This window comes from Zerene cesonia, chromosome 29 (genome assembly GCF_012273895.1).
Source record: "Zerene cesonia ecotype Mississippi chromosome 29, Zerene_cesonia_1.1, whole genome shotgun sequence".
In the NCBI taxonomy this organism is placed as follows: domain Eukaryota; kingdom Metazoa; phylum Arthropoda; class Insecta; order Lepidoptera; family Pieridae; genus Zerene; species Zerene cesonia.
In genome coordinates, this window is record NC_052130.1 from 4,479,195 (window position 1) to 4,540,692 (window position 61,498).

Sequence of the window (61,498 nt, forward strand, 5' to 3'; positions counted from 1 at the left end):
CTAGGAAAGATTTTTCTTAACTGTAACTACTTTACTACTCTCTATCTCATAGATATTTGATACTAGCTGCGCCCCGCGGTAACCCGCGTAAGTCCGTATCCCGTAGGAGTATCGGGATAAAAAGTTGCCTATATGTTATTCCAGTTGTCCAGCTGTGTACGTACCAAATTTCATTGCACTCCGGTCAGAAGTTTTTACGCGAAAGAGCAACAAACACACAGACATCCTTACAAACTTTCGCATTTATAATATTAGTAGGACTAGTAGGATTTGAATTAAAATTTTGCTTATATGGAACAAAAACATCTATTTAAATGCTGAACCGTGCTCAAATTTGATGGTTGGAAAAATATAAAACTTACTGAATTACAAGCTGACCTAACGTAGTTTCGCCAGCACACCCTTATCACTAACGGTCATAAAATATATTTTCGGTTTATTCTCAGACCCAAGGAATTTGTATAAAATATTCCTACAAACTGGTCATGCCCTTCTGGAAAGTCTCGTTAGAAATAATTTGATACGATGTTATTATCACTACATAGTATAAAATAAAGTCGCTTTCTCTGTTTCTATGTCCCAATGTATGCTTATCTTTGAAACTACGCAACGGATTTTGATGGGGTTTTTTTTAATTGATATGGTGATTTAAAGAGAAAGGTTTATATGTTTAATAATATCTATTAATTTACTCCGCATTAACACGTGCGAAGCCGCGGGCAAATGCTAGTATCCTTATAAATTGTACGTGCTTAATTGTCTTGCCTTTATTTCTCATCGCAAGGGAGTTACATTTTTATATATGGTTTCGCAGAAGATAGGAGGCTAGAGTGATATAGGACACTTTTAAACATGTCATTTTAATACTAATATTACATCATTTGTCGCTGATTGTACAGCATTTCTAAATCATTTGAAATCATTGTAGTCTTTGCTGTTTTGGTATATATTTTACTGTAAGTTAAAGATATGTGAGTAAATAAATTAACAAAAATAAATTTTCATTTGTATTTTCTTTCATAATGCGAGGCAAAGCCGCGGGCGAAAAGCTAGTACGCATTCATAGACAAACGAAAAGTAAGAAGCAAAAGTTAGAAAACGACTTTCTTCCGTCTTTCATCTTTCATTGTTCACTTTGTGAACGCTGAGTGAACAATACGTAACCTTGAACTGATGACGGTGGGAATGCATTTCATTTTTCTTTGGCGGATTTTCTTAGCAATTTCATGATTTTCTTTTCGAATACGAATAATACGAAAGTAATTACTTTCGTGTACAATTAGCTGTGCTATCACTTTAATTTTCTTTTTCATACATTATGCAATTTGTCAATAATTTAGTAAGAAGTAAAATCACATGGTATACATTATTGATTCTTCTTCGAGATCATGATAATTTAATGAAGGGTTTCTTAAATTTAACAATATAGTAGTACAGACTATATTTAACAATATAGTCTGTAGTATCTTGGAAATATACTAAATCTTAATATATATAAATTGCATATTACATTGTTTGTCCGCGATGGACTCCTAAACTACTCAAGCGATTTTAATCAAATTTGCACACCATGTGCAGTTTCATCCGACTGAAAAGATAGCGTTGTTTATATTATTTCAATTACGATAAATGCCTACCCGGGCGAAGGCGTGCGGCTAGTAAGATAATAAATGTCATAGATATTTCTATGCTTAATATTAGTGTGGCAGTGTGGCTTAGGATTCATTACTTTATTATTACCGAAGGGGAAGATAACGAGGTACCATGATGCACGCAGTCCATTAAAGGCATAACAATTAGTCGCAGATTTGTTGGCCACCATAAACTCCATTCGGGATCTGAATGCAATAAGGCAGATGGACATTTGGAATGTATTGTATTGGGATAGAAATGGGGTCCTAGTAAGTGGACGCAACTCGCAAAAAAATACACGTAAACACCTCGTAAATTATAGCTAAGCATGTGTGTCATACTGATATTTAAGCCATTTAATTTCATCAAAATTTGAATCGTAGTTTTTACGCAAAAACATCTATGTATGATATGAGATAGATACGTACCCATCCATATAGTTTATTTATTTATTTGTATATTTATTTAATTAAAAGAAAACTTACATTTATAAATACAATCGTAGTAAAGTGGAAAAAAGAGAATAAGGCCAATTACAAGTTTTCACATGTATTTGTTTTATGTTTCATTGTACATAATAATGTAATTAAAAACGTCGTTTGAATTATAATCCCGCAGATTTAATGTTAGAAAAAGGCATTAGCCATATATTTTTTTAATTGATGTTCTGTGGTACAGAAAAGATGTAAATGCAAATTTATTCTGTATTAGGTCGTACTTGGTACCTATAAAATTGAAGTCGTTAAATTGATTTTAACATAAAATTATACCAGGATTATATTTGAAAGCTTCTCGTCAAAAGAACGAATTACAAGGTACTTGTCACTTAATTCCTCGCTACTGCTTAAATTTCCGTGATTAACAACGCTTTATACATTAATTTTGTTTGCCCAAGGGCGCTTAGAGCTCATGAGATTATTGAGTCAGCGTCCTAAATAATAATAAAGTCAAATCCTTGAAATGTTTTATTATTTGTATACGTTTATTAGAGTTTTTTCTCTGAAATAGGACACGAATAAGAAGCGTGACCATTTTGAATTTTATGAACCATTTACTATGATTTTGTTGACTATATTCAAGGCTACATATTATAGACATAACATCAGTATAACATTTATTATAACTTTTATAAATACAAAAGGGACCCCTGTCTGTTTGTCTCTCCTTCGCGCCTACTACTGGATGATGATGATGGAATTAATTGATAACTTGAAACCAGAGAAAGGACATAGATTTTATGTCCGAGAGAAGCCGCGGGCGGAATGCAAACTAGTACTTTTATATTATACTTAATATTTTACTCAATGCTAAAATTTTGCACGAAAAGATTTTCAAAAAAAGGTCTTTTCTATAGGAAATCTTTGTCATTTTAAATCCTTAAACTGCTATCCAGCAGCGTAAAACTTTTAAGACAATATCAAATTATTAATTAATCGATGATCCAAGGCAACTACAATCTTTCAATTTATTAGAAATCTCTATTTTCTTTGAAATTAAGGCAAAGAAATTTTGCTGATTCAAATCTATACTAGTGGACGCCCATCTATAAGTTGATAATGACTATAATGATGATAACGATGATTACTATGAAGGTGATGACGCGGATGATGATGGTGATCATTAATTTCCAGGTATCAACAGAAGAAACATTAAAGCGCGGCTTGAGCAACAAATGCGCATCACGGGAGACGTCGTCATGCATTGCCGTGGAGCTGGTCGGCTACGTGGACAGAATGCTGAGGACAGCTGCCTTCCAACTCAGTGATGATATGATGATCGTTGATGAAAGGTGAATTGCTTTTTATTCTCGTAGGTTTACAGCCGCATAGATCTGCAGTGTGCTATTGTTTTGTTTTTTTATTGTAACGAATAGGAAGGAAGCGCCTTCTACCATGATATTACCTGCTGGTAAGGGTTGATGTAGTTTAAGATGGAGCGCGCATCCCTAGATACCAGGCATAGGAAGCTGGTATTAAAATTATGGTATTTGAACAACTGATTTTTGGTATGCTGTGGTTTTCCTATATTCATTACATTTTGTTTGAAAAAGTCAGGTAAATTTCTTCTCTCTTTACGTATTTCCTCATTTAAGAAATAAATATTAAATACAGATTGGTTTAATGAATTTTGACAATGCTAAAATTTTTGTTTTCTTTAATAAACATTCCACATTCTTGTATCATCATCAGCCCATATATGTTCCCACTGCTGGGACACAGGCCTCCTATGAGGGTTCAGGCCATAATCCACCACGCTGGCCAAGTGCGGGTTGGCAGATGTCACATGCCGTCGAACTTTTAATTCTTGGACATGCCGGTTTCCTCACGATGTTTTCCTTCACCGTTTAAGCAGTGGTGATGTTATCTACATGCGCAGATAAATTGAAAGGTCAATTTATTTCCTGCGCGCTCGCCCGGTCTCGAACCCCGACTTATCGATTTTGAAGTCAAAGGTCCTCACCACTGAGCCACCACTGCTTTTTTCATTCACAACAACACATTCTTGTATAATAAATACATTTTTTTTCAAATAACAAGAAAAAGTTTTAATTAAAATCATGTTTCATAAATTCCACTTCATTTCTTAACAAATACCGTAAAACTGTTAGATTTAAACACGTTTTCTAGAATGTTCTCCTGGAATAAACGCGCTGTCTATAATAAATTGCTGTAATGTATCTACTGGGACTGACTAATCAACTTACCAAAACGTCGCGTAAGTGTAATTAGCACTAATGCGACTTACTAACTACCCACTTCGAACTAGACTTTATCGTGGCCGTAAATCGTAATTGCTTTCTAGACTTCTTTTGAGATGCTATCGATATTTCTATGTTTTCAGTATCAAATAGTCCCTCTATTCATTTTATTATTAACACGATAAAATGTAATTTCTATTGATACTCATTTACTATCATTATTTCGTGCTTTCCACGTCATTTACCAACGCGATATGACGAAATTAATTCCAATACCTAAATAGTAGAGTACAATCAATTCATCGAAATAATGAATTTACTAACAGACATTAAATATTAAATATGAATCACTGTTAATTATTGGCAATTCGGCCTTCATTCATGACATACAGCATTTACCATTGTTCAAATGTCATGTTAATTATTGAATATTAAATGCGCCTCATGTAAATAATAAATTTTAATATAACATTATTCGAAATAGCTGACTGAAAGTGAGGTAAAACAGTAGCGTAGTTCATACTTTAGTTGCAACAATGATTCCAATGATTTTGTAAAGAAAATAAAGTTCGATCGAACTTTCTCAAACAATCCAGAATCGTAACGTAATTTCTAAACAACAATGTTTCAACCTTATCTGTTAATTATTCCAGCAATGGCGCAGCAGCTGAAATCCCCATAAAGCCAGAGTCCCTCGCAAGGGCAGGCACATCATTAGAAGACCAAGCCCAACAGGTTATTATGGAAAAGCTCTGGAACTTCGCAACAACGCGGTCATTGAGGTACAGGATCCTGGACAACACAGATGTTGTGATTGCTGGCAGACAGGAGAAAGATGGAAGCCTCGGTGTAGGTTAGTATCTATACATACGTAATACGTGAGGCAAAAACTATTTACCATATATTGCTTGCAAGGCATAGAGACCGCCTTCTGCTAAGCGAGCGAGCGCGCAATGCAGTGCTTTAATTGCGAGATTCGCGAGAAAATAGTAGAAGAAAAGCGGCGACAAACATACTAATATAAATTGGGAACTATTTCATTTCTAGCTTATTTTATCTGTTCTGTATTAATGATTAAGTACGTTCAAGCATTCTGCCATCCAGGGCCCGTAACAGGCCAGCCCTTGCAGCCAATTTTGTTATAAATTGAATTACAATAATTAATATCACTTCTGTCGGCTGCCACTCGTGGCGTGAGATTCAATTTTAATTTCCACCCCTTCACATCTCAACCTTTGATCAAATTTCTTGGCATGTCTGGTTAACTTGAGGGCTTTGTAATCATGACTATAGATATAATTATATATCCGCGCACTTTATTACATAGCAGTTAAATTAATATATATCAGTTAGTTGATATATAATATTAATATATATACATACGCTTTTTATAACATTTTTCATCTCCTTAAGGTTGAACTCAGAAGTTATTATGTGCTTGATAATAACTCGTATTTCCTTGTTGAATCTTTTAAATTATTTATGTTTATTTTCTAACGATCATCAAAGATTTTGTGTTATCATGATGGAATTGCATTCGCCCCCACGTACGATTTTCTAATTAATTATTACTTGAAAAAATCATTTAAACACTAATTATAATCTGACAAGCTTATGTAAATCGCATTTGCATAATTTGAAAATTTAAGGCGATAAAAGTGATTTATTCTACTAAATAATTAATGTCACCTGCTGTGTAGGTACTTATATTTTAATTAAATGCAAATGAAATTCATTTTCGTGGGTTTAGCCTGGAGCCTTATTTGTTGATTAAATTAAACATGTTTTTAAAATTTTCATGAAAACGTTTGTGATAATTGAAAATATGGAATTGTTAGTACAATATTTTTTGACCGCGATTACAATTTTATAATATCTCAAAATCATGCAACGTGAATTTATTGATATTATTAAAAAATACGTTTTCTTTACTATTGAGGATGGGATTTTAAATAGCGGTAAATTAAAAAAAATATAACAGTACTAAAATATTTCGGTAGGTATTCTTATTTGGATACTTTCCCCTAAGAGACCGCGATAAAACTGTCAACATCCATTCTTTAAGCAAACAATAACAATATCCAATTACTAACGCTAGAAAATTGACTCTTAAAGAAACTTGCAAAATTTGTTTTCAATCGTTCTTCCGTATTACATGATAATATTATGTTAGTAATTTATTTCATCAAAACTGCAAACTAATCAAGAAAAAGCAATCATTTACTCGAGAGCCTTTATCTTCTAATTGCTACCGGCTCCACCCACTGGAGGGACTGACATATTATCCAGTACAAGTAGAAGAGAATGGACAAAAAAATGGTTGCCTGTAAAGTCGGTTTTACGGGCGAAGATTTTACGTGACAACGTCTTTTTTCCAACGCCAAGAACGCTCGAGAAAGACAGAGACAGAGACACAAGCACGCGCCGATTCAATGCGCCTAATTCTCTAGTGCTGCGCGCGCGGCGGACCGATCATAGTTCGGTGACTCATCGTAACCTTACCGGGCGTTACACTTTTTCATGAGTGACTCCGAGCCGCAACCTAATTTAAGACGTTGTCACATCAAAAAGTTTTAAGTATTATGACATTGACAGCTGTCAGAATACGCGGGATTTTAAGCGGCAACTGTTTGCCAGTGTGATTCAAGTACAATTAAAAGAAATTAGGGCTGCTATTTTCTGTATTAGCTTTTGTTACTCACCAACAATTTCTTATTCCTTTCAGGAGTATCAATGAAAGCACCGAAAGTATTCGAAAGTGGCAGACAACGAAACAAGAACATGGGGCCATTCCTTGCGGCGGCCGCTATGAAATTCGGCCTTCTCGGCGCCCTCACATTCAAGGGTCTTTATCTGATGGTTGGAAAGGCCCTCCTCATCTCCAAGATCGCTCTACTCCTAGCGACTATCATCGGACTGAAGAAATTATTCTCTCCTCAGGTGACCGATTAGCAACTGATTAAACTGTGATTGTGTTGCCAGGTGTTCGTTTAATGTCCCTATTTTTAGGGAAATATAATCTTGTCATTATGTTATTATTTATATTTATTAATCATAGAATTCCTTAATTATTAATAAGATTTGGATTAGAGTCTTGACATTAAAATATATTTTGTGCGACATTTTTATGTTACACCTGGTAACACTGTATTATGGAATGCATGGACGCTTATTAGGTTAAGACGTTCTTTGCAATTTACGACTGGTTGAGAAATAGATTTATTCTAAAGGGAAGAATTTTTACTTACAATATAAATATATTTATTTGAATCTGAGAATAATTTAGAAATATAAACTGTGGTATTCGTTTATATTCCTTACTAATATTATAAATGTGAAAGCATGTTTGTTTGTTATTTTTTTATTTGTTTGTCTTTCTTTCACATGATTTTTGTATCTGGAGTTAGGAGGCTAGAGAGTGTCATAGGCTAATTTTTACCGCGAAACATTTCATCCCCAGGGAAAAACCGCGGGCGAAAAGCTAGTTCCGTAAAATGTGCATGAATAATAAAAGAACATGAGATAATATAAAAAATATAGTAATATATATTGATTTGTTGATTTAATGTCAATATTAATTTATGTTTATGTCAATTCTTTATGTCTTTGTGACAATCCAATTTACTGACTTCTCAGTGTAACTTCTTCTTGAGTTAACTTGACAATATTTAAGAAAATTTCAAAAACCGTAACGCCACTCTATATAACATGATCACCACAGTTTATAACTGAACAATTTTTTCTTCTCTGAAATTCTAACAATCGGAAATCATCTTCCCTTAGCGATATTGAAATGCTTCCAACCGTCTTGAAGACAGTTCGGAATAGCAATGATTTTCTCGCCAGTCAAGCATGAAAGCATGTGCATGATTAAAATCTATTGAAACTATACTGTGTTTAATTTCTTATATTCGTTTGTAAGTACTTCAGCCATTAAGCATCTCCGTGTTTGCACGACTTGTCTGTTTTATTTCTTATATATAGACCAATTCTTTAGCAACCTCCAATGACAGATGAATGAATTGTTAAAACACGCTATCACGTATCGTCTTTTTCTTAGAGAATCGTCATTAAATAATGATACAAGTTTTTTACAGCTGCCTAGAGAATTCAGAATAAAGATACGCTGAACTGTTTCCACACTACAATCTTGTATTTTAATAATATTTTATTTAGAAATTCAAAACTTATTAACGGATTTTAAACGCGATTTATTCATTAAAGGGAGTCTCCACGTGAGCACGCTCGCTGTAGTGTTCGAAACGTCGAGTTAATAATTTAATGAATAAATCGCGTTTAAAATCCGTTGAAAATTTTTTAATTTCTAAATGTATAATACTCGCATAAAATGAAACACAAGAAAATACAATGTTTTATTTATCAATAATTTTTTTTTTTTAATCTATTGTTATATATTATTTTAAGTACCCTTACTTTAAATAATATATAGCAATAAATTTAAGTAATTGCAATGTGCATTGTACAGGGTATTAATTTGTATCAAAATGTTATATTCATTATAAATACATATATAATATGTTTGTTTTTAGCACGAGTATTATATATGTATATCATTCATAATTATACAAATTGTTTAGAGATTTTTAAAAAAGCTACAGTCAACTTTCCATTCTAAAGAAATATATGATTCTAGAAAAATATATGAAAACAATATGCCACAGAGAAGGGTATCTAGCTGTTTCATTTTTTTATCTGAGACGATGTTGCCATCTTCACTAAATAGCTTTTATTTATCCGATGTGCACTCTTAGCCTTTTCAACTGAGGTCCACGAAAATGTATGGTTTATTCAATTCGATTGCTTTTTTTGTTAGTTTTCTTAGTTAATTTTTAACCGATTAACGTAATTATAGAATCTGGTGTAGTATCTTTTGAGGGAGATATCTCCCCAGAAAAGTCAATGTTCATTTTCAACCGACATCCGAAAAACGATGGAGGTTCTCTATTCGACTGTGTTTTTTTGTTTGTTATTCGACAACTTCGTGAGTTCTCAACCGATTGACGTGATTCTTATTGTGTTTGATAGAAGATTAAGGTAATTTCGTCTAATTTTAGAATTTGGAGTTATACCTCGCTCTCAGGGACGTCAGTGACCTTTTGTAATATATAAGACCTATTCGATGTTATACTAATTGCGGTGAACAAGTGTAAAATGTCAATATTATAAAAAAGAATTAATTTTCAAATACATTCCAGGCTATCATCAAAAAGGACTAAATCATATCGGTGAATGGGATCTGACGGAGATTTTGGCGAAAGGATGATACCAGCTTCTAACAAATAACCGCAAAATTAGGAATTAATTCTGGACGTTTCTATATCGTGTGATCATCAAACAATTGTACCTACTACAATTGGAATAACTGAAATTATTAATTCCTAACATTGCACTACCCGACATAGGTATATAACGAATGTAAATAATATTTATTTATTTATTTTAACTAAGATAATTCTACTAACTTGTACAATATACTGGTTTCGCATTTAAAACGTAAGCATTTGCTTGATAAATAACATGGAATGTACTAACAATTGTGTATGTGGATTAAATAATTATTCACTAACCATTCATTTATTTCATAACCCTTCATGCTTTTTATCCATACTAATTTAAGCTGAAATTTTTGTTTGCTTGAACGAGTTTACCACCGGAACTTCTAGACCGATATCGAACATATTTTCGTCTTTGAATTTGTAGTTATGTCTGTGCTAATATGCAATATATGTTCCTCGGGCGAAGTCTCGGCTGACTACTAGCTAAAAATAGACACAATATAATAGTCCCATTATTTATACAACAATTTAATATTGACTTAGGCACTCCAACGACCTTGCAAAACCTAACTGTATTTAATTAGGACGTTTTAATTCTTGACATGCTAAGGGTATTTTATTTATTATATTGTTTAATAAAACTTTATTTTACTATACGTTTTGATATAGAAAGGTAGAAGAATTGTTTATTTGATGAACACGTCAATTAGATACATTATATCGAAAATATACGCAGTAACTCTTTGACGATAATTAAAGATTAAATAAATGAAAAAACAAAATTATTTATTATAATAACTTATTTCCTGACTGTTTGTCTATTCGTACGTATATCACCAATTATAGTCAGACAATTGAAATTTTCAGAGATGATTTATCTATAATTCCACTATAGCAACAAATGATCGAATTTAACAACAACAAAGAAAACCGAGGTCTATTATTGTAATATCTAAAAGTAACAGGCAATAATGTGTGGCATATAATATTAATTATGAATATTAATAACATAATTTTAATATTAACATAAAGCAGTGGTGGCTGGTGAGGACCTCGGAATTCACAATCGATATGTCGGGGTTCGACACCAGGCGAGCGTGCAAGAAATAAATTGATTTTTCAATTTATCTGCACATGTGGATAACATCACCACTGCTCGAATCGGTGAAGGAATACATCGTGATGAAACCGGCATGTCTGAGAATCAAAAATTCGACGACATGTGACATCTACCAACCCGCACTTGGCCAGCGTGGTGGATTATGGCCTGAACCCTCAAAGGAGGCCTGTGTCCCAACAGTGGGAACATATATAGGCTGATGATAAACATTAACATTATTTATTATGTAAATTAACCAACTGCCGGTCGTTAAGGAAGACGACATATGATGCTCCGTCTATTTCCTACATTTAAATTAGTACGTTAGTCGTCACGATAACTCCCCAGGCCTTTTATAGGCAATATTTCTTCTAAAACAAGGCAAGAGTACATATAGAGTATAAACATAGAAAAAGAAAATTAATTCTTTATTTGAGTTGCCAAAGCTAATCTGAAATTATTTAGCATGAACAGATTAGGACCATCAATTTCAATTCACTAGATTCAGATTTTCAACCTCACAAAGGCACGATTTCAAAGCCAACTTCTATAGGCAGGGTTCAATTTTTTGAATCAACTGAACACAAAGCAACAATACAGATTAAATATATCTGAAAGAGCCTCCATTTTGGATGAAAAAGTTGTTTTTTTATCCATTTTGAACTGGAAATTAGTTTTGGATGTGGATATATACACATCAAAATCCGTTGCGTAGTTTTAAAGATTTAAGCGTACATAGGAAAATAGGGAAAGAGAAAGCGACTTTGTTTTATAATATGTATAACAACCACAATTTATCCAGTCCTGTAACGTAACGAAATAAAATTTATTAAACACGCTATTTATACTCAACTCAATCAACAATTGAACAGCCATTCAAGATAAAAGTGCAAATTGAAAACGACCTTACAAAGATCATGTTTCATGGGCTTGTTCACGAAAATTCCATCCAACTTTTCTTGTCATAGTTTTGCTCTTAAAACGAAGTATATCTTGTTTACGTAACAATGGATAGTAAGCAACCATGAACGCCCATAAACACTTGTAAAAGTATTTACTTTTTTTCCCACAAATGCGTTGCCCACTTTTTAACATGAAGCCTATACAGTATCGATTGAAGACGGAAAATAAGGTAAGGACTTGAAAGGGTAGATAGAACAGTCTCTTGCTACTATTTCATGCTGATCTTCTGTAGGGTTTGGTACCTATTCGGTTCTACTGACCCAATTCGTGCCAAAGCGTGCGTCGAGTCATACCTGATCAAACGATCTTAATCCTCGTCTTATATTCTCTTTTTAATTAGATTCAAATACCGGATTCAAGCAAACGTTATAATTTTTTTATAAAAGTTTTGAATTCTGGATAGTTTTTATTGCTATTAATTAGTGCATCTAATTAGTCGAATCTCCAGCAAATGAAATGAAATGCTTAAAAAAAAAGAAAAAGCATAATATAGTTACTAAATTATACATAGTTAAACTCTCGGGAAATTGGAATTAATAACAACAAAAAGGATTTCTTTTTAATATTGAAAAGGGCACAAATTTATTTAGTCTTCCAATTCTTAAACTTCTATAACACGACATAATATTATCAACTTCGATCAACCAAAACATTCGACCATTACATTTTTATTAAGATTCCAATAACCTTTCTATGTCACCCTTCTTTCCATAAGCCATAAAGGTTGAGATTCCGAAACATAGAAAGTGTACATACTTAGAGTATAAACCATATATATATACCTATGTTGTGGGTACAATATATTACAGGCACTGTTTACTTAAAACTACTTTTATACCGTAACAATTATAAGTTTTGTCAAAATAGGAAGAATTTAAATGTTTAATCTTAACCAAACCAAGCCCCCAATCAAATAACCTGCCAGTATAACAACAATGTTGTTGTTTGACCTCTTTGGTTACGGAACTCGATGGAATAATTAAATTTATATTCGAAATTTGAAACTCATTTTTTCCCTCTATTAAAGGAAAACAAACAGCTTCGCTTTTAATATTCTAATCATATCAATAGGTAGGTGGAACGAAAACATAAATTGTTTGCATGTTTCATATTGCATGGAGATTACTGGTTCAGGAATAACAAAGAAGGTAAGTGTTTTAAAGAGTATGTATATGTAGTATACGTATTATTTTTAATTTATCTAATCTATAATCTTATAACACAATATTTATGGCTAACTATAAATATTTTAGGTTCACTTATTACACGCAATTATTGTGTTAAATATGATACAGTTTATATAATTGAATTAATACTGATTTACCGCAGCCTTTGAACAACGTGACGTACGAGGTATTTACGGACAAACTAACAAACAAAGAGCCCTGGGATATGGATGATATAGACAAATACCCATACGACCATCCATGACCGTCCATGAAATAAATTATATGCTTTGGAATATGTGTTTTATTTATCAGCCATTTTAGTTGTTTAATAGATATATAAAGAGCTAAGTATTCTGAATGTATTGAATATAAAAATGTTTACACTTAGTCTATTTTGGGCTTCGTAGTTTTAAAATAAAATTTGTTCAAAACTGAACAGTGTTTTGGTAATATATAATATCAATGTAAATTTAGGAAAACGTACGGAGTGAGCTGGTTCGTAATTACTATTAGGTAAGGTATACCATCAAAATCAGCCCATATATTTTCCCACTGCTGGGACACGGGCCTCCTATGAGGGTTCAGGCAAATATCACATGTCTTCGAACTTTTAATTCTCGGACATTCCGGTAGCCTCACGATGTTTTCCTTCACCGTTTCGCGCAGTGGTATATAAATTCAAAAATCTATTTATTTCCTGCACGCTCGCCTGGTTTCGAACCCTTGACTTGTAAATTTTAAAGTAGTAAGGTATACAATAGTACATAATATAATTATACAAATAAAATATACTAGTGGAACGTCCTGACTTCGCCCGTGGCACCCACATAACCTATAGCACTCAAGGGTCACTTACACATCTAACAGCGAAAGAATTTTTGAAACCGGTCTAGTAGTTCCTGTACTAAGCGTTCAAACAAACTCTCCACCTTATATATTATATTATCAGTATAGATTTATATTTATAAATATATGTCAACTCGTATCATAATGCTAGCACTCGAAACAGCTGGACTCATATAATATTGTGTGCTGTGGGTTTGAGTCGGCCAAGATCTATTTTTCACAATAATAAGAGTAAGGTAGAATTTGCCGCATTAGTATTTGTATGAAAGGGGAAAATAGTCACATATTTAATTTTTAGTTTAATTGCATTGAAATGCTTTATAAATGAGAAATTTTTTGAAAGAATAGAAAAAATTCGATCACGGGGCGGGATTCGAAACCGCGTTTCTTGCCGAACCGTAGCAACGGTATGTATTGTTCTGATGGATATATTTCGAAGATATGTCAACACATCCCGTTATAATAGACCACCCATGTTACTGATATACTCGTCACTCGGTTGATATCGCTATCTTCTTTCTTTTAATGTTTAACTAGCCTTTGCCCGCGGATGCGCATGCGTACACTATCTGACCCGGCAAACGCTGTTCTGCCTTACTCTTATCATTTATTTAGCACAAAAAATTTCATCAAAATCGGTCAAACCGTTTCGGAGGAGTATGGCAACGAAAACTGTGACACGAAAATTTTATATATTAGATATGCTTTCCTCTTGAATCACTATGTCTTTTAAAAAACCTCATCAAAATTTGTTAAAGATCTGAGAATAATGTCACACAAACACAGACGGCGGAAGACCACATTGTTTTATACCATGTAATGAAGTAAGTATTTCTATAGAATACTGGTGAGCGTCAGCTATAGAGAATTTACAGGTTTGAAGCGGTGTGTTGTTGAGAATGAATGTATTTTTATGTAGAAAGAGACAATGAAAAGAACTTCATTATATAACTTACATGGGGATATAATATATGTGTAAAATTAAAAAAAAAACTATTCGTAAGTATTTTATCAGTTTTTCTTGTAAGGATTTTTATTACTACTAAATGTTCAGTGAAATTTTTTATATACCTCCTATTCGTCTAGAAAGTACATATTGTTATGAAGAGAAATATTTTGCGTTCGAGTTATCATAACAAAATTAATGTTATTTTAAGAAAATCCCACCAAAGTATATACAAACTCGATAATGTTATATCTACGGTGGATATTAAATTTTCATGTTTACGCAACAACATCGCTATATACAACAGCTATAAAGAAAAAATTAATGGGGAGCCGGAGGCCCATATCCTTTCCCTTCCCCTTCCCAGTCCTTTCCTTTATTCCTCTCGCAAATCGTTTCTTAATCCCTTCCCAATTTAAAGTCGGCAACCCATTTGTAGAGGCGTAAGGTCTGTAATCGACTTTACGTCTCTACAAATGTTCATGGGCGGTGGTAGCGCTTACCATCAGGCGTCCCATCAGCTCCATTGCCGACTGTGACATAAAAAAAAAATAATAATAATAATGGTTCACGTTTCTTATAATACCTACACGCTATTCAAAATGTGAAAATAATTATGTCTGTATGTCTTTGTCTTAGTCATGCATATACCACTGAACGGATTTGAATTAAATTTAGACAGGATTTTAAATATCACATTCTATCCCGATCGCAGCTTTTCACTACAAATGGATCTTAGGAATAAAAGGTCTTAGGATTCATTCCATATGATAGACTAGCTGCGCCCCGCGGTTTAACCCGCGTAAGTCCGTATCCCGTAGGAATATCGGAATAAAAAGTTGCCTATATATTATTCCAGTTGTCCAGCTATCTACGTACCAAATTTCATTGCAATCGGTTCAGTAGTTTTTGCGTAAAAGAGCAACAAACACACACACATCCTTACAAACTTTCGCATTTATAACATTAGTAGGATAATACTTCGTTTCTATAGGTCACTGACGCCCCTGGAGAGCTACCTACCCACTCCAATTCTAATATGGAACGAAATGACAACTATTCCCTATCATATATATAAAGAATCACCACAATCGGTGTCGCTAACCGGTATCAAGTAGCAAAGCCAATAAATACAGTGGAATTAAGAACCTCCTTAATTTTTACGACGTCGGTTAAAAAGATCAAATAGGGGACTTCTTATTTCTAATGATTCTCATTTCTAACTTACAACAAATACCACACAAATAGATTTTTATTTTTCGAACAACGCACACTAAATAAATTCATTTTTTGTTTTCCTTAAAGTGATAAAACGAAAACAAGTACGTATAATGTTTCATAGTCCCTAATAAAAGAGTCGTTACCCTGCTGCCGATGAAAATGATATATTCTCATTTACATAATATTTAAATTATGAAAACCAACAGAAGTTACTTTTATACAAAAATTATTCTGGGCTTTTGCGCTTTTGTATTATTGTATCCGAAAATTGTAAAAAAAATAGGTTAAGCTATGAAATCATTGGATTAATAAGATTTTATTATTAGGTATTTTTTATTGTGGCAAAATCGAATAGTATTACATTTTATTTTCGTTGCTTTTATATACTTAGTTGTCTATATTTTTTTATGAAAGCAATTTGTGTTGTTTACTTGTGGAATCCCGACTCTATAAGCTTTTAACAGTGACATTTTCCCTTCATAAAAATAGCTTTAACATTTTTATGAGTAAAAACCTATAAATGAAATAAAAATTAATGTTTCTTTCTAAATATATTTATCAATTATCCATAGATACATAACGAATAGATATATTATTGAGTTAAATAGTGAGTAGTTAGTATGTAGTTTGGGTGTTTATGGGAATGCTACGAAAAAATAAAACAACGAAATTAATTAACAAAATTTATTTCACTAGGTGCTGAATAAATAAGCCTTAACAACACTTATCCTTAAAATAAATAACTTATTTAATCTCATAATAAAGTCGACGGGCTCGCGCTTAAAAATACTTCAGTTAAGTTAACAAGCAACTAAATCAGTCTTAATACAAAACTGCACGCAATGCTTTAAATTGTCTGGACTCCATAAAAATTTACACAAGGAACAAGAGCGACCAATAATCAGGTCCAGAAATTTAAAACATTACGGCTCGTTCATTAGCTAAATGTCAGATCACCACGCTAAGACTGAAATCTAAAACTGAGCGGATCAAGCAGCCACGTGGTAATCTGACATTTAGCTGAGTTGGAACTAAATGACGCCACTTGACCCAATCTTACGATCCTGTTGTCCAATTCTGTTATTGACTCGCCGGCATTGTCATTGACGGGTTAAACATTGGCATTTGTTCCGCCATGTTTGGAGGCAAACTATACAGAGGCATCGGCATGGAGGAGGCGCTTAGCGGCGGCGGTGGGAGGCCGAATAAGAATCTGAAGTAGCGCGCGAGCTTCCATAAAATATTGGACGTCTCCGGTACCCTGCATCATACAACAATCATTACATACGTATGTAAATGTCAATTCAAATGACTCGTACATCTCTAGCCACCTTAATATACTAATCTAATGCATGTCTATAAATGCTCAGGTAATTTAAGCTATCGTGTGTGAAATGAGTCATTTTCATTGATATTTACAGGAATATTACCCATTTGCGCTTAATTTCGCAAAAAGTGACCTTCACCGTTATTAACAATAACAAAATAATGATGTGTAGCTACAGATAACTTTTTATGCCATAATAAAACGGAAAGTGTCATTAGTATGATCTGTATTGTTAGCCATGTATATTTTATCGATGGAATAGTCATGGTTTAGAGTGTGATTATTGACTTTATCGTGATAATGACTACCCTTCTTCTTTTTCTTCTTCTTAATTTTCTTTACTTTTTTAGTGTCTTCGCTAAAGAATCTATATAAGTCTTCGTTTACTTCAACGAAACCTTCTATTATATCCAAGATATACACAACCAAATTGTACGTTATACTATAATAGGCTGGAGGTTCCTCTTTATATTTCAGGGTGGATTTTAAAAAAGATTTAATATAGTCCCTTGCTTGATATAGAATGACATCTAAAAATTCTTGTTTCTTTTGTTTTTTGGCTCTCAGTTCAGCGTAAGACTGAGTTGTTGTTTCCAGTTGAAGGAAGTTTTCAATGCTTCGCTTAGGTCTTTTGCGCTTTTTAATCAACACCTTTTTAAGTTTACTTTCAGTTTTGTTGGATTGATTCTTTTGATTTTCAAACTTAAACATTATTATTGGTTTCCAATCGCTGGCCTCGGGTGCAAGCGTAGCATTATTTATTTCGCCTATCACGTTGCGTTTTAGTACATTCCTTCTGTATGGTACTAATCGACTGTTATTGGGTCTCGCCACAAACATGGCTGGATTGACGTAGTATTTAATTCGAGGATAATAATAGGTGTGAGGATAATTGAATTTATATTTCTTTGTTTTAATATAATCGCGAAAATCCTTATTATGTTTGAGTCTATCTAAATCTAGTTTAAGCTCTGTAAATTTCTTTGGTCTTTGCCTTGGTAGCTTTTTAAAAGACATTTTTCGTTGGGCTATATGTCGAGGCTGAGGAAGTAAAATCTCCCTTGGTTTCTTTTTCTCCTCTATGACTTCAGCTTCCACGCTCTTCGCGGTCGACACGTCAGATTTAAGACCTCTGAAAGTTGCTGGAATTGCATCGTAAAAAACACTCGCTATCGGATCAACGAAGCTCCTGATTTGATTAACGACTGGCTCAAAAAATCTGAGCAGTGTTGACTTACCATCCCATCTTTCCGCTGCCCGTGTCGCGTTAGCTACGGTCGGCGCCTGCTGCGACTGCTGAGCGCTGGGGTCGTTCGTTTGGAGTATTTCGTGGGTATGTGATTGTGAGGCCAGCCCAGTTGGACTGAACATTTCTGACGAACCGAACTGTGGGCTCACTCCGCTAACGGAGTATGCGTGTGATGAGGCGCTTGGAAAGTCAATCGGGTATTGTGAGTATAGATATGGATGGTTTTGCAAACCGGCACTGGAACGCAAACAATAATTGTGTAAGATAAATGATTATATCGTTAGCTTGGAGTTGAGCAGTCGTCCGTAGATTCTGTGCAGCGTCACGTCCTTCGTCAAACGTCATAATGAGTCCATTATTCAAGGAAGATTTTCAATTTCGTTACAAAATCAAGACGTCTCTTTAATTTCGTCAGTCTTTGTCTAAATTCCATTATCTTGAGTGGGGTTATATTTAAATAAGAAAGATCGAAGTGGGAAGCTGGGCGATTCATACATATTAATTGTTCCTTCTGGAATCTTCGTTCTATTTACCTACATAATGTTATACTGCGTATAACTCAAAAATATTTCTTATAAGGTCAGTCATTAGTCCTGGAAAGTGTAACTGATTGTTTGTACATGTAATTACAGTATCGTAATATTGTCGTAAGGAACCAATAAAATAAAAGGAAATTAAATGAAGTTGTATTTCGAATATCACTAAGTAAGATAAAAAATATAAAATACTATAAAATGCTTATACTTCTAAAAAGACTTGATTACAAAAAAGACAATATTTTAAGTTAAATGTAATAATATTATAATTAAGTAAGATATAAGGGACAATAGAATGAATTGAAAACTAACCGCATTGCCGCGATTTCGAATCGTAGAAAGTCGATCCAATATGTATTTAACCAATGAAGCAAGATGAAATTTCTTTACATGTACGGTGCAAATGTTTTTATCATTTCCACTAAGCATTACCAGTCACGTCAATAAGTGGAGAAATCAGTCCAACCGAGTGCTGAGCTATGCGTGCTGGTCGTCATGCTATGTCCGTCATGCTATACTAAACAACATAGTTGAAACAATCGAAATTGTTGCTAATTTCAACAATTCGTTAATTGGTCATTGTTTAGAGAATTAATGGCGAAGAATATTTAATTGCAGCGTTGTGTGGATGTTGCCCCATTTGAAATTATGTTTGAGTTTATATAAAAATGGAAATCAATATACAACATGATCTTACTGTAATATTATGCATATCATATGATTTCTTATTGAAATATTGAAAATGTTTGAAAAAACTGTTTGTAATTTCAATTATAATCACTGATGTGAAATATTTTTCTTGCAATAAACATGCAACTTTATGCTCATTAAATATAAGTTCATTTCACAGACTGAAGTGATTAATTTATTTAACAGTAAGCATAGAATTATTCTACTACCAATTATGTCATAATATATAATAGTAATTTGCAACAAAATCAGATGTTTAACTATGGTATTATATCCTAGTCAGTCAAAAGTCATGTCTACAAGATAGTAAAAAATTTGTCATTTAATAAAATTAAACAAGAGTAATTTAAAACAAGCACTTTAGAAAAACTATACAAAATTCGTTTAGAAATCGCAAGTATAAATCATAATTTTCAATGAATATCTTATATTTAGAAGAATATTATATACGCTTAGATTGTCATGTTTCCCCTTTGTTATATACAACCAACATCTTAATATGAGTCATCCTTCCAAAGACTTAGAATTTATTAATAATCTTGTAAAACGAAAGATTAACTTAAATAACGATTATATTATGTAATGTCATATGTAAGTATTATAATAATCTTTAAATTTCAACAATTTAAATCTGTTGATTTATTTGATAGGATTCTCTGTTTATAAATTAGATTAGTTCTACAGTCATCAATGATTTTAATAATAAAATAAATATTAATTAATGTACTCTAACACAAAAATATTCATCCGTGGTTTGATCACAGTGTAAAGAAAGAATTGTTTATTGCTTGCATTTACTATTAGTAGCAAAAAAGTAACCTTATTTTAAAGAAATAGTTCTGTACTGTTATTATTTGGCACATCATATTTCAAAAGATTGTGAACTATATGTCAAATATTAATAATTTCTTTGGTAAATGTAAAATAGCAAGATACCCCCAAAATCTATATCCTACTAATCCTATTAATATTATAAATGAAAGTTTGTAAGGATATGTGTGTGTTTGTTATTCTTTCACGCAAAAACTACTGAACCGATTGCAATGAAATTTGGTATGTAGACAGCTGGACAACTGAAATAACATATAGGCAAATTTTTATCCCGATATTCCTACGGGATACGGACTTACGCGGGTGAAACCGCGGGTCGCAGCTAGTATAAAATATATTCCATTCAAAGCGTATGTTAATACGATTAAAAATTAAATTTACTCATCTCGAATAATAAATGAGAAACCCTTTATGGGTCCGATAATTACGCTTAAATTCCCATTTTATTGGATTATTGAATTATTACGGCTTTGAATTTAAATGAATACTATCATGTGAAATGTTTTAATGCCTACTAGACTATTTATTATGTTTGACTTTATTTTGTACAATAATTGATTTACTAGATATACATATTCTTTGTTCGGTTACCTCAGGAACTACTGTACATATTTCAAAAATTATGTCCCCGTTGGAAACACGTACGTAATCCCAAAGTGCTGTGGCCTTTCAACATTAAAAATATATGTTATCTATTCTCATATTTTCGAAGTTATTTCTCACGTTGATACCAGTTATATCCTAGTATCACAGATTACTTAATAATCGCTCAATCACTATAATAATTTTACCTACTTAGTAATTAGTAGTTAGGTAGTTTGTGATACTATTCAAAATGGTTTTATCATTTTCTTATTACCGCCTATTTTCCTCTATTTACCGCCTGTAAATGGACTAATTTATTGGAAATCCTGTTAAAAACTTCCAAAAACTTTGACATTCTAAACATTCATGGTGAGAGAAACCTTCCCTACAATTGCTCAAATTGAATGAAGTTAGTAACGTAAGTAAATATGAATCGATGTTTCCTTCTTTCTTTTTAAAAAACTCATTCAGTACAGAAGTCTAAAGTACTTGTTAAAAATCACGATTATATTGAAACATTTATCTTATTGGGCAATTCACTTTTAGTTGAACGTGTATAATTTATTCGATTCTACATGTAATATTCGTTGAATGATATCAATTTCATGCAAAAAAAAGTATTTTCTAAACTATAAAAACCTATTCATGTATCTTTATTATACACATACAACTAATAAATTACTAAATTTGGTTTAAATTGATAGCTATATCGAAGATATAAGTTCTTACCCGCCAGTGTAATTCTCATACAGTTTCTTTGCAGCCATTCCAACGGTCACTAACAAAGCTAGCTTGCTCGCTAAGAAAGCCTTAATCGTGATCACTGCGACCACCGCAAGAGAAAATATCGCAATCGCAGCCGACTTCATACCAAATAGCAGGGGGATCACCGCTTGCATCACTTTTCGCTTATGTCGCCTTCCTGGAATTATATTTTTTGGATATTATAACACATATAGCATATAAAACGAAGCTACAGATGATTTATTTGTAGTTATATATTTCTACTATAATAGTTGGTCAAAGGCAAGGCGTATTGCAATTGAATATGAGTTAATAAGACACTACATCTGATTGGCTTTTTATTTATTATGAAACACAAATTCAGACTCTATTCACAAGGTTATACAGGCCTCCTTTTAACAAACACGTTTAAGAATATATACGAAAAATCAACTAAAACTACCACCCTTCTATTATTTGAAGCCAGCGTGATTGTTGGCGGGCGTGTAATATCAGACTGTCATAAAACATTGAATAGAAGTGCATGTAGATTGAAATGCTCATAGGCCTCAACATTCTTCCTCTTCCTTAGTATAATAAGCAGCCCCCACTTTGTAAGCAAATCCGGATATTAATAGCTAATCAGAATGTTAATTTGCTTTGTAATTATTGTGTACTTTTCAGTCACATTTTGTTTGGTCACGAAAATCGGTAATTATTTTTAATTTGTTTTATTATTGACGTATCGCCGAATGAACGCTCTTTATGCCGTGTGTTTAAAAATTTTACTTAATTTACTTCAGGCGTTGTAATTTACATCGAATAAAAACCGTCAAAAAGCTGCCCAAAAGGCATCTTTCGGTCTTTGAGAGAAACTAGACTTTTGCTAAGAGTGTCTCTTCGTATTTATCAATTCTAATATTTTATATCCCATCACATAATGCTTTATATTATGCTGCCGTAGTGTTGAGGATAAAATACAAATAAATTGAAAAATTACTTCAATAAATAGATTTATAACTTCTTACTTTTTGTCTCAACTCGAATTGAAATAGATGCTTTAATTAAATATAAGCCACGGAATTATTGCTACTAAATTACAAAAACCAATAATCATAATATTATGTATTTTCGTTCAATGTTTTAACGCATAGACAAGAACCATTAAATAGTTAGTATATGTAAGAAGAATATAAATTAATTTAATTAGAAGTTGTTATTACGTTTACATTTAAATCATTAATTCAGAATGTCCACTCTAAAATGAGAATGAGAGGCGTAAAGTAATATAATGGGATACAACGCTTAAATGACTATTCCAAACAAGTATATTATTGAGGAGAAAAACAAACCCTAAAACGGTAAAAGAGCTATAAAATATTTCCCATTTATTTGATTTATTGTCAATAAAGTTATTGAGTAAGTGCAAAAGTACAAAATATTCAACGTTATTATATATGGGGAAACATACAAATTTTGCACCTATTTTTTACATATTCATACTTATATATGAATATCAATGTTAGTTATAACTTATTGTGGGAGTCGAGCATGCTTCGGCACGAATTGGGCCAGCTCGCACCGGGGAAATACCACACCCCCACAGAAAACCGGCGTGAAATAATAGCTTGCTATTGTGTTTCGTACGGTGAGTGGGGGAGCCGGAGGCCTATTTCCATCTCCTAGCCCTTCCCAATCCATTCCTTCTTTCCAGTCATCAATCCTTTCCTTATCCCTTATCCCGTAAAAGCGGGCAGCGCATTCTCAGAGGTCTGAGCCTCTGCGAATGTTCATGGGCGGTGGTGATCGTTTACCATCAGACGAACCACCAGCTCAGTTGCCCGCTATGACATAAAAAAAAGTTATAGTAATACATCAGATAATCTATTAATACTATGTAATACTTAGCCATTTTTAGTTCCTGAATTAAATAAAAACAATCAAATACGAGCATCAGAAATAACAATGGCATTATAGCATATAGAAAACATAAAAATAATCTGCAATATCACTAGCAATATTCCCGAGAATTACACAAATATACTAAGCATTATAAATGTATAAAACCATTACAGCTATCGTAGTAAAATAACATAGCAATTCACCTGAAATACGACTTGCTAAGCCGTTTCTCTTAATTTGTCGTTTTCTTCGCAATGTCGTATTTTTAATCCAGAAAACACGCATTGAAAACAAGTATACATAATGAATAACAGGAAAAACAACTCGCAGGGGCTTTAACAGGATTGCTCGTAATCTAACTGATCTAAAATGAACTTAGTACTTATTCACGTCATTGCTATTTATGTAAAGTGTGTGCGCCTGTTGTTTTGTTTGAGCAAATACGACGCTCAAGGATTTGCTATCATACTTTATTTATATTTTGTTCAAATATTCAGGCGTATGTTTTTTTTGTTTTTGCTGTTGTATCATGTAAAAATTAATTTTGTCAATTTGTTGAGGGAGAGAAATAATTCCAACATTTTGTGACGGCTGCCATCATTGATCGATTTTCATCATTTATTTGAAAGCTACGATACCACATATAGACAAACGGACAGACATTAATATCAAACTATAAATTTAGTTTTAGATTGATCTAAGTAAAAATTGAACAAAATAGCTATCTAACGAAATCTTAAATTATTATTTAATGAAGCACTCTAGTCAATTAATTAATTACCTTACTGCAAGAAACTGCGAAAGATATAAAATGGTTGCACTTAGAAGTGTACCTATGATGTAGATATGGCTCGAGACGACACGGAAAACCACTTTAAATAGATGACGTATTCAGAGTATGAAAGTAGATTTAAATCATACTTATTTATAATAATACTAGCGGTCCGCCTCGGCTTCGCCCGTCGTACATATATAGCCTATAGCCTTCCTCAATAAATGGGCTATATAAGACTGAAAGAAATTTTCAAATAGGACCAGCAGTTCCTGACATTAGTGCGTTCAAACAAACAGATAAACTATTCAGCTTTATATAATTAGTATAGACTAAAGGTCATTGGTTTATGTGGAATGCTTGCAAACAACTATGGTTTCATCATATCTAGGACCTTTTTACAAAAAAATAAAAATCTATTCTATAAGTTCGAAAAATATGAAAAATATTTTTCTTTGTTTGTTTAAACGCACAAATTTCAGGATTATAACTTAGATCTTTAATCTTATATATAAAATTCAATTGCTTTTCAATCGTTAGTCTTGTGAAAACTCGAGAATGGATGGTCTTTTTTTTATAATCATGGTTTTGGTGCCTTCTGAATAGTTCCGGGTAAGTTTAAAAGGCGAGAACAATACGGAAGCGGGCGAAGCCGCTGGCGGGAAGCTAGTTCTATATAAATTAGCCAAGAAGGAGTAACAATGAAGCATAATTATTCATATTATCCCAGCAAAGTTTACGTAGGTTTCCCAAGAAGACTACCAAATTTTCTACACGTTATTTGGAATTAAAATTCTTATTGTTATATGATTAAGCTCTTTTAAATAAGCTGCTAATTAGCTAAAGGGTTCTATTGTGTATAAACAAAAGTTGTTTATTAATTCGTGTTTTATTATCTTTTAAGATGTTTGCATAGTTTAGACATATTTTTCTAGAACAATGGTACGTTTTTATAATTAATTACGTATTATAACTCAATAGTTCAAAGGCTATATTCTTATGATTGTAAGTAATAGCAAGGAAAACTAACATTGAAACTGAGCCACCCGGGCTTGGCTTCCTGCTGCGGGCGATTTTCACATTAACTTTATATTGGTGTACTAACCTTCGCAGCCTGATGTCATTGGAGCCTATAAATAGGACCTTGAGTTTTTGTTGTTGCACTGCAGTATATATTTATTTGGTTATATTGTATTTTATGGGATATGTATCTTAATTTTTCTTAAAATTCATGATGAAAGTTTTTAATACTTTATGTTCAAGTCTTTTAAATTTACACTTATTCTTATTGTCATCGTAAATGCTTTTTCAGTTCTAGGTTTGTCGAATTTTTAAACAAATATTATAGATACTACATATTGTATGACTGTAATCATCGCTTGTATAAAGCGTGAGATTTTAAAATAATTCCCTGCTATTGAGCTATTTCGTTTTGATCATTACATATATACAAACAAAATCATTTGCTTTACGAAATTTCTGTAGAAAATTTAACGGAAATTTTGTAAGAACTGTCATTCACATTAGGCACACCTGCTCCGTTGCTAATTCAGCTAAAAAAAATAAAATCTATGATAATAATATATAACTTACTAATTCCTTTAGGTGTTTTGTCCTGTGGTTTCTCTTCTTCTACCTTGCTGTTTGATTTCTTCGGAGCTTCATCCGAAACATCTGAAACAAGAAGCAAATATAAGATACCTTAGATCATGTGCTTATAGACAGGCTTTTGGAACAATACTTTTTGTTGGTTGCATTAAATACCATTCACTTTATCTATAAATTTCAATAATGATTTTATAACCTACTCTGATGTATATTTCGTATGAAGTTTAAAACTTTATTCTTATTTCATTAAAGCATTGGCTTACATATAAGGAAAGAAGCGGATTTAAGTTTAAGAAATAATTCAGACTTTACACAAACTCATAAGTGTAAGACAAAGATTTAAAACACACATACAAGCGGCAAGTATTCGTACATTGCACGAATGTTTGTACGCATGTCACCGGTCCGAATATGACATATATATAAGTTTAACGTCTGAGGACAACTGTTTAAATTTGAACTTATGAGTTCAAATTACAGTTATAATTGTAAATAATTCAAGAAACTGTATTGAAGACACAATTTGTGTATTAATTGAACACACATTTTCCTTTTTACTGATGAATCGTTTATCTATAGTGTTCGAAATTATATTTAGTACTAGCTTTCCGCCCACGCGTCCGCCCACGTAGTGAAAGGAAATTCCCATTGAAATAAGGTTTGATTGCGGATAAAAGTAGCTTATGTCACTCTCTACTCTACTAACTATCGACCGACACAAAAATCATATAATAAAATCGCTCGCAACGGAATGGAAAAAAACAAACAAGCACACGCATGAGAGCACATTAGAGTAATTTATAAGGATACACATTTATATACAAGAACATCATGAATCAGCCCTACTTATCTTAAATAATCCAATCCATAAAGCAACAGCACTCAACCATATATTTAAAGCCTTTATATGTTTTAATAAGATAATAAATATCTTAAAGCCCGTGAAAATATATTCGTTACTTACAATCTAGTGGAGTTTTAAAGATTTGCACTGGAGATTCCGCTACGAGAAACATGCGAATAACATAATTTAATTATACTTGTTTGTTTCAATGAAATTTTGTTAATTATGTAAAACAAGTTGGATTATGAAAATATTTAGAAAAGTCGAGTGCTAAAAAATGCTAATCTTATGATAGGAAATACAACTTCCTAATTCCCTTGGTTTGATTTAACTTTTGTTTTTCACGAAAATAAATGTGCCATGGGAAAAAAATACGTTATATCTGAAAGAATTTACGAGACCGTTACCTAATAGCTTCAGGGAAAGCTTTAAAAGTAGCACCTTATTAGCATTTGAAAATAAACCGTTTTGATATAATAATTAATAAAACTCTACAAAAAAGAGGCCATAAACAAACAATAAATCCTGCGTCTCGGTGTACATTTCAGAAAGGTATCTTGTTCATTTATTTACATGTTTTTAAGGACTTCTTATCCGAGTAAAAGCGAGATAATCTACCATAAATAGATGTAATTATATATAAATAGATATAATTGTACCTACTGCTTTTACATTTACGACTGTTTCTATTTAAATTCTTATGATATCTTATTTACTAATATTTCATTGCAAACAAATTAAAACAACGTAAAACTATCTGTAAAGCAACTATAAAGTACACACATTTTTAAGCTGTAATATTTTGGGTACTTTAAATGCATTTTTATATAAGCTTGCTTGTAGCCAATTATTTTTCTGGCAAGTGAATAATCTGTATATACTAAAGATATCATTATTTTCTTTTCGTTTCTCGAAAGCATTATCATCGGTGCGTAGTAATTGGACATAAATATATTTTTCACGTTCTTTAGCAAAATGAAATATTTTTGTTATTTTTTTATGTCATCGTCAACAATGGAGATGGTGGGTCGCCTGATGGTAAGCGCTACCACATAATAGCACCATGATGCTATTTTACGCCGGTCTTCTGTGGGAGTGTGGTGCTTCCCCGGTGCGAGCTGACCCAATTCGTGTCGAAGCGTGCTCGACTCCCATATATCAAAATTATAATCGCTAGTTTTGTAACATTCAAATGCATGAATACAAAAAATGATCACGAGACAGGATTTGGACCTGCATCTTTTCGCCGTACCCTGATTATGCCAGAGCGCTCGGCCTATGATCCTATGATCTCACCTTAAAAACGAATTTCTTTTACTATTTAGAAGTGCCTAAGCAACGGCATTTTTAAGTTAAGTAATGAACTATTTAGCCACAGATAGCGCATGAAAACATATGAGAAAGGTGATCTTAGTTGCTTCTTAAGAAAATCAATCAGGATTTATGGCGTCCTACATACCTAATGTCTGATACTATGTATTAAACTAGGTATAATCAAACTTTCTTTTTAATATATATTTTTAATTGTATCTTACTCAACCTTTGATAAACTATTGTAATAAATAGTGGTGGAAATTAAATAGAAATTTGAACAAATACAGTTTTAATTAACAACAGAGGTTAAACATTTTGGTTCGGGTGTTAGACCTTCACACATATGCAACGTATTTATTCTTCAAAAAGGTTTACACGCACACAGATACACATTGGCTAGATATAATAAATCGTCGATACTTTTTTGAAGGTGTCTATGCGTTTGTCTGTCTGTGGTATATGGCTTCAGGACAGATGAACCGATTTTGATATGGTTTAATTTTGAAAGATGAATTAGTCGAGATTGTTCATAGTTATATTTGCTAACAATTGGTCGATGAAAGCCACCAAAATGGCCTCAAAATTGCGAATTGTCTGTTTAACATCACTCCCTCCATACGGATAATAAATGAAAGAACTTGAAAAGTTGAATTATTTACACTATGACAAATTAAAAATCCAAGATGACCGTAAACATTGTAAAAAAATACTTCTTTGTGATATTATGGTGATTTTTATTAAGTACACACACACACACTTAAATTGTAATAATTTATTTATGTCTTTCTATTTCAAAACAAGTTATTACAATTAAATGACCTCAATAAGTTAATATTAACCCTATTCACTGTAAATTTGAGGGATTCTCTTGCCAGAAGTCAATCTTTTAATCACCCATACCATGACGTATCTTGGAGAAGTTCATAACTGTAGGAAAATTCATTAAGAAAATGTCGTATCTCTGTTTTTCCCTTTTCAGGAGTTGCACTACCCTACTCCTGAATCAAGCGTGACAATAAATCGCCTCAATAGATTATTACGTTCATACTAAGCTTTCATGTGTATGCAAAAATTCAGCTCAATCGGAACGCGGGAACCGCGTGTAAATAGACATCGAAGATTTTATTACTTATAGTTGGTTTTTCCTCAATTTCCTTCATTGCACACGTAATGGTTCCTTTCGGTAACCCAACCCAACCCGTAAAGACCACCTCGAGAATACAATCTATCGAACTAAAAAACAAGTATTTATATCTTTTCACAATGTACAAAAATATCGATGATCATACGAAAAATCACAGTCAAACAAAGAACAGTTTTAAATTCGGTTGAAAAGGAAAAATTATTTACAGATTCTAAAAACTCATACACGTACATTTATTTATCTATTATCCTCTTAGATTATCCTCTTATCAAACTGATTTGTCTTTATGGAATCTCTGCAGAATCAATATTTAAACACAAATTAATTTTACATGTTAAACTCTACCTTACAGACCTACAACTGTGGGCTAAAATCTAGGCTAAAATAGCTTCATGCAGGTTTTCAACTTTAAACGACCACATTTCGTTCAAAATTCGTATACTTATCAAGGATCGAAGACAATGCAATAATTTCACGAGTTTATCTCATTATTCTGATTAGGATTGCCAGGATTAAATAACTATAGAAGAATATAAAGACGATAGAAGGATACCTAGTACATAAGTGAGACGACATTGTTGATTGTATAATTAAATATGTTTTTTTTTTGTTTTTTTTAAACTATGTTAATTTTTCATACTGATTATTAGGGTATGTAACATCCAGCATCGTATAATCTGTGGTGACCAACTCCACGGGGAGGGCTGTTAAAGGTTGAGTTTGAAATTTATGAAACATAGCCGGGGCTTGTATCTAAGCACTCGGCAAAATAGCTATAAATTTTACGACGATATAAATTTTAACATCTATACTTCGCACTACATATATTATTATTTCGATGTAACGTGCATCTCTATAAAACAGTATCTTTTAATAGGAGTTAAAGTAAGCACACCTTAATGATATGACCGTAATGAAAACTTTTATAATTCTGAGTTTTCTCCAAGTAGTCCACTAGAATATGACAAGTGACAATGTGTCATTAGACGTTGACAGGTGACAGAACGTTTTTTTTTTTGTATTCTCGATGCTAGGGCTACTGCATCTTAGCATGGACGCGTGGGTGAACTGAGGGTTCACCGTGGTAGCGACACGCTCAAGGGCGTCCCCCCTTGCCGGGGACCGCGAATGGAGGGTCGCAGGAATGGAGGGGGCCGGAGGGGCCGTACTCGGTCGAGCGGTGACGGGACTCACATGGTCAATCGAAAACATTTATCGAATATAATTCCTTCTTCATATTCGTTTCCCTGATTAGAACAAAGGTGACGTTAATAATGTTAAGATACATTAAAAAGCCCATTATTAAAGCAGTATACTGTAAAAATAATAACAATAACACCCGTTAACGATAAAATAATAAATTTTCGTTAGTTACCGCTTGATATATCACACGGATGCGCCGTCACAATGTCTAAGTTTTATGGACTAATTGCCGCAGTCGCGTGTTTTATACGAGAAAACCGTTTGCATTATTCAAAGCGTGATCTGATTGCAGTGAATGAGATTATAGGAAATACGAGAGATTGTGGAATCTATTATTAATTATGCTGAAATTTATTCAGTCTTGAATGCAAGAGAGTGTGTGTTGGCGGATTGATATTTTCATAAGAGCGTGTTATTGCATTCCTTTGATTCGACGAAATAAATCGTGCTAATATTTGTACGATTTAAATTAATTTTTAATTTGACTATTTTAATGAACTGTTTCATTTAAATATTAATAATAAGAAGTTAAAGAGTTTGCTTGTTTGCAGGAACAAATTGACCGATTTAGAAAATTATTTCACTATATATGTATATAACCGTGCGATGCCGGGGCGAACTGCTTCTTATTGTAATATGATAACTAGAATATAGCGTTAAATTATACATATGTATAAATGTATATCTGTACATATATGAAATGTGTAGATTTTGTGTTAAATAATAATTATATTAGACTTAAAAGAATAACTGAATTGTATTTGTGATGGAAGATGTCAATAAAAATCCTTAATCCACCCCTTTGCTTTTGTGAGAGTCAGAAAGAAAGCTGGTGGCCTCATAGTAAACGACATTTATAAATATTCGTAGATGTCTTACGCCTTCAAAAATGGGTTGCCAACTATAGAATATTTAACAAAAAGGTCATCGTTGACCGTGGGAAGAGGGACGACTCCAGATTCTACAATAGGACCAAATGACAACAATTTCCTATCAAACACAATATATGTTAATCAGTGAAAACCCACGTAGAAATCGAGTAAAAAAAACAGTAGACATAATCTCCTTCACTTTTTTGGAACGTCAGTTGGAAAAGCAAGCGGAAGAAGATTCTAAACAAACGATTGATTAGAATGTAATGGATTCTATATTTTTCCACCCATACCCAAATGTTCAATGTCACAATCAGATCAGTCTGTCAGAAATTTGAGTCCTGCCTCTTCTACATATACTGTCGAAGTCCTATTTTCGATGGTGCTATCATTAAAGAGAAGAAGAACGAAATATGTGGTTAAGAATAACGTGTCTATTCGTGTACCTTACACTTTTATAAATCGTTGCCTATTTATTTATTGGCCAGTTTGAAAAATCGCAGTATATAGTGAAGTATATCTTATGTTAATTGTTGCTTGTCACATGATCTACATTTATTTCTGTCATGTTTTAAATTATAAACTATTATAAAATTTCAAAGAATATTTCGCTAACTCATGAATATTAATGGAATATTTAAAATGATATATTCATAAAGTCCACTAAAAGTAAATTGGGATATAGAATATTCAACATTTTAATAACTCGATTATACCTGGGCGTGATATCGGATTATAAAGATTTAACAAAAACACAAGAATACTTCTAAGGCTGAGCTTAGAAACTTTGGTAGAGCGAACTTTTTGGTTATTTATTTAACCTTTTATTATAAGATACAGGCTCCTCAGCAGTACATGCGTGTAGTCTGAGGAGACCAGGTTCAATGTCCGATGAAAGGCTAATACAATAAATTTCGGTCTAACAAGGGACATAGAATTTTCTATCAATAATAGTAACTAATATAATCAACAAATAAAACAGTGTAATAAAATCACTGTATTGTTGGCTGATTTTAAAACATTCTAAAGACTAACATACTTTGTCTTTCAAAACAATTTTGAATTTTAATTCACATACTGTTTTTTTGGGATATTTTTAACACTAAGAAAATATAAATGCTATTCCTTATTGGAGTAAAGCAACAATTGATAAATCTAAACTAATATTACAAAGAGGAATATTCGTATTTATTAAAAACTGTTGGACGGATTTCCAATTTGGACAAATTTTCAAAATTCTATCTCCATTTGAAAGCTTCATCTACACTGAAGGACATAAACTGTATATATGTACCACGGGAGAAGTGGGGCGGACCTATAGTTAATATAATAAACTTAATTAACATTTATTATAATTAATTACTTCGTATTCCAATGGATATTAAAAAATAACAATTATATTAATTATGAATATAAAGTATTAATAATAATAATTAATAATAACTTATTACTAATTCTAATAATAGAAGATTTATTGTATAATATTAATACATTACTTCGTTTTCAACTTTCCATAGTAACGTTGTAGTTAAGAAATTATTTTATCATTGTAATTATTGTAAAAGTGAGAAACGTTATAATGTTTTGTAATATCATGTTATTATCTTTAACAAGTCTATGCACCAGAATTAAATACATAAGGCAATTACGGCACACATAGTGGAGGATAGAAAGGAAACAGTTCCTGATTTGTATTAGATTGCGTGTCGCCGCTTTTTTACTCGAGATTCTCGCGAGGAACGCACTACAATACCCGATTGCTTCCTTAGTGCAAGATGGTGTCAATGCATTGCAAGCAATGTATAATTTTCCATATCTTTGGAGTTGTTTTTGACAATATATAATTTGACTTATGCCATTTTCACATATTTGTGCGGCGCGGCTGCCCCATCCACAATAGTCATGTAAATTATGATATTATTACATTTCCAGCATAGGTTAAACGTGCTTCTAATTTGCGCGTAGTATCTCAATATTAGTGAGTATAACTATACTAAATTTAAAATTATAAGATAATTGTTTGCTATTTTATAATTTCACAAGTTATTTTATTTTGTTATACGATGCATCTGAATAAATAATTAAATAAAAGTTTTCTTCGTTTTACAGGACTTCATTAAAAAAAAATTGAAAATTTATACTAAGGTTTGCTATTCTCAGAGGATTTTATCACTATATAGTATAAAACAAAGTCGCATTCTCTGTCTGTCCCTGTGCCCCTATGTATGCTTAAATCTTTAAAATTACGGAATGGATTTTGATGTTTTTTTTAAGATAGTGTGATACAACAGTAAGGTGCGAAGCCGCGGGCAAAACGATTTATTTTAGTAATCATACATACATACTTCACAATTTAACGAAGCATGCAAATAAGACTTTATCTAGTTAGATTATTGTTTATGTAGTTAAGATAAGACCGTGAAAAGCACAGCAATTGTGCACTGTGTTTTTCTTTAATAATTATAAAAGTTATGTTCTCTGTGTAATGTGTAATTTCTCCACAGTACTTTTTCTTATTGAACACATTATATACATTATCGATAGATCTTTATTTTTAGAAAAATCGAATACTTTTTAGAATAGTACGGGAGTAAGGACGTCATATATGTTTCCTGTTTATTCCTCCGTAAACTACAGAACTATTTTTCATACAAATTTCAATGATAACGGTACGGAAAAACGGTAAAAAAAAAGTTTCAGGTTTGTAATTTTTAATATCTTCATATCTCATTATATCTTCCTAACGAGGCGTAAAACAGATGAAATTCACATCTATTTCTTTAATTGACTTGCTTTACGAGTAAGTAGGTGACAGCTATTGGCCATGTTTTACACCTTTCCTTACATGTGTTATAATCAAACATAGGACTCTGTAACCCATAGGATTATGGACATTAAGACTCATAACAAAAATCCATACAAATATTATTAGTGCAACAGTAATACTGCCTGTCTCTTCTTCACCACTGAACGATTTTGTATGAAATTTCGTATACTCGTATACTATTGAGACTCAAGAAAGGACATAGGATGGATTTTATCTCCGAAATCAATTGGAAACGAAAATTATGAGGGTAAAACTCTGGTCTATACATGACTAAGCGGGTAAAGCCGTGGGCAGCATACTAGTCTATAATTGTCTGATACATCGAAATAGAATTTTCGCATGCATAATTTGTTCAAACTCTTCCTCAAGTAGAAAACATTTATTTTCTTAGTAATCAACATTTTAATATATTTTATGGATATTGGTAAACCCTGAATCGTACAATACGAATTTTATGAAGAATTATGATTAAGAAATCAAATATTTAAATCTAGGATTACATCTATTATAAAAAAAATCGTAAAAATGAGTTCACTAACCTTTTTTTCTTCAACATATTTTCCCTTGACACCTTTTGGTTTAAATATATAGGGGCTTTTTTTCCTACTTATATTATTATTAATGCGTAAGTTTGAAAGGATGTGTGTGTGTTTATTGCACTTTCACGCAAAAACTACTGAACCGATTGCAATGAAATTTGGAACGTAGACGTAGATAGCTGGACAACTGGAATAACATATAGGCAACTTTTTATCCCAATATTCCAACGGGATACGGGCTTACGCGGGTGAAACCGCGGGGCGCAGCTAGTCCTACTGATAATATAAATGCGAGAGTTTGTAAGGATGTGTGTGTGTTTGTTGCTCTTTCACGCAAAAACGACTGAAACGATTGCAATGAAATTCGGTACGTAGACATCAGGACAACTGGAATAACATAATTATAGGCAACTTTTTATCCCGATATTCCTACGGGATACGGACTTACTTGTATACTATAGTATATAATCATTTGAAATATAGAACTAAAAATATGTTTAATTTTTAAGTTTTGTAGCATCGTAATGCTTTATAAATGATAAATTTTGGCTTGCTACGGTTTGGCAAAGACGCAGTTTCGAATCCCGCCTCGTGATCAATTTATTTCTATTCTTACAAAATTTATCATTTAGAAATATGTTGTCAGAAAACATATTACATATTCCAAACTAACAGATTTACCATAAAAAAAACTTCTCAAAACAAATAGTATAAAATGTAAATGGACAAGTTATTGAGATGGATGTGTGAGAACTACGAATATTGAAAAGGTTCATTGATTGAATCACAAAGTATCGCAAAATACTTCTGAAAACGGTCGAGTTACCTTTAGCAGTTCTGCTCTCATACACCTCCAGGTCCAAGGCATCACTCTTGTCTTGCGTATTGGAGAATGAAAACGTAAAGTCGTTCCAGTCGAAGCTGATGGCGTGGCTAGTGAGCAGCCTCGTCAAGGGATCCTTATACGCCTTCGCCTGCCGTGCATTACGCAACGGTTCTATCGTAAACGTATCGAAAAGTCTAACCGCCTTCTGCTCCCGTATACTCCTAACAAACTCCCCGACCATGTTATCAATACATGTCGAATTATCACTGCAGTTCAGTTCGACAAGTCCTCTCGCTTGTCCCACCAGCGCGAAGGCGACAATGCAAAGCAATACAGTCATTTTGGACACTATCTGTCACGCACTTTTCACAAGACACCAATCCATTTGTGGGTCACCACTAGCACCACCTCCAGCGGAGGTTTGTTCGTCAATGAGCCCCCGATACCGCCGTTGATCATTTTTATCCACCGTCATGGTACAGTGGCCACTGCGCAGCGTGTAGGCGTTATTTTTTCATCAGGTTCCTTGCTATTTGCGCAGGTACCACTTTTCTTTCCTTGCGTGTCCATTCGATTACTTTCCGTTTGTTAACGTTAAATCTCGGGTTTGTTAATTATTTCTCTTTCGCTCCGTATTTATTTAATACGAGCAGTGACAGTTCACTTTCTTATATATTATTATGTCTGTCATAGTGAATTGTTGTTAATTTTTAGCCGTTTATTTTAGAAGAATGTAAGCAAAGTGTTAAATGGTGAGTTTTATTATTATTTTTAAGACGTATTATAATGAAAACTGTTATGCTAATCTATGAGCACATATTCTGAAATATCTTTGTGAAACTGTTGCCAGTATAGTAAAACAAAATGTTCTTTATCATTTTACTGATCAATAGAAATTAACCAATGTTTAAAATAAAATCATAAACATTTATTAATTCTATATAAATATATCATGTTTCTAAACTTTACGTCGACCTATAAAGGCTGCATTAAAATTAATATCAAAAACTTAAAAATACGCAAGTGGCGTCGCAAATTAATGCTAATCAAAACAAAAGTCTATTAAACACAAATGAACACAACATTACATTGAATAAAATTTCATATTTTCGTCAATAAGTCCGGTAGTGTGCGACTGTCACATTCCTACATATTCTTTTATAGCAGAAACATAAATCATAAATATATTCGAGTGAAGTGTTAATTTCTAATGATTATAATATCACGCAATGATATTTTTAAAATGCGTATGTGTATCAAACCGATAGCAATATAGTATTCCATATAAGGATACAACGGAAATTGCATCTACGTTTGTGCATGTTTTTTTCATATTATATAGATGATTCTAGACGCATATGTAAGCATTTTAAAGCGAATTTCTAACATAAATTAATTGTAAAATAATGATCTCATGTCTTGAATAATTAATTAAGCATCCAGATTGAAGACCCGAATCTAGTTATATCTATATCTATGTACTAACATTATAAATCTGAAATGTTTTTTTACTGCACGTTTGAAAAAGCTAATTTCAGAACTACTTATTTGAATTTAAAGTCTAATTTTGTGTTACGTTGTCTATTTATCGAGAAAGAGTATTTTATAACATCACATATGAAACATTTTGCAAATTTGAAAAGAAAATCTTTTTGATACCGTGGGTCACAAAGTTGTTATGAAATTAAAAGTTTATTTATTTATATTCAATAATATCTCATTACAATTTTAATTTCGTGACCTCTTTGCAGAAAATACACAAATTTGTCAGCACCCACATCAAAACATCAAATACATTTACACGACGCAGAATTATGACGTCATAATGATCGTAACAACTTCTAAAGTAGCAGAAGACTCATATTTCCGACCTTGCAAATGACATGTGGCGTTGACATATAAATTATACAGAAAAGTTCTGCATGTAAAACTTCGACCTACTTTTTATTCTTATCCTATTAATAAAACCATTCCGTAGCACGCAATGCTTGAAGATATATTTCTTTACATATGCTATTAAACTGCTTCAGTGCAATGCTTCAGCATGCACAAAGCTCATTATTTTACATTATAAAAGATTTTTTCTGTTTTATTCAAATTGCATTAAAATTTGTTTACAAGAAACGCCAACTTAAGTTTACTTGATCAACAATTAACAATATCTGGAAAATTTTATGATGAATCACAACACGTCATAAAAATCTTGGGATTCATATTTTTTTGCTTAATAATGTTTTGTGAACCAAACTTCCCAAAAACAACAGGCACTTCTCAAATCATAACGTCAATTTTAAGGTTTGTTTAGCTAATTTGCAATTTTGCAATACTTTACGAAATTACCTAAACATTTATATTTAATTATAATAAAGAATCAATTTAGTTTGTAATGTTTTCACATAAATACTGCTGGGCCGATTTCAAAAATGATTTCACCATTACAAAGCTGCGCCTTTACTGAATGACTTAGTTATATGACATACCACTGGCGTGGCCAGGGCAGGCAGCTGGTTCAATATTTATAAGATATGATATTCGTTCATATTTAAATCAAGTATTAAAAATGTACCATTCAACCTCCACGTGTAAGAACTCCTTTGTCGAACTAGTTTCAAAAAACATGTGATACCTGAACATATAAATTCAGAGTAATGTCACGTCAAACATATTTCACGACGGAATAAATTTATTTACTCCCTTTTCCTCGATTCTGCCTTTAAAGTCATGTTAAAGAACGTCAAAGGCTGTCGAAATTGGAGCTTGCATATGAAATGTTTGCAGGTATATAGTCAATGCAAGCATAATATATTTTGTGCATATTGAAAACAAGTCAGTTCGATAGACGTTGGTATGTCTTTTGTCGAGAAGTTTTACTAAGTTTTCTTCATCATTTTTCATAATTTTCATATTAAGAGTGAGTGAAGTCACGTGTCCCCTCTTGGGGTATGGGGGTGGATGATGTACATCTGTTTCACTGATCGATTTTCTTTACGGACAATTAGGTGATCAGCCTTCTGTGTCCTGCTAGACCGAGACATTTTTTTCGTGCGTCCTCAAAGGGAATTGAACCCAGGACCCCTCGGTTCTACGCTCACGCGTTAACCACTGTACCAAGGAGACGGTCATATTAAGAACCTCCTGCCAAATGAGAGTGATACATACAAAAAAAAACTGAAATCAACCCGTTCACTAAATGTGTCCTTGGGGTATAGATGGGAGTAGTGATTAATATAAATTTATTATCTTTGCTCTCCATAAGAACATTTCCTACACCTTTAACAAAACAAAAGAAAAGTGAAAACGAGCTTTCCCTTTTTATTCATATTTTGAAAATGTTTAATAAATTTTTAAATAATAGGTTATAGACAAGCATACTCAAAGATCCAAATAAGAGCCTTAAACATTTATTTTATCATGACAAAAACCCAAGGTTCCTTCAGATCCACGCTTGACGTTTCAATAGAATGAGCGCAACATTCAAAATTGTGCGCTCATTTTAAATAGTCTCGTTTCACTTAGGCGCGGCTTTATAATATCAACTTAAAGTAACTCACATAAGGTTGAATTTGAAAACTTTATGCTTATGCTTGGCTTTTATCGTGAGTAAATCAGTATGTCCTAGGATATAAAGTTCTCCTCTCCATGTAACATCTACCAACCCGCACTTGGCCAGCGCGGTGGATTATGGCCTGAAACCTCATCCTGCAGGCATCCTATGCCTGTGTCCCAGCTGTGGAAACATGTATGGTCTTATCATGATATGCTAAAAGCATAATTTTAACTTAGTATGTTTAATTGGCATGTTTATGTTTAATGGTATCAAACTCTGCGTCTTTCGTTTTTATGGAGATTAATTGCGCCTATAAAAATTTATTATATTATAATTTATATTATTTTCAATGTTTTAATATACTTAAATACTTCAATTTTGACTTCTTTTTGGTAAACGCATCTTATCGATATAATGTGAGTTATTAAAAAAAACACGTTTTGAATACAGTATAACGGCATATGTAGCGTTAACGTCCTGAGAGTAGTTACAGCCTTATTTAAAGCAGTTATTAAAAATTCCTTCAAAAGAACCATTTTAAAATTCAAATATTGCACAGACAAAATAAGCCACGGAAGCTCACGAACATTGCTAGATAGTTTCAACTTTCAGAGCAATTAAAACGCGAGATTGCTGGTCAGCAATGTTGCATAAATAAACATATGAACATAAATTATTTAAGTTTTCTAATTTTAGAAATGCTTTGAATAGCGGGAATCCTACAACTCATCTACTATATTTATATTAATTTTTCAATAATAACGAAAACTACCTGAAAATTTTCAGAACTGGACCAATTTTAAAGGGACCTCACGGGAGGCAACAGATTTCAAAAATAAAACGAATCATCAATATCGGTTCACCCAGTCGAAAGTTCTTACGCAACAAATCCAAAATACAGTCGAATAAATGAATAACTTTTTTTAAGGTCGGTTGAAAATGGTACAAAAGTCTAACAATCATAATAGGAAAGTTTCGGTAAGTCTTATTGGTAGTTTGTTTGCTTCCCTGATATTTCCCTAAGGCAATGTCCATATGAACAGAAGCTTGTTTTCTTACATAAGGCTTACTAGCTATCTACTCGCTATATATCGCTCTATACTAATATTATAAAGAGGAAAGATTTGATTTTTGTTTGTCTGTTTGTAATGTAAAAAACTCAAAAACTGAACCGATTTTAAAAATTCTTTCACGATTAGAAAGCTCCAACTTCGCTGAGTGACATAGGCTGTATAAGTACCACGGGTGAAGCCGGGGTGAACTGCTAGTCTTCAATAAACCTGAGCAAACTATCCAGCGATTATGTTCCAATGATTAATCTTAGTGTATTAAACGCAAAAGTGAGTAACTGACTGAAATTTGGCATGCAAATAGCCACTGTTATGTAAGCATCCACCATTCGCTTAGGGGTTAAAAGTTTGGCCACGGACGTATACTAACCAGCTCCCGTGATCCCTTCACTAAAGTTGTATGTACGAATTAAAAGAACGAAAGTACGAATCCGACATAACACACGGCTCGTTTCCACGGGGGCCGTAGGTATCTATGTAAGATTTCCCCTCTAAAAAATGGGTTAAAAGTTTGTGCTATGAATTTTTTTTTATTATGAGCATGCTAAGCTGTAGCTTTAGCTTTTTCCCGTAGAAAACAGCAAATGTAAAAAAATATTGCATATTTGCAGCAATTTAAAAAATATATTGTAGTCTTATACAGGACTATGGCTATATACATTGAACTAAACGCTCATCCCGGCTCCGCCCGCCTACCAAGATTCCTGTTTATCGCATTGGAGCATTTAATCGGGATAAAAAGTATCCTATCACCCAAGGCAGATCATGCCTTGTCTGTATACTAATTTCATCAAAATTTGTTCAGTAATTTCAGCATGATTTGCGGACTAACATCCAAACAAACAAACTTTCACATTTAGTAGTGTGATAGTATGATTATGGTTTTATATAGTTCATTGTACTTCGCTGACTCTTTTCAGTCGATCCAAGGTCTAGCCGCTTTCAGGATTAATTCCCCAAAGTAATTTAGGATCAGACTGTGTTATCAATTTTATGTCAATTACACATGGGATATTTATCAATCAACTTATCCTGAAGGTCTTGGTTATATTAGTTATAGTATAAAATTTCAGACTTAGAATGCAATAATAATACATTATACGACCTCCTTTGTTTTTAGTCTGTTTCCAAAACGAAGGTGGTCCTTAATGGAGCAATTAGTTTATTTAATTTCTTTTGACTTAAGTCGTAACCAAGAAGAAAAACAACAAAAATCAAATATTTTCCTTTAATAATATTGGTATGATAAACAAAACATAAAAACTGAAAATCCTTAGAATGCATGTATGGAATGAAATACTTTAAAATTGATAAAATTTGTATTGATTAGTCCCTTCATAGCAACCAGAAATAATCCAATACAGTCTAAACAATTAATTAATTATTAGACTTTGACTTAATGGCTTATTTTGTCTTGTCGTTTTTATGAATACTCTCATATACACAGCTAGTATTTAATACATACTAAATACTAGCTGTTCGTCCCGGCCTCGCCCGTGGTACATATATAGCCTATGACACTCAGTCAAGTTGCATCTTTCTAATGGTGAAAGAATTTTGAAAATCGGTCCAGTAGTTTTTGAGTATATCCATTACAAACAAACAAAGGAACAAACAAAAATACGAATTCTTCCTCTTTATGATATTATTATATAAAAAGAAATCTACTCTATAAACTATATCTCGTAATTTTGTTTGTTTTTCTGTCTATCTCTTCTTCACTCCTAAGCTACAGCACCGCCCTGGATGAAATTAGTACAAAGATTTGTTTTTGGAGTTTGAGATACGAGAAAGGGCATAAAATACTATTGTCTATTTGTGCTATGACTCCGCGAGCGAAGCCAGGTAGCTAGTAATTAATAAGGAGTACTGGGGGTCTTCAAGAGTGAACACAGCTTTCTTCTAGGAAAGCGTGCTTCATCAGACTACATATATGCTTACCAACAGGGGAGTAAGTAGTCAAGCGCTTCCCTATTACATATAAAAAAGGACTTTATATAAGTATTAATAAGATGCAATGTCGATTACGATGTTAATAAACCGGTAATTATGGCAATTGGTTAAACGAATGACGGACCAACAGCTATCCACTAATTAATTATTTTAATGATACAAATTCACTTATCGATCATACGAGTACATTGCGGTTTTTTGTGTTTTCTTTTCAGTAAATATTCGCTTGTGCATACAAATATAGAATTCATGTTACATTATAATGTTTTCTACTTAGTAAATGAAAAAAAAAAAGCGTATGCTATTAGTATTTAACGGTTTAAAAGAAAGTAACTATAGTTGTTAAAATATAATCAAGGAATGCTTACTTAAAATTAGTACCATCTTAAAGGTAATTTGTAGTGTACTACTATGTTATCTGTGGCAGTCCTACTGACTGACCCATGCCACTTCATCTGCTCTCTAAAGAAGAAATCAAATCATCTTGCAATGTATGTATATTTATATACATATGTATGTATATTTTATTGCTGCCCCCTCCTATAAAAGGACGACTCGTGATATTAAAGAAGTTAGGAAGAGGAAAGGAAAAAGTAAGTAATTTGTATAAAAATACGCATCTCTGCATTGCGACTGAATCGTAATAAACGCAGTTGTATTATACACACGATATATTATAACTACTCCAATACAATACAATAGGCGATTTTAGCAATGTAAATTAAAACGCCTTGTCAAATAGATTAGCAAAATCAAGATGCACTGTAATATGAATGTAACTAAATATATGAACAAACAGAAATTAATAATGAAAAACAAATTAAACGTTATTTGCATATCAAAATCGTTAATTTTCAACTAATAAGTTTGAACACATTTCTCATAATTATAATATTATAGCGATTTTTAACAATTACTTGGAAGCGTATGGTTGACTGATTTCATAACTACAATTTATTATTTAGAATGAAATTGAATTCGTAACATGATTTCATGATTAAGTGTCAACATAGTTAGAGATATTGATAACAATTGTAGAAAAGATAAAAAGTTATAATTGAGATGCTGTTTCATTTATAAGATTTTAGAGATCTAGGAGATATCAATTAGATCTATGTATACAAAAATCTCTGCGAGCATAATTACATTAAAATTTTAAAATAATATAATGAATAGAAAAAAATTAATCACAAATTTGCATCACAGATAAAAAAAAAATAATTTGCACTCAGTCGTTTGACAGCTCGCGCGAAAAAGGACAAATTGTCTCTGTTGTTCACCTATATTATAAATAAAACAATAAATTACAAAACATAATTAAATGTTATAAACTTTAGAATATGATTAGTCCGATTTCTTGTCAATTAATTGTTCTCTCATTTTTAATGTCATTGTTAGTTGTATATGTGTTGGAAACCAAATTTTGCAAAATAAAAAAAATGACCAATTAATAATAACCAAAACATTCGTGTGTGCGATACGCTACATCGATTTTATTAGGTCAATAGTAGAAAACAATTTATTTATAACAGAGAAATGTCAAGAGCGACACGACTAAGTAAATCACATTGCGTATAATGAATCACGAATAGCTAATTAGGAAGTAGAAATACATATTTGTGCAATAGGAACCGTATCGTGGCACGCAGCTTAAATAATTTCCTTGGTCATACAATATTTGGCGTAGATACGGTGTGTGATTGGTTTTACTCTGTGAGGGAATTTGATGAAATACACGACAGAACTATCCCTATTGAATTATTTTAATAAAGCTTTAAGGAGATGTTATATCTTCAAATAGGTTGAGACGATAAATATGCATACACCTTCACAAGTATATAACGAAAATGTATTTTTCAATAACACTTAAATGAAAAAGAACAATTTTGTGTGAAAAAAAATGTATATTAAAGACACATGGTAATAAATGTCATCAATCGTCTTTTTTTTATGTTACAGAGTATATTGTTTCAAGTCAGTAAAGTAAATATATAATCATTTTATGTCTTTATGTGCCTTAGGCATAAAAATCAAAAATAACGTACAATTAGTCTTTGACAAATTCCAGTTTTGTTGAACCCCATTTCACTTTGGAATATTAAAACATTATATAAATATGAACACATTCCACCTAATTACTTATTTTATGAATTATCTCATGACTTTCGTTATTCACTATTAGTTAATTGATTCAATGCGATGAAACATATTACAAATAATTTTATATAACACGAGTTTTAACCGTATCAAATTACCAGTTATTATATATGTATGATACATTTTGTTATCAAAATATCATTACCAAAACTAACATCATTCAGTTAAATTCACCATTTTTTATGCATGCGTCGTAAATGGAGTGTCATGGAGGATATTAAAAAGCTTCCACATTAAAGCTTAAAGTACTAATTGTCTATTCCGATTTCAATTAAAATTATAAGTATGGTACATCTACACAATTCCTAATCTTTGCACATAAGCGGCAACTGACGCGTGACAGAGCTCGTGCTAACCAATAACAAAGTTGACTGTGCCCACTCTTTCCGTTACCTTACGGAAATGCGAGCGATCGTCTTTGTTAACATTTGTGGCCTGGAGCGTGGAATGCGGTCACGTCTATTCTTTAATCTGTGGTTCGAAATTTGAATTTAGAATTGCAGATTGAAAAGAATCTGTGGTTCATTTTTTATGGTCGCAAAGAAGAAATTAACTTTGTTTTATGGATACGTAAGAAATAAAATAATCATAAACACGCGAAAGAATCAGTTAAATAGTATTTCAAGAACTGAGAGAGTTTCGTAGGATTCACAACCCTGTAACTATAATAACTTTTATATTTATATTTATTAAAAATAAGTTTACTATAATCTGCCCAATTTCAAGCCAAAGGTGACAAAAAAATTGCTTTTTCGTACTTCCAAGGTTTCACCAATCATCGTTTAAACAACAACCGACGCTCACCACGCTTAAAATATATACACTTGTCTTAATCATTATAAGTCATCAGTCTGGAATATGATTGACGAAATTTAAGCCTGACTCGTGGACTAATAGTTCGCACCAAGTTGTGAATGTATGCGTGTATCATCAGTACATACACGCACACTTTCAAAGAATTCTCCGCATTCTAGAACGTTCGAGACTATTGTAACTTTTAGTTCTGCGTATTGATATCTCAATCAGCTCCATTCGGTAATCTCGGACAATCTGGTCAGTATATTATATATTGGACATATTGGCTGTATGCATTTCCGTGGAATGTTCCAGAATTGGATATGATTACTGTTGTTCATGTGTCGATAGATCCATTAAATTGATTAACATACATGTTACCACAGATTAGATAATAGACGTAGAACGTAGCTACGAGGTTTATTATATTATTACTGTGGATAAAGTTATGTCTAGTAGTTGGTGTAGTTTATATGAGCTGTGGTAATGTTTTGTCATGGAACCTAAAGATAAAACAAAAATATTCATATGATAAATAAGGCTTTTACAAGAGTTTTTATAATAGATTTCCCAACATCTTTGAGGGCGATTCTCTAGAAAAGAATGTTACTAATCATTTCTTACTATATTAATTTTCAAATTTGCTATAGTTCTGGCTTATTGAAGGTTAAGGTTTTTTTATTATTATAATTGATAGCACATCTAAACATGAATAAAAAAAAATCTATTTCAAATATAGATCCAAAAATAGTATCAAAAAAAATCTAGATTATGTATAACGAACAATACAAAATATTTAAATTCAATTTTGACCGACTTCCCGGTTACCAATTGAGCTGAAATTTATATGAAATTATACAGAATCATTTGAAAAGTATAATATAACTATATAGTATAAGTTATAGCACAGATAATATAATACTATAGTTATAGTATAAGATACTATGTATATAGTATCTGTCTACTGGGCAACTGTTAAACTTGGCTGTCTCGTAAAAATATGAGTGGGTACTAAGAATTTTTAATAATTTCTTATAGGATCAAAGTTGTTTTCGGATTGCCTGTTCGAGGTTTTTAGGCGGTTTTAATGTTTTAGACTATTGATCTACTTTTACATTTTTTATATTGAGTCTAGTAACTTTAAGAATATAAAACATCCCTTAGGTAAACGATTTTATTATTTTCACAAAGCCTACCCTACCTTACCGTACTAGATATCTTAGTGATATTAATATTATGAACACGATAGTTTGTGAAAATATATGTATGTTTGTTACTCTTTCACGCGAAAACCACTGAATGGATTTTAATGATACGAGAATAACATATGAGCTACATAAATGTCCTAGTATATACATTAATAAATGAATGTTATTCTTCCACTTATTATATCAAACATTGAATTAAATACAATTTGAAATAAGTAAAAAACAACATTCAATTATTTCATCTATTACAAACTGAACTGTATGTAATAGTAAAATATACCTTTCAAATATAGTTAAGATGAAAGAGACAGAAATACTCCAAATAATACGTTGGACAAGGTGAGACATAGTTTCGACAGTGAAAGTAGAAAGCATCATAATTTTATTTGGTTTATTTCAGCGAATTGTATCGAAAGTTATCGACATAATAATTTAAACCGAAAGTGTGTGAAGATGTAATTATACTACCTTCTAGTTTGGGAGGAATATTTTGATTTGTATGTCACACCATATGAATTATTACCTACAAACTATTTAGATAAAGTGATTGATTTTTAGTACATTCGCGTGAGGGGGTCGTGGACGTATATTAACCAGCTCCCGTTACCCCTTCATGAAAGCGGCTCGTCGGAACACAGTGGGGTTTTAGTCGGTAAGAATCCGACATAATCCACGGCTCTTTTTCCCCGGGGGCCGTGGGTATCTATGCAAGATTTCCCCACAATATAATTTACTCTATAAATCATATATTTTATAATATAATTCTGGTAATTTCGGCTAATAAAATTTACCCTGGAAATCAGACATGAGAATGTAATTATGATTTTCCTCTCCACCTATTTAATCGATCTATATCACGATGATAAAGAAGATTTAACAGATTGGAAAGAAAGAAAAAAAGAAAGGATTGTTTTGCTTTACTTTATGCATATTACATTTAAAACCCATTTTAAAATAAAATAGGTATAACAAAAAATATGGCTTCTTTAAAAAATGTACTCTTAAAGAAGACTTATATACTATCTACAAACAAGAAAATAAATACAACCATAATAACTTAAGAGTTAGAACAAACAAAACAAGAAACACATATGGCTTTTAGTATAAAGATCGCCCAGACTATTAAACTTATAAAACATTTCGGATCATTTTGCCTCAGCACAAACTTTTGGGAATAATGCTAGCGGATCTGCTTAAATGTTTCAGGCGCTTATATGTATTCATACTCAAACTCAAACATTTATTTACTCAACTAGACTTAGCTTATAAGCGCTTTTGAATCATCTTATTATAGAAACAGTAATTATTTAGTTATCACCGGTTATAAAAGCAATTACCGCATCAGAAGTAGAATGTTGACCCATTCTTATTGTTATTTCAGCTCTCCACATGCGGCTTCGCTCGTACTTCGTGGATTTTATTAGAAGAGGCAATATGATATTTAAAAATCATAATAACATCGGCTGTGGGCTGCCCAGGGCTGTATCACTTGTATCTCTATAGTCCTTTCATGGGCAAGCAGCGACTGGTGCTTTATAATACATGTAAATATCTTAAGGATCTGCGCATGTTGGAGTTGTAACCTCTCTTAACCTACCAAAAAACGGGTATCTTCCCTCTGCTGGTACCCGAGTAAAATGAGTTAGAGATACATAGTTATTAAATAAATATTGATAACAAACAAAAACAAACAGGACAAAGAATCAAAACAATAAAATTAAAATAAAGCATTTATTACATTTAATAAATAATTCTAACATAAAACTAACGCCTGATATCAAAATATCAGAACTAGAACAAATTTAAATGGAACCACACGGAAGGCACCAACTTTCAAGTAAAAAAATAATTATCAGAGTCGGTTCACCGAGTCGAAAGTTCTGAGGTAACAAACATAAAAAATACAGTCTAATTGATAATCTCCTCTTTTTTGATAGCTTGAAATCAATCTTGGAAAAGGTAAATGTCTGTTAGTAAATTATGTCAGTATTAAACTACAGTGATTTGCGAATGAACTGGCAGCACTGATTTTCAGGCACCCAGACCCAGTTAGAAACATATTAAAAGAATGGGCGAATTGGCGACTTTAAATGCATTCATCTCGACAGTGTATATATATAACAGTATACAGTACAGTATATATATAACAGAAATCACTACTATTATTATTATTTTTTTCTAAAATCTTAATTTTTGCTCACCCTTAAATCTTAATTTTGTAGTCTGGAAGAGATCGCTACCTAGCGATAAGACCGCCTGTTGTACATATTCTCTCTTTTGTGTGTGTTTATCTATGTTTTCCTGTAAATTCTTGTGTGCAATAAAGTGTTATCTATCTATCTATCTATCAAGTATTAATTTAGCAACAAACCTATAAATAATAGGAAACCACTATTTCATCTTACCTTAGAAACAATACGATATAATGATAGAACCCTAAAAACATGTAGTAAAGATCCCTCTTCCTTACAAAACATTTATATGAGTGCTGATGGTTTTACATTGACCAAAAATAACACCATAAAGAAATAACAAACATATGTGGAGAAACTACAAACAATGTAAAGATATATACAGCAATAACCAATAAACATTTAATCCATGCAATCAAAAAATAGAAAAATGGCCTGAATTAAAAAACAACACAAAATCACTGGTGCAAAATTTGTCAGCTAATATTTGGCCTAGGTATAAAGATTCTTGTCGCGGACGAATTCTAACAAGCACCGTGGCCCCTTCACTTATGTGGCTCGACGGAACACAGTGGGGTTTTAGTCGGTAGGAATCCGACATAACCCACGACCTCTTCCCCGGTATCTATGCAAGATTTCCCCACTATAAAAAAAAAGTATAAAGATTCTAATAATACGCGATGGAACCCCGATTACTATTAAACTTCGGTAAAGTTAGGAAATAGGTGACAACACATCAAAACAATAAATATGGTAATATAAGGGTTTTATGGCACAAAAATTGCTTCCTGGATATTGTAAGGTATCCTTGTTTTATTCTTTATAGGAATGGTAACAAAACAAACATAAACATTGTGTTGGTAACACACCAAATCCTATTAATATTATAAATGCGAAAGTTTGTAAGTATGGATGTAGGGATGTTTGTTACTCTTTCACGTAAAAACTACTGAACCAATTGCAATGAAATTTGGTACGTAGACAGCTGGATAACTGGAATAACATATAGGCAACTTTTTATTCCGATATTCCTACGGGATACGGACTTACGCGGGTGAAACCGCGGGGCGCAGCTAGTCTACTATACATATGTATCTATGTTTATCTATGTTTTAAACTTGCCAGAATATATATTTCGTTTGTTTTTTTTTGTATTATAAATAAATGAAATTTATTGGTGGTCATAATATAAGAATAACATTTTGAGAGAATTTCTCAGTATTATGTTTACAATTAATCCATTATTTATTTACTTTTTAGCATATAAATATTTGCTAGATGATACAATAAAATTGACTAAGTTAGACTTAGTGTGTGTGTGTGTGAGTTTCGACTCTTAATTTTTTTTTTAATAAAATTAAAAGCACGATATTTCCCTCCCGGACTCCCGAAACTGTATCTCTCCATTATTTATTGTTTTAATTATTTGATGTTTCAATACCTATTTAATAACTTAAGTGTGACGTAGGTCTACTCAGAGTTGACCCCGCGCGCTAACTGCATTAAATTTACTAATTCATAATAATACGAAAAATTAAAAAAGAATTTTCATTCCCTCATAGGACGCCTGTGTCCCAGCAGTGGGAACATATATATAGGCTGATGATGATGATGGTGAAAATTACAGCATAAAATAATAATATACGCGAACTCCAATTTTCTAATAAATCTCGTTATAAGTTATATGTATGTGGACGGATTCTTATCAATACAATACCTTTAATTTGCTGCTCTCTGTCCCTTTATTCACGTTGAAAAAGAAAACATCATTTTGTAACCAACTACCTTCGACCATTGATATTTTGTATAATGGACGCGACAAAAAAATAAAATTAGTATTTGCCATTGAACCGGAAGCAACATTTAATTTATTTAAAAAGGTCTCGTGTCTTTATATAGCTTTAAAGAGATGCTTTTATTTACTAGCTTTTCAAGTGCAGGTTTTCGTAATCAAAGGAGCAGATATAGACCCGGGGTTTGGATGGATATAGTGCTTCAGCTATAATTAATTATACGCAGTGATTTAGTGTGGTTGATATCTCTTAATTTATTAAGCGAAATAACAAATTTTATTCTGTCAATTTGTCTCATAATAATTAATAACAATTATTCATTCACATTACATGTGCGATTTTCACAACAGTTTGTTATGTTGTTTCAGTATAGTTAAAATGTGAATTTGAATGTGAAGAAAAATTCTCTATGAAAAATATAAGAAATTTTTTAGTTTTTCGTTTATGTGTCTACTATAAATATAATCAGACAGAACTCAAACTGTACGTTGTTTTGTTGATTATATAATAGGCGTCACTTCCAGCAACTCTATCTAGAAACGGACTCAAGCATAAAAATTGTTTCTGTTTTATTTGTTTAGTTTTCAATGCCGCGATGTTGAGGGGTCTATTCTGCGTCTATTTACATTTAAAATATAACATATTTAAAATTATCTACGCATGTTTGTTATAACTATTTTGATTTTAGAATTTTTACTTCTAAAATATAAATGGAACATAAAAGGGGACCCCTTGATCATTGCATCTAACATATAATTCGGTACAATCTTCTACGTATATTTTGCAAATTGCACTCTTATAAGAAATTTTAGGTGTTTTACAAATAGTTTTACACTTAAACAACAAAGTTAATACGCAATTTTCCTAATTAACTTTCATCCAGTAATTAAAAAGGTAAACACAATCTAGACTAGCACCCGACAATAGAACACCAATTATAATAATAGCATGAACTAAGCAGACTGTAAAATTGTCAACAGAATTGCCCCGCGTTTTCTCGCGTCCGCGGCACTTTTAGTCATTTTTTCGAAAGCCAGTATAAAAGCATTTATATCACCCTTTCACACTTATTGCTCGAATGACTGTCTGAGAAAAATGTATCGGGAAATTGCTCTGGTCGCCCTTTTGTCGAGTGCTCGTGCCGCCATATTGGACGGGGATATAGATTTGACAGATGGCATAACGCTGGTCGGTGTACCAGTTTCGAATAGTCTGGAAGATGAGGGGCGCTCCATGGGAGACTCGCCCTTGTACCGAATGGCTAAATTCCTGCAGGGGCATGAGTTGCACGTGAAGCTGCCCAACTTGATCGAGAAGGACAAGATCAGCCAGCTGCTCGCGGAGTCTTTGAAGGTTGTTGATGAGTATAAGGAAAATAACGGTAAGTAATATGCTACATATGTTTTGTTCTATACAGTGCGATGATTGTAGTGAAAATGTATGTGATATTGTGTATTTATGGAAAACTAGCTGCGCCCCGCGGTTTCACCAGCGTAAGTCCGTATATCGGGATAAAAAATTGCGTTTTGTTATTCCAGTTGTCCAGCTATCTGTCTGACGTACCCAAATTCATTGCAATCGGTTCAGTAGTTTTTGCGTGAAAGAGCAACAAACACACACACATCCTTACAAACTTTCGCATTTATAATATTAGTAGGACTAGTAGGAGTATGGTTGCAACCGGTTGTGGAATGTAATGTAAGAATTTGAATATGAGAAAACGCTCCAAATGATTCCGACAATATGATTAATATTTTTATTAGATTAATTATGGCTGAAGCCTTCAAAAATGTTATGCCTTCAATAATGTATTAAAGAAAAAGTATCAAAGTTAGATAAGAAATAAAGATCACGGACGATCTGTGGTCGGGAAGTGGAAGAGGGTGAGTATTAAAGGGGAAAAAACAGTTTATCTCGATTTTAAACAAAACTAAAAGTTACGTAATATTGAAATTATAACCTTGAGATGCTTAATACTCCTCTTTTTAATAGAGAATAATCTCGAGCTTTTCAGACCCTATTATGGCATTTTAATTATATCCATTAAACATCCACAGAAACCCCAGTTCAGTACTCCAGTGCGCGGTCGTTTTCAAATATTTCTATTTACATAGCTTTACAACCCGATATAGACTGACTTTAATGAAAAAAAGTTCAATGTTTTATGAATGGAGTCTTATTTGTATAAGTCTTAATAAAAAATTCGTTAATAAAATGGTGCCTGCTACTTATACACTTCGCAAAACATATTTTCCGGGTTTTTATGAATACGATAACGGTTGAAGGAAGTTTCTAGGGACTTAAATAGTGAACGATCTTTGGAAATATGAGAAGTTTTGGTTCACTTATGACAAAAATAATGCAATGGTCAAAACATTAAAAATTAATTGCTTTGATTTTATTAGATAATTTCAAGATTTTCGGATGTACATAATATAATTATTTATGAATATATGTGCTTTATTGTTTAGATTATTGTATTGCCAACGAGTATCAGAATTCGACTTTACTAGGTCAATGCTTTATTCGCGCCAAATGTGTAAAATAAAGTTCTGTCTCATACGTCATGTATAACAATATAGATTGATTAAAACTTTTCCTTTTAAACTTCCTTCAATGGAGGACGAAATGCGGGCTTTAATTTCCCAAAGGCTGTTGAATAATCCATCTTGGCTTCTTATTGAAGTTAGTTTACCTAGTTAAATTGTTTAACCTAGGTAAACTCTCTTTTACTTATCAAATACTTTTATGGGGGTCGTCTTAATAACAACCATAGATAACATAATACTATAAATAACTGAGCTTAGTTTTTATTTCAATAAGCTATCTAAGGTATCTTTTTAGTGCAAGACTCTCCATGGGCTTATACAACTATATTATCATCCTGAGTAATTATAAGTTCTAGAATTTTCTGTGATGACGTATGTTATATACGTCGTGTGCATATTTTTTGTATTCTTTCAACTATAATTATTTGTATTTATTAAAATTATATTCTATTGTGAGATAAATTTTACATGGCTATTAACATAATTTTTAGTTAGTACCCATAATAAACTGATATATCATAAATTATTAAGCTTAATTTGATAAGTTATTTAATTATTTGTCATTTTATTATATAATTATATTGTAGAATAGAATATAATAATAAAATAGAATATTATAATCAATGATTTTAAATGGCACGATATCTTGCGTGTTTTATTCTTTTTGTGATGATTTTTCTTTACTTTTGAAAGCGATTCGACGTGATCCAATGTTATTGAATAGTAAATTATTAATTTATTATTATGTGATAAAATTATAACATTGTAAGTTACCTCACTTTCAGGTCTGTTTTGCAATTTAAATTTAAAATCAAATACATAAACAATTATAATTGTCAGGTAATTTATTTACTTTTTAGTTCATTTAGACTCTTTTAAAAAATACTTCTTGATAAAAACACGTACCACGTTCACGTTCGTTTTATAAATTAGACTTTTACATAGACTCATCGTGAAAATTGGAAAATTTGAGTTTCTACTCATCATTTAAAAATAATTAGCAAATAATAGACTTCCTAACGGGTTTTTATATTTTATAATAGAAAAGTTGGCAGTGCATAGCCTCTGCTAATGTTTATGGGCGGCGCTGGTCGCTCACCATCAGAGCGAACCACCAGCTCAGTTTTCCGCTAGTACAAAAAAAACAAACCTTTATTTCATTATCAGATAACGTTGTATAGTGATAGTTACACTAAAGTTCAGTGTTGCATGTTATTTCTACCCACATATGTTTACAAGGTTTCAAGGTAGTTTGCAACATTTTCCTAGGAAATACAAGATCGGTGTAGTATTATCAGGTTCCCTTTGTAAATGTCTATTTATCTATTTGAACTGACATAAGTCTAGTTGTGTCAAACCTGACCTACGTGTACTACGTATATGTCAAACCTACGTATTGCATATTACGTATATATGTAGATAAAAATTTAAATTGAATACGATAATAATAAATAGTTTATTGGGTATATACAAAAGAAAAAAAATACGATACATTGGTTCCCAGACTAAGCCAATCTGTATCTTGGGGACCACCTTCCTTCTACATATAATTACATTTTATTTATGGATAATGTAATATATAAACTTATAAACTTAGTGAAAGTGAATTTTTGTTCGAGTATTCGTAGATGTTGTGTTTAATGTTATATATAAAATTCCCGTGTCACAATGTTAGTTACCGAACTCCTCCGAAACAGCTGGACCGATTTTTATGAAATTGTGTGCATATTGGGTATGTCTGAGTTCATACCCCTAAATGATAAGAGTAAGGCAGAACAGCGTTTACCGGGTCAGCTAGTATATACATAAATAAAATTAAAATGTTCCTGGACATTTCATAAAATCTAATTCATCCTACACACTTTTTGAGAATATTATTTTTATAGAACCTAGAATTATTTGTTTTTTTATTATATATTGAGGTCATTAACCCATAAAAATGAAGCGTTAAAGTATGATTTTGATTTTTAGTTACCGGTCGACGTAAAGGTGGTGGGGGTGGTTCCTTGGCCCTTCTAGGACTTATGTTCGCTAAGACGATTGGAGCTGCTGGCATCGGTGGTCTTGGGCTACTCACTATGAAGGTAAATATTATAGTTAATCATATTACAGTTGTATACTATTAAATATAATTAAACAAGTTACCACCCGCGGCTTGGCCTGCGCCAGAGGAAATTTCTATAGGAATGAAATGTTCAACAGCGGTAAATAGGCTATATCATTTATAGTCGCTTCACTATATCCAGCTACAATATTTTGAATATAATCGCTCCATTGTAACGTGATGAAAGAACAAACAAACACAATTTCACAATGCTGTTTTTTGTTATTTATAAGAAATATTGGTCAATGTTAAAAAGGACTTATGTGAAGTGCAGTCACAACTGTTTTTTAGTCGTTTTTTACCTATAATGCTTATGAGCCAACCAAAAAGTTGTTAGTAGTTTCCTGCTACTTTGAAGGTTGTCTGGTAGAGATCGCCTAGCGATAAAGCCGCCTTTTGCTTACTTTTAATGTTATGTTCTGTTTTTCTTTTAATAAGCAATAAAGAATTTCATTTCAAAAAGTTATTGATAAGATCTTTCTATTTCTTTATTGTCTCATTCATTCATAGTTCAAAATTACAAAGAGCTCTAAACCTAAAAATGATTATAGGTACGCAATGTTCATATTACGTAGAAATAACACGTTCTCCCTTCTTCTATTCTCGAAAATCCAATGAAATAAAGTTCCAGTAAATAAAGCCAGCTTTATTAATCCCCCGCCCATAATTCGTCACAAGATTAGTAGCCATTATCATTCTTCAGGCGAATCATTGACATAAAGATTAATAACTACAGAGTTTCTTGCCGGATCTTCTCTGTAGTAATTTTCTCAACCGGCGGTAAATATTAAAAATGTCTTATGACGATTCAAAAGTGTTTCTTTAGCAAACGTTCGTGTATAAAAAAAATGTATAAGTCACAAGAATGGTTTCAATCAAATCAAGCCAGGGTGGACATGTTTTGGCGCTTTGTAAATCCGGCGTCGACAAATCCGACAGGTTCATTGGTGTACCAGGCCTTTAAAATTTATAAGTTTTGACATGTGAATAAGCTTGAAAGATATTTAGCGTTTATTGCTTTCGGTTAGAATTTTGACAAATACCAATTTTAAGTACGTTTTATAGAATTGTTTAGTTAGGTATTAAGGTATCGCTAGGTATATATTATGTCTAGTAATGTATATCAAATTCTACTAATCGCAAAGGGCGCAGCTAGTCCTATCCTAATAATATTATAAATGCGGTAGTTTGTAAGTATGTGTGTGTGTTTGTTGCTCTTTCACGCAAAAACTACTGAATCGATTGCAATTAAATTTGGTATGTAGATAGCTGGACAACTGGAATAACACATAGACAACTTTTTATCCCGATATTCCTACGAGATACGGAATTACACGGGTGAAACCGCATGGCGCTGCTAGTTGTTTATAATGATTGAATGAACGAATATAAAACTGCTTCCAAATTCATTGAACACTATCGGTACGTCATCAAATAAACTTAAGCTACTCGTCGGCATTTCTCCTAACAATTAAATGTATAGTGGAATGTCCCGGACAATTCGGGCTATCAAACTTTGTTTGTTCTGTAACCGTCGTTACCGTAGATATCTGAAGTTTCTAAGATTGTCAAAATGACAGACAATTGTTCGGTAGTAGGTATCTAAAATCTATGCCCACTATGCTATATTATTATCTACTAGCTTTTGCTTGCGGCGCCGCACGCGCTAAATCCGAGTAATTAAATAGATGTTATTATATATACAAACCTTCCTCTTGAATCACTCTATCTTTTAAAAAAACCTCATCAAAATCCGTTACGTAGTTTTAAAGGTTAAAACATAAAAAGGGACATTGGGACAGAGGGAGCGACTTTGCTTTATACTATACTAGCAGCGCCCCGCGGTTTCACCCGCGTAAGTCCGTATCGCGTAGGAAAATCGGAATAAAAAGTTGCCTATATATTATTCCAGTTGTCCAGCTGTTAACGTACCAAATTTCATTGCAATCGGTTCAGTAGTTTTTTGCGTGAAAGAGCAACAAACGCACACACATCCTTACAAACTTTCGTATTTATGATATTAAGTAGGATAGTGATGCCGAAGGTACGCGAACCTGGCTCGGCAGGATTACGCCTGTACTGCCATTTGCATAACTGATATTGTGATGGCGAAATTACGTCGCGTTATAGTGTAAAGATTGACTTCGGTCTGCCGTATGTTCACTTGCAACTTGGATACTAATAAGAGTACACATTATACAAGATTGCCCCGACACCACGTCAGCGCTAGACACACTGAATTGGTATTTCACCGCAAGATTGTAAATGAAATCGCAATATAGTAAATGACAATGAAGTTATAATCCGTAACGTGTGGCTTACAATAAAATGCATTGTTTTTTGGGTAAATTATGATATTAATGTGAAACCCAAATAACCTAAAACACTTGAAATATATATCCAGTATTTTCTACCTCTAGTGTTATACTACGAATGTGCTAATAAAAGCACTTTAGGCACATTTTTCATACTAAATTAGTTAAATATCGAAAGATACAAAACAACTCAAACCATTAAATATTCTGCTGAACATAATTCTAAGGTTGCGAATCTAATAATAATAATTTTTTAACAAGAATTCGACGAAATTTAAATAGGACTACATAACAAGCACCACCTTTCAAATTAAAATAGAATCATACGTAACGGTTCACACAGTAAAAAGTTATAACATGACAAACACAAAAATACAGTCGATTGATAACTCCCGTTTTAGTTAAATATCAGTAGATTAATTATAAATGATTAGCTGCGCCCCGCGGTTTCACACGCGTAAGTCCGTATCTCGTAGGAATATCGGGATAAAAAGTTGCCCATATGTTATTCCAGTTGTTCACCTACGTACCAAATTTCATTGCAATCGGTTCAGCAGTTTTTGCGTGAAAGAGCAACAAACACACACACATCCTTACAAACTTTCGCATTTATAATATTAGTAGGATGAAGAACTTATGATTTGTTATTTAAACAGCCAATTGACTACCTATCACTGAACAACAACCTATAGGGTCCATATCTAAGAGCAATGTATATTCAGTCTGGAAAACATAATCAAATTAAGATTATATTCTTAACTAGAATAATAACAAGTAATAGAAATTCTTTATTAAAAACTCAAGAATCAAACACTTATCTGGACCATAACCCGAGTCTTGCAAAATGAAGATCGTATAAGATAATATAAAGTTTTAATATAATATTCGTCTTCACAAGTTTTAATAAAGAGAAAATAATAGATCAACGACTTACAACTTCATCCAGTGAAGATTATAAACAATTCCCATATTTATCAACTCGCAATAAAGTTCAAAATGCTATTCAGAGTTCAATGCTATTAAGAATGGATTACCAGAAAGCTCTTATCTTTTAAAAATTAATGCACAATTGATGCGATAAAAATGTTGCTAGAATATTATAAGAATGAGTTACCATAAGTATAAATTTTATTCTGATAGATATTTCATCCGACTGGCTCATTATTTGACACACGTGAAGTTGTAACCATCAAATGGCAAACATCATTTATCTACATTTTAAGTATCTAAATATTTAATATATTAACTGTTCGTCCATGTACATATATCACCTTTGTCACTTAGTGGAAATGCAGCCTTCTACTTGTGAAATAATTTTCAAAATCGGTCCAATAGTTTTTTGTGACATAAATGCCATACAAAGACATAAATGCCCCCCTCCTTAGTAATATTAGTTTAAAAATTAAATATTTGTTCGCAGGCTCTTGCAGTATCCGCATTAGCTCTTATGCTATCTGCGATCGTGGGCGTCAAGAAACTCACGGCACATGACGATCACGACGACCACCAAGTTATATACGCGGGTCACGGTCACCACCGGCGGCGGAGGGAGCTGCACACTCCCCTACCGTATAGAGGGTGGACTGAATATCAAAATTGAATTAAATGTTAAGTTATTTATTTATTTATTTGTAAATAAAGTTGTTTGGTATACATATTTTCATTTTATTGCATACGAAAGTTCACGGCTTGTTAAAGTCGGGTACAAAAACAAAAAAATGTAAATAATAGAAGTCTTTAATTATCCACGCCCATATTAAGATTTTGTAACACAATTCTTTTCAATTCTTGAATTAAAAATTTATAACTATGAACACTAGGCCTATAAACTAGGCCGAGCTTGTATCTTAGACGACAGTATCTGTAGTGAAATATAAGTTTGTTTCATATTAATGAATAGATTTAATAATGCTTACTCTTCATCATTAACAAAACGCAAAGTAAATTAAGTACTTTTAGTGTCAGTTGAATGGTCCTTTTTTATAAGAATTTGATTAACAATCGATTTTGATGGAACAGATGTAATACATATTTGAAGTGCTGTTTCATATTATTTTTATCTCCGTTTTAACTTTTTCTGTATTCTTCAAATTAACCACAGTTGAGCAAGGACAGTTAATTTCAATAAGTAATAATTTATCGAATTTTATACAATATATGACGTACATTATATTTATAAGTATGTCTTTCAACGCTTTTTAACCATACTTTTTTTAGGATTTTCCTATTGTCTACAAGATTACTACCATGACCATTGTGTGGTAGATGTAAGGTTTTAGTTAGCTGCGCGGAACTAAATTGGTTGAAATTCGGAGAGATATGTATCTTATGCAAGAATTACTCACTCAAAAAAAAAACTCGCTTCTTCAAATTCCCATGTCCTTAGCACGCTCTTTACAATTCAATAAATCGTTCCATTTTTAAACAGTTACTAATATTCTGTTGAAAGTTCTTGGAAAAACTAATGGCAGATCATTAGATTAGGTTCCCTTAAAATGAGCTAACAACTTAAAAAAAATTGAAATCGTAACGATAGTATAAACATTTTTGATTGACAGTAATAAACGTTATTGAATATTTTTTATGATTCATCGAGTAATTATATTTTATACTAGCTGTAACTCACGGCGTCAGTCACGTGGTAAAAAATGGCCTATGTACTTTTCGGTTTTCGCGTAAAAGAGTTTCGTGACGAACTTCCATATAGCCACCCTTAAAACATTTCGCATTTATAACATTAGTAGGATAAACACATATTATAGATCTTAAAGTCGATATTACTATAAATTTTATATGACATTACAAAATTGATACAGGTAGGAATCTATAATGGATTCTTATACTAGTTGTTCGCCCCGCTTCTGTCCCGTCTAGATTTAATGCTTTAAAAATTTTAATAGTTATTATCAAAACGGAGACAAACACGCAAATATGACAAAACAAAGATTAAAATAAATAAAGACGCGTGGATTCGTCTAAAGATATGTATAATATAACTAAACTACCTTCTACGAAAAACTCAAATACACCTCAACCCAAAACAATTGAAGAAACCCGATAACAATATCGCGCAGATATCATGAATTTAATTACCATTGTAGCAACATTTGTTAGGCTTCAGTTAAAACCTGTATTTCAAATAGGAGGAATTGCATTTAACTACAATATTAATTAATAAAGCGGGCATTTTACGAAGCATTGTACTAAATTAGTAATTGCTTACAGGCTTCCAATTATCTGAATAATCTAAATATATATAACTCAAAGGTGACTGACATGGTGATCTATCAACGTGCAGCCCAAACTACTGGACTCAAGGGGATAAAATAGGGGCTGAAAGATTGTACCATGAAAATTTTTTAAAACTGCACTGTGCTGCGGGCATCAGCTAGCATATTATTAGTTATAGAATTATAGCGCAGTATTTATAATAATAACTCAAACTCAAACATTTACTCATTCAACTAGTCTTCTTACAGAAGCACTTTTGTTTCTACAGAGAAGAAACGGCAAGAAACTCTGTAGTTGCTCTTTTAAAATAATATGAATTTTACATTTTAATTCTTTTATTGCAACTCTTATTTAAATAACACACACACATACACATCCTGTTTTTGCGTCGGGGGTTAAAAAGAAGGCGGCTTTGTGAAAATAATAGTACTTAAGAGTATACAATATATAAAAGCAATTCAATAGAAAATCAAATAAACAGAAGTGGACCATAAAAGCGTAAATATCTAGCAAAGGTGAGGAATGGTTACGGAGATAAGCGATTAATTGGCATTTTATTTAAAACAGTTATTTTTCCTTTCAAATCTTTTTAATAAAGTATATTTCATCAGATAAACAACGATACATGTCCATACCTGTGACACTCCAAGATACTTCAAAGGGGAGGCCACCTCCATATTATTAATCCTTACACCTCACTTACATCATAATTAAGAAAGTGTGTTTGTTTATTAACAGAGATATTTCATGATACGCTTTTGTGTGGATATAGTTAGGAAGCTAGAGGGTGGACATAGGATACTTTGCAAGGGCGTCGCCAAGGGGGGTCAGGGAGGGGCACCTCCCCCTAGAGATTCTAAAAAAGTTGCCAAATATAATGCAACCAAAGTCCTAAGTATTTGAGTTGATTTGCTTGAAGTT

General features: G+C 32.4%; 3 protein-coding genes across 5 annotated transcripts in view; 2 read left to right on the forward strand and 1 right to left on the reverse strand.

Moving 5' to 3' along the window:
• The window catches only part of LOC119837948, a 15,405-nt gene extending 5,488 nt beyond the window's left edge, over window positions 1–9,917 (forward strand). Inside the window, exons 2-5 of one of the 2 annotated variants that reach the window (XM_038363743.1) lie at window positions 3,264–3,421; window positions 4,984–5,183; window positions 7,056–7,270; window positions 9,562–9,917. In XM_038363743.1, coding sequence (XP_038219671.1) covers window positions 3,264–3,421; window positions 4,984–5,183; window positions 7,056–7,270; window positions 9,562–9,567 — 579 coding nt within the window. In that variant the 3' untranslated portion in view covers window positions 9,568–9,917. Of the gene's footprint in view, window positions 1–3,263; window positions 3,422–4,983; window positions 5,184–7,055; window positions 7,271–9,546 lie in introns of both variants that reach the window. The other variant, XM_038363742.1, reaches the window with a different exon arrangement.
• A 6,624-nt stretch (window positions 9,918–16,541) lies between these two features.
• On the reverse strand, window positions 16,542–36,131 carry LOC119837760. 2 transcript variants are annotated; one of them, XM_038363504.1, is made up of 5 exons: window positions 35,664–36,131; window positions 26,080–26,160; window positions 21,819–22,011; window positions 18,437–18,684; window positions 16,542–17,132 (listed from the first exon to the last, which is right to left on the reverse strand). In XM_038363504.1, the coding sequence occupies exons 1-5, from the start codon at window positions 36,001–36,003 to the stop codon at window positions 17,053–17,055; spliced, it is 942 nt and encodes a 313-aa protein (XP_038219432.1). In that variant the 5' UTR covers window positions 36,004–36,131; the 3' UTR covers window positions 16,542–17,052. The 2 variants fall into 2 exon arrangements, with proteins under 2 accessions (XP_038219432.1, XP_038219433.1); XM_038363505.1 differs by lacking the exon at window positions 18,437–18,684 and having other exon boundaries at window positions 35,664–36,129.
• A 133-nt stretch (window positions 36,132–36,264) lies between these two features.
• Window positions 36,265–59,001, forward strand: LOC119837761. Its single transcript, XM_038363506.1, has 5 exons — window positions 36,265–36,415; window positions 47,775–47,937; window positions 51,359–51,759; window positions 54,899–55,011; window positions 58,767–59,001. The coding sequence occupies exons 3-5, from the start codon at window positions 51,474–51,476 to the stop codon at window positions 58,944–58,946; spliced, it is 579 nt and encodes a 192-aa protein (XP_038219434.1). The 5' UTR covers window positions 36,265–36,415; window positions 47,775–47,937; window positions 51,359–51,473; the 3' UTR covers window positions 58,947–59,001.
• Window positions 59,002–61,498: the final 2,497 nt, after the last annotated feature.

Coding starts and splice junctions, on each gene's coding strand:
- LOC119837761 (XM_038363506.1), top strand. CDS start 51,474: ATGTATCGGGAAATTGCTCTGGTCGCCCTTTTGTCGAGTGCTCGTGCC. Junction 51,760..54,898: donor TGAGTATAAGGAAAATAACG/GTAAGTAATATG, acceptor TTTGATTTTTAG/TTACCGGTCGACGTAAAGGT. Junction 55,012..58,766: donor TTGGGCTACTCACTATGAAG/GTAAATATTATA, acceptor ATTTGTTCGCAG/GCTCTTGCAGTATCCGCATT.
- LOC119837760 (XM_038363504.1), bottom strand. CDS start 36,003: ATGACTGTATTGCTTTGCATTGTCGCCTTCGCGCTGGTGGGACAAGCG. Junction 22,012..26,079: donor CAAAACACCTAAAGGAATTA/GTAAGTTATATA, acceptor ATATAATTCCAG/GAAGGCGACATAAGCGAAAA. Junction 17,133..18,436: donor GGCAGCGGAAAGATGGGATG/GTAAGTCAACAC, acceptor TGTATGATGCAG/GGTACCGGAGACGTCCAATA.